At 34.1% G+C, this 72089-nt stretch overlaps 4 protein-coding genes across 5 annotated transcripts; 2 read left to right on the plus strand and 2 right to left on the minus strand.

Annotated features, from left to right (window-relative positions):
* Positions 1-5450: 5450 nt before the first annotated feature.
* On the minus strand, positions 5451-6452 carry LOC131937682 (uncharacterized). Its single transcript, XM_059295287.1, has 2 exons — positions 6129-6452; positions 5451-5657 (listed from the first exon to the last, which is right to left on the minus strand). Exons 1-2 carry the CDS (start codon positions 6450-6452, stop codon positions 5451-5453), a joined length of 531 nt encoding a protein of 176 aa, XP_059151270.1.
* Positions 6453-7949: 1497 nt separating this feature from the next.
* LOC131937683 (putative ankyrin repeat protein RF_0381) lies at positions 7950-9457 on the plus strand. Its single transcript, XM_059295288.1, has 2 exons — positions 7950-8004; positions 8625-9457. Exons 1-2 carry the CDS (start codon positions 7950-7952, stop codon positions 9455-9457), a joined length of 888 nt encoding a protein of 295 aa, XP_059151271.1.
* A 10925-nt stretch (positions 9458-20382) lies between these two features.
* LOC131937675 (zinc finger protein 883) lies at positions 20383-27422 on the minus strand. 2 transcript variants are annotated; one of them, XM_059295279.1, is made up of 2 exons: positions 27301-27422; positions 20383-23480 (listed from the first exon to the last, which is right to left on the minus strand). In XM_059295279.1, the coding sequence occupies exon 2, from the start codon at positions 23454-23456 to the stop codon at positions 21594-21596; it is 1863 nt and encodes a 620-aa protein (XP_059151262.1). In that variant the 5' UTR covers positions 23457-23480; positions 27301-27422; the 3' UTR covers positions 20383-21593. The 2 variants fall into 2 exon arrangements, with proteins under 2 accessions (XP_059151262.1, XP_059151263.1); XM_059295280.1 differs by lacking the exon at positions 27301-27422 and adding an exon at positions 23833-23868.
* Positions 27423-31831: 4409 nt separating this feature from the next.
* On the plus strand, positions 31832-44793 carry LOC131937674 (zinc finger protein 883-like). Its single transcript, XM_059295278.1, has 2 exons — positions 31832-31874; positions 40464-44793. The coding sequence occupies exon 2, from the start codon at positions 40488-40490 to the stop codon at positions 42429-42431; it is 1944 nt and encodes a 647-aa protein (XP_059151261.1). The 5' UTR covers positions 31832-31874; positions 40464-40487; the 3' UTR covers positions 42432-44793.
* Positions 44794-72089: the final 27296 nt, after the last annotated feature.

Raw genomic sequence — 72089 nt, forward strand, 5'->3', positions numbered from 1 at the left:
CCGCCCCCCCCCCCCCGAAGATTTCAAGTGCCCCCCCGGAGAAAAAAGTCTGGAAGAAACACTGCTGTCAATTTGGCTCCAGACAAAAGAACCACTGACACAATGGCGTAGCTACCGTAAAGCTAGCAAGACATAGGGGCCCAAGGCACATAGCGGCCCTTTTCCCTCATAAAAAATTTAAACTTTTACAATGGAATTTTAAATAATTTTAAAAAAGAAAAATGTTAAAAGTTCCAAAAATCCCACTCCCCCACCGTTTCGGCAGTGGGATTCAGTGTGTGTGTGTGTGTGTGTGTGTGTGTGGGTCGAACAGAGCCCAATCGTTATAATAACACTAAAGGCGATATCCCTTTGTCGTGCAAGACATTGAGAGAATCAGCCTATAAATAAACTTTTTAGCAGTAGTAGGCAAACATAATAATATAGTATAAATACAAAATCAGGACATATAAAATACAAAATGTTGCCTTCAGAATATTTATAAATTAAAAATATCCATCGCATGTAGAAGTTGATCTCTTCGTTTAACTACTCTGTAGCCTAACGCAGAGGCGTAGAAAAGGCGGGGCGGGGGGTGCGGACCGCAACGGGTGACACCATAAAAGTTATAGAATGAAATGCCATTTTTCCAGATGCGTTAGTTAAAGTTAAATAGTGTTCTAAGTACAAAATCGAAAATTATATCAGGAGGGGGGGGGGGGGGTGGTGACACCACGACGTAAAAGTCAACTATAAAGAAAAACAATGCTATAAAGAAAACAATGCTACATCCAACTGTATTATAAACAGACTGTAGATAAACATCGTTACTATTAAGTCTGCAGTGATCAAAGCTTAAACACGTACGTGTACCAGTATGTGGCATATATATAAATTTTAGGCCCATGTAGGCCGACACACACACACACACACACACACACACACACACACACACACACACACACACACACACATATATATATATATATATATATATATATATATATATATATATATATATAAATGCTTTGTTTCCTGGGAGGGGGTAACAATACGAATTGCCGCACCGGGTAACACCCGACCTAACGGCTGACGAAGGGGCCCACTGATATTTTGTATAGGGGCCCAAAAATCCTAGCTACGCCACTGCACTGACAATACCGTTTCTGTAGAGACTAAGTCTCCCGGCAAAGCGGTCTCATTGAATATGACACCTGCCAGTGGGACCCCTTCATCAATATTCTTTAGAGTTAGCTTATCCAACACTCTTATGTAATACAACGTATGCATTTCTTGTTCGGAAGGCCTTATTTTTATATTAGTTTATCTATTATAAAATATAGTGTGTTTTAATTTAAGGGTCATCTATCTATGACATCCATAATTGAGTCGGTTATAAGCTGTTCCAACTCAGTGTATGGGGAGAAGGGTCCACGCTGTATATTCCTAACTGCAGTATGCTTGTAGGTTATCAAAACAAAATGCTGTTATCGTGTAAACATCATGTATATCATACATTTACACTTCTGTGCTCGCTTTTAAGCAACATATCTTTTCTGTTGTAAATTAAACATTATCAAAACTTTAGAATTGGTGGAATTTTGCTGTTAAGGGCTCGATTTGTTTGTGAATTAATGTTGGTTCATGAAAAACAATTTCATTCGGGTATTTAAAAGAGGTTATAGTGGTATTGGAGGTAGGAAACAATGGTTACTTTTTATGCCAATAGTGGTCATGCCATTCATTGGTCTGGAGCCAATATTACGGGTGTCATTTTGTCAAAAGCCAATATGTCGGGAGCCCATTTGTCTTGAGCCCTTATGTCGGGAGCCAATATGTCGGGAGCCGCTTTGTCGGGAGCCAATATGTCCTGAGCCTATTTGTCAGGGGTTAATATGTCGGGATTCCATTTCTCGGGAGCCTAAATATCGGGAGCCCATTTGTCGGGAGCCTATATGTCGAAAGTCAATATGACGGGAGCCCATTTGACGGGAGCCAATAAGTCGGGGCCCTTTTGACGGGGCTATTTTGACTGGGTCGTTTAGTCGGAGGTCGATTTGACGGGGTCAAATTAACGGGGCCGTTTTGACGGGGCCGATTTTTCCCGGGCCGTTTTGACAGGGCACCAGTTTCAAATACATGTGATTTACGAGAAAGTTTAGTGGAAATCACACCAGCTTAATGTAAAAATATAACATTTTGTTTTTAAAATGCATACAAAACACTTTACTTAAAAGCTAAAAAAGCTATTATTTAATAATGCACTAGGAGGCCTTAAAGGATTTTCTATAAATATATAATAACAAATACATTATAAATAAAGAGAAAGAAAAATCGTGGTAACTATAATATCTATTACGCACATCAACTAATGTGAAGGAAGAGACCCACGCTTTTCTTTGTAGTTATTTCATTAATAATGTATTATTAAATATTTAAAGAAAAGCATTTACTTTCTCCGTTTTAGTGCATTCAGTATTTACAATACAACAGAGTGCATGACTAAAAACTAATGCGCAGCAATGAAGCTTATAACGCGCATATACTCGTGTGGAATCAACTGGATACGACAATATGCATCTAATTAAGTAAATTAGATGTTAAATTACATTGTCACTGGGTCTTGACACACGTGGCAAATTTGAAACGAAATGGTCATTTGAAATCGATAAAAATTTCACTCGGCAGTTGTGAACTATTACGACAAATAGGCCGATAGACGGGTGAAGCAAGTTTAATAAAGCTTGTAAAATGAAGAAACGCACGACAAATAAAGTTAGTTAAAAGCTTTTAAAATTAAATGAAATACCTTTTGGATAAAATTTCGATCTACCTCTGCTCGAACGGTGAGGGCTAAAAAGGTACCAAGAGTGAAATTCTCTTATTATGACCTATATATCGAAAAAAAAACATTTGTCGAACGACCCACCTCTTGATATTTTTTGAGGTCATAGATATACGCCTTTGGATGTCAAAAAAATCACGGCATATCTGGGAAAAATCTGTAAATCGTTCAAACGGACCAGTGTCAATTGCTTATATAATCTTTGTGATTTATGTGAAAAGCAGAGGATAATTTCAACAAAGATGTTAGAGAACTTATCCTTTTTACCTCGTATTCTACGTGGCACATGATTGGTAAACAATAACGCCAAGATAATGGGCCTCCCGTGTAATAAAGAATGGCTGAATTTAGCCTGACAACCCTAGCAAAAACTACATTTGTGAGTTAAGATAAATCTGTATGTGATTAACGCTTTATAAGCAGCTGGCATAACACAAACAGCAGATTTACATGCGCTAAAGTGGACAGACAATGTGGCAAAAAAGCGCCTCGCACATGCTTGTCGCTGAGCTAGGCGCTGATAAGTAAGCCAAGAAGTAAGCTATGCATATACATGCGGTGAGTTATTAAAAGTATTATATTTATTCTACATAACATGGCAGTTTTCAATTCTTTGATTCATAGTTTCAGTTTGTGTTTGCTATTGTTGTTGATGTTTTTTTGTGCTTTGCGGAACTTGTTTAAAATATTATTTAATTATTCTCCAAAAAAGCCCCACCATCCTTAAAATGGCCATAGGGGGAGCTTCCGCCCCCCACCCCCCTAGGAACGCTATTGCTAGAAACAGTGTTATCACATCGTCGATTAGACTAAAGTTTTGAAAATAAAATAAAAATAATACAGTATTTAAAGCGTTTTTAAAAAATGTACGCCCGATATATGAAAACTAACCCTGCTCCGCCACAGTGAATGATTTTAAATGTAGGCCTACCAACTATGGAACAGAAGAAAGTAAAACACAAAAAAACCAAACACAAAAGAAAACTAAAATACAAGCGCAAACGCACAAAAAAAAACGCAAATACAAATTCAAACACAACGCAAACATAAAGACAAAACAAAACAAAAACTCAAACACAAACACAAACACAAAATAAAACGCAAACGCAGTGACAGATGACCCAGTGTTTGAAATAATTTAACAAATAATTTATATTGATAAACAATCGCTGACTGTTTAATAAAGAAACAATTTGTTTATTTAAAGAAAATATTCTTTTTTTCTTACGTCTTTGTCAAAAAGCAAACATAAAATATCTAAAAAATATATAGAATATGTGCTTGGAGTTTAGATGACTGGGTTAAAATTCTGTACAGCGTATCGGAGTCCACCAAGCTCTATTGGTTACCTAACTTACGTTAGACAAATTAAAGATGGCTTAAAATAAAAAGGTTAAACAAGCGATAATCTATGCTTTGATCCATCGACCCACAGGTCATAACTTCTGCACTAACTATTCATATTTAAATACTTTATTTAAAAATTCTGGAGACATGTTTTTACTTAGCTTAATTCGGGTTCTTTAAGATTATCTAAACAAGAGGCATAGCGAAGGCGAAGCGGGGGATGTGGACCGCACTGGGTGAAACCATTTAGAGGGGTGACACAAAAGCAAAAAAAGCAAAATGTGCCGAAGAAAAATGCTTTTTTTGCCAGTTCCATTAAAATTAACGTTCAATAGTCTTTTAAGTACAAATCGAAAAATATTACAAGGGGATATACATACATATAAATATATATATATAACTTGTTTCTTTTGGGAGTGGGGTGACAACACGAAGTCCCGCACGGATGATACCCGACATAGCGACGCCTTTGATATAAACGCCTGTAAAGCATGTTAATAATGTCTTCATGTTCTAACGTCTGTAAACATAGATATCATAGAACATCAAATAAAAGCACCATTTAAAAATATGCTTGAGTATAGTGTGTATTATGTTATAAGTAAAATGCTGAATTCAAAGCATTACCTGTGCATAATTAATATTGCGATTGTAAATAAGTCTGAATGCCCGAAGAATAGTGTTTTTAAATCTGAAAATGGTATATAAAGGTTTTTCTTTATCATTTATCGAATGGTAAATACTTAAAAATACTTTAAAAACTAAATGTAGAATTTTCCTCCCTTATTTTTAGTGCTTTATTACACAACAGCGTTCATTTAAAACGTTTTTATTTAAATATGTTGGTTTTAAGCTTTTGTGCAATGTCTTTAAGAAATGTCTTTAGGAAATGGCAGTACGACAAATGATTCAATACAAGCCTAAGTAAATGGGTTCTATGTATTCTTAAAAATAGTTAAGCAATTTTTTTTACTCTATTATTCTGTTATTTTTTGGTGATTTAATGAATATTTTAAAGTAATTGTTAAGAATTTCGTTGCAACCATTTAGCCGACGTCCATCTTTGGCTAGAGGCACCAGTGTTGCACCCCCCCCCCCCTCCCTCCCACTTTTTAAGCTGTGAATAGTCTATTTTGAGTAAACCATATTACTCTATAAAATAATAACAAAAAAAAACAAATGAAAAACTTTACCTTGAAAATAAACATAAAAAAATAAAAATAAAACAGAACACAATTTTGAGGTATAAACGAAATTATTCAATCTTGAATTAAAAAATTCATAAGGAATTAGACAAATATTTAAGGAAAATCTTCCTACACGTGTCCCTGTATTTTTTACTCATCTTGTAATACACCAACGGGTTGACGGCTGAGTTGATGTTCTCAAGCAAGACAATAGCACAGTAGCAACAGACCGTGATGTCAAAGTACATTCCACGAACGCTCAACTTGCGAATAACAGCCACCACAGCAAGAAACACTGACTGCGGTATTTGAAAACATATAAATAGAACGGAAATCACCGTTAACATAGAGATAAGTTTTCTCTCCTTACGGTATCGTTTGCTGTTGGCGTCTGACTCCGCACCTGCTAGAGATTTTCTCCAAGTAGATGACGTCATAAGCGACGTCACTGTGAAAGATGTGCATACTATAATTATAGCAAATGTAAAATACGGAACCGCTAGATCCGTTATGAAATAAGTAATCGAAAGAATAGCATCTCGATTTTGACGAAAGATAATTCCCAGAAATGTTGTGTTTGTGTCCGGTGATTTAATCCACCCAATATCATTTACCAAGTAAATTGGCAGAATATTTAAAAACGTAACTAAATAAAATACAACCATGAAAGAGAAGCTTATCTTCCTTGTTATGAATGTTTTAATTTGTAAAGGCATCAGCACACACAAGCACCGCTCTAACGCGATGTAAGCAGTGATGAACCCACTTACGCGTATGAAGTAGTTGTGGGGGTAAGTAGAAAACATGACAGAAAAATCTACCGGGTTAAAGATCAGTTTAGAGTTCAAAGTCCAAGGGTTAAGCATGAGGCTACGGAGCTGTAATGTGAGGATAGCCCCTATGTCGCTCAGCGCTAAAGCCGTGAGGGAAATGTTGGTTGTCTCCCTGTAGCCCTGCTGGCTGAAGACGACGATGCTGATGATGTTGCCGGCTACACCAACGATGCTGAGGAGACTCTCTAACACGAGGCTGATGGCGAGGAAAATGTCCAGCACGTCCGGGTCGACAAGTCCAGACAAATTGTCTTGTAACATGTTGATTTTGTTATGATTAAAAACAATCTTTTAAAGGGAAAGAAAACTTAATTTGACCGATAAGTAACGCTCTCTAATTTATATTATTGTAATTGTATAGTTTTATGTTAGGTTAAGTAATTAAAAGTTTCGATAAATTACATTTGTAACGTTTGAACACTATTTGTTTTACTTTAAAAAAAAAAGGCAGTTCTTAACTCTTGTTAAATCTCAACAATGCATGTGTTTTCAAAACTTAATATTACATTGTAACCATACAATATTAGAACATGTTGTCAATTTACAGCCTGTGGTGTAGACATCTAGAAAAAAACCCACTGGTGTCAAACGTGAAAGTGATACTTGTTTATTGTAAACACTTAACTCTCTATTTTATTACTTTTTATTTTGAAAATTGTCCACGACTTTCAACGTTTCTAAACAGAATCGTATTATATAATATTTTGTCAGCGTAACAGATGACAACCATTTTAAGAAAGCCAGACTGAACATTACCACACAAAGACATTGTCGAAGCTGACAATAGCTATCTAAAACGGATCAATATAATGTGTGTAAGCTAGTGTTTATTAATGCGTATTAACCTATTTATTTTCAGGTGAGTATATTTTCTTCTACTATGAGGGATAACTATGTAACATAAGCTGGCTTCTGATATAATATCTTAAAAAAATCTAATAGGACAATTAAAGAGATTTTTCATGTAATGATAAATTACGTAGACCATCAGAAAATAAATGAAGCAATGTAACACAATTAATGTACAAAATTACAAGTTTCTTTTTTATTTTGCTTTTCAACTTCAATCATGAACAATAAGGAAAAAAAGTGAAAATTTAAAATGAGCCACGTTTACCTTTACACGTTTTTGTAAACCATTGTGTTGATTGAAGTTAAACAACATTAATACCTGAACTTTGATAATGCCACAGATCATGTAGTATTTCGTATGCGATACATTTCCAATCATGGATTCAACCTCTGAGTAGTACGCCGATAACGTCACATTTATCAGCTATAACCACTTTAAAATTGCGTTCACCGTGTATTTTTTACGCTTTTACCATATTTTATATTTTCAATATTCTAAGATAAGATAATTTAGCCTCGGAAGTATTCACACTTATGTGTCATTTTTATAAAAATCGACGTCGAAGAAAATAGTTTGTTGTGGGATGAACTTCGCTGAAATTGATGCTGTTCAATCAATACTGTTGGCAATTCAAACAACGATTCCATTTATGTGAGACTCATTCCTTATGAGTTATCTTTTCTATGTGACAAATGTTTTTGGATCAACCATTTTTTAAAAAACTTCACTTCTCATATCATGATAACATTAAAATGTATCATTCTCGAAAGGCTGTCTATGTGGGAGAAAAGAGTTTACTGTTTCTTTTATTTCAGCATATGAAGCGTTAATTTGGTCAGCACCTTATCCACCAGCCAATACCCTTTCTATAAAACGAGTCTGGTACTCATCGGAGCTAGTTTACCATGGGACGAGCTACGGTCTCGATCCAAGGATTCGAACCTGAGACTACAACAGCTTGTATTTATATATGTATATACTTTTTACATATTAATACTCGGCGTGGTCGAGTCGGTAAAGCTCATGGTTGCTAAACCAAAAAGTCTCGAGTTCGAACCATCGGATAGATAAGGCTCTTTAGCTTAGGACACCCACTCTTCTAGGAGAGACAACTCCAAAATCAAACAACTCCTGCCCTTTAGTTTGTTCTTGGTTTAACAAAGGCTATGGAAGCAAATCCAAACAGAAAAGTATGCTGAAATCGGAGTCAATGGCCTCAATGGCGCATAACCAGTTGACACGTATCCTTAATTGTGATGGAGGCGTGGTCGAGTCGGCAAAAACTCATGGCTGATAAATTCGAAAACGTCTCGAGTTCAAACCCTCTGGCAGGTAAGGCTCGATCCCTTCCACTACTAAAAATTAAGAACGAAGAAGAAGAAGAAGACTTGGGTAAAATTAATGCGCACAAATAAATTCATCGAAATTTAAATAGCGCATTAAAATTAGTATTTAATAAGACAATATATACACTACTTTCAAAACTTAAATTAATTGAACATGTCTGTTCTTATGCCAAATTGTTAGGTATGAAAAAAGAGATCTTATACTTATGTTGCTTTAAAACTGTTACAAAAAAGACACTGAGACAGATATTGAAGATAACTCAGATGACCTTCCCCCAGAAAAGAAAACGAAGAAATCGGATTTCCTCAACCAATTGCTGAACCAACGCAACGAACATGGCGAAACAGGCCTGCTTGTTGCTGTTGAATTTGGAAGAACAAATCATCTGAAAACTCTCATCCAAGCAGGCGCAGATGTTAATGTTAAAACCAACAACGAAGAAGCAGCTTTGATGATAGCCGTTAAAAAGTCGTTTAACATCATTGCTCAACTGTTAATCACTGTCAAAAGCGATATCAGTTTAAAGAACACAAAGGGAGAATCAGCAATACTCATTGCAGCTGAGATGGGAAACGTTGAAATTTTACGATGTCTGTTAGAAGCTGGGGCTGACATTAATGATAAGTCCAACACTGGTGATACCCCGCTTATTTTATCGAAAAATGAAGAAACAGCAGAATCTATCATTCAAAGTGGTGCCGAGTTAGCTCATGTTAATCATGACGGTGTCACAGCCCTGCACACAGCTACAAGAAACTCGAGGTTTAAACTGGTCAAGTATTTTGTTGAACTAGGTCTTGACGTCAACACAACTAACGGCGCTGGAGAAACGGCTCTAATCATTGCGGTTTTACTTTTTAAAACCATATCTGAGACATCATCATCTTATTTTTACAGTAGTACAATTGATAAAGATAAAAAAGCCCTGATACAGAAAATGATACATTTTCTCATAGACAGCAAGGCTGATGCTTCTGTACAAGACAGGACAGGAAAAACAGCTCTGATGTACGCACATGAAGCTGGCTGTAACGAAACGATAATAAACATGCTTGAAAGTAAATAGTCGTAAGGCTTACCTACATTATTATAAATTATCTTTTAATAAATGTATTTTTAATTATTTCAGAATGCAAATTGTTCAAATAATTTTTAAAAAAAATATAGGGAAGATAGATAATGTGTGATTGGATTAGTGGGCCTAGTGTATGTCGTTGGATTTGTCGTTGTAATTCACTTCAATGTAATGTAGATGGTGATGATCATGTGGTTGTTGGCGTCTATTATTGTCTCATATATGTTACATGTGTTGAGTGATTACAAAAATTACAAAACAGTACATGATCAGTTTTTGTCATTGTGATCTGAAACCGATTCTCTATTTTAAATGCAAATATGTAGAGATTTCATCATTGGGAAGTAGTGAATTTCTTGAATTTAGAATATTTAGGTGAATCATATTTCTCATCTCTCACTTATCTCATTACTTTCTTAATCAATGGCGTCTTTTTATTATTGTTAATTTATCGATATAGCGTTTTGAAATAAACCTGGCTTTTATTTCTCGTTTTTTTTTAAATACCATGATTTTAATTCAAACAAGTTCAGCTTTCAAAAGGGAACAACAAAATAAATACAACTTACAGTAGGATTTTGAAGTTTTCTATCGTCTTAAATTTTTAGAATTACATTCTTAACCACCAATGTGTGCGTTGTCTCATTCATTCATTCTTGTTATACATAGACACTACTGCTTTAAATTAGATTTTATTGCCAGCATGATTCCCGCACCAACCCCCCAACTCTCCAAACTCTAAAAAATGTAAGAACTAATGCCTTGCTTCTCTATTACACTTAATTTCAGATTACAAAATCTTTTCGATATTGCAAAAATTAACGTTATAAGTCATATAACTATTGCAATAAATCAGTAACAAGCATAACCCACAGATTATGCTTAAAGCCGTTGTCAAGTGTGGATATCAAACTCTTAGAACAGGTTTTACACAAGAATGATTTGCTGACCAAAATAGTTACTACAATGAACATTGGTTAGCAAGACACAGAATAGCAAAAACTTGTCTGCATGTTTCGTGTTTACTTTATACACATTCTTAGGGGTATCTTCAGGCATAACATACTCAGCATCACGTTAAAAATAATTAGCAGCTTTTACCTGCATCTTAAATTAATTGTCAATCGCTTTCGATGTTGCACTAGTATTTTTGTGTACATTTGGCATGGGTCTCAAGTCTATGCTGAGTGTCAACGTACCGTTTGTAAATAGAATGTACTGCTATATACACAGTCTTCAGTTTTCTAATGTGCATATATTGAACATATAACTTCTTTTAAAATATTTATATCAAATGTTAGTGCAGATGAGCGAGCAATGTTCAAATGAGTGCGTCAGTTGAAGTTTTCTTTCGCTAGAAACACAGTCTTACAGTAAAATATAATTACTTTGAATTTATTTGATTAGAACAAACACGTGATATGCGAGGTTGTGTTTTTGTCAGACATGTAATCCACGTTTGTATTTCCACATTATTATATTTTGGTAAGGTCAAAACGCATACACAGTTTTGTATTGTGCTTTAATCCTATGCCCCGCTCCCGTCATATCATATTTAAATATTTAAAATGAATTAGGTAAATGATCCTAATATGTGTTCAAAAATACGTTTAAGCAGTATAGTAATAGTAATTAAATAAAATCGGATTTTTGTTTTCTATTTCATTTACAATTTTTAAATGTATGATTATCAGACTTACCTGTTTACAAATAAGTAAGCTTAAAATACTGTAATATTTATTGTGTATACTTCCAAAACTTCAAATGATGACTAAACAAGTGGTTTTTTTCCGAATACAGTTTTTTTTAAAAATAACTCTATTGTGGTTTTAAACTTAATTTATTCGATAAAAGAGCATTATAGGAAAAAATGTGCCCAGTATAAAGCTTATTATTCAATGTACTGTTTTCGTCTACCAGGTTTTTATTTTAAGCTTTCCGACTGGCAACTTATGTCTTTAGCTTTTTTATTTCAATGCGATTTGACTTCAGAACGTTTGCAAAAAGCAAGCAAATTTTTCTCTTTTTTTCCTCAAATTCCTTCATTTTATTTTGTAAAATGGTGTGTCATTTTTAATCCTTAATGTAAATATGAGGTGTCATGTAAACTGTTCTCCTTATCAAAAGAAACTATTTTTCAACTCAGTTTTTGATTCATATTTAATCACCTTATCGATTTCTAGGGATTTTTTTTTACGTATGTCGCAAGTTTTCTATTTGAGGTGAATGCAGAGTGCGACAGTGTTTCCCCCAATCTCCCTCTGTGTATAAGGGGCAGATAATTTAGTTTAAAACGAATTTAAACTTAGAGGAGGTAACTAAAAGGAGGCTAAGGAGGCTGCTTTCATGGGGGAGAGGTGGAGGGGTAGGGGGGGGGGGGAAGAATGGTTTTAGTGTTTTAAAGCAAATATTCTCAATGGCAGCATTGGTACTGTCAAATTCACAAAGTAAGAATTACTGAAAAGTAGAAAATAAAACAACTAAATAGCGGCATATGATACGTCGCGAGTCGGCTCGTATTAAATAATCAATTAGTAATTTAACTATTAAGCATAATTTTAAATGTACAGTTGATATTTAATAGACTATTTAAATTAATTTATTTATTTTTTGAATAACGACCATATAGCATAACAACATAATTGTGCCCAACCATTACTTACATTTAACATAAGGCAATTATTTATTATTAAAATATAAATAACCAACTGTACATCAAGCCTCTAAGCTGAAAGTAACTACTAAAAATCTAGATTAGTGATGGAGCCTAACTATTTTAAAATGCCAACTGTCTAACTCTAAAGAAAATCTTTTTGTTAAAATGTCATTATTTGCGTTTCCTTGCCAGGCCTACAGAAATATTTCTTATTTAATTTGTTAGAAGAACCTTAGTTGTCATTAACATTTTCTATCATTACTAATATTACAAGATTTTTAATTACATTTTTAATTTAAAATAATTAAAGAGTATTAAATATTTATCTTTCAGCTCTAACTGATCAAATGGATACCTCTGATTAATTTAATAACTCTAGTGTTATAGAACACTAGAAAATGAGAGAGCAAGTAGGTCACTGTGACATCTGTTCAAGAACATTTTCATCTTTTGAAAGATTACAAAAACATTGGAACAAAAAGCACAAAGACGTGCAAGCTATAAGCTGTTGTTTTTTGTGATTTTATAGTTGCAGAGGAGCCGTTGTTTGCTAAACATAAAAAGGAATTTCATCCAAACGATGGCTTGTGAGTTTTGTGCATATACCACCAGGAAATTGAGTAAGCTGAAAAAACATCACACGAAAGTTCATGTGGCTTTGTATAAAGAAAACATTGCTACTGGTTTACAAAAGGACAACTTCAAAAATGAATCCGTGATATCTTCATGTAAATACCCAACAGATCACAGATGAACTTCTCCAAATTGTGGAAACGTTAATGTCCAATGCTCAATATTGAAGGAGAAAGAAAATTTATCATCAACTAATGAAATGACAGCTGAGCTTTACCACAATAAATTCAAAACATGTGACAAATCGCAGTTACATCAGGAAAATAAAACAATTGCACCTCAAAAGTTACACAATTTAACTGGGCAAAAATGTAAATGTGCTCTGGAGAATTGTAAAACTTGTGAACTATACAATAATGGTAAACAGAGAGGCAGCGTGTTTCCAGCTGAGATTTCTGTGTTACATTTGCCCAAAACGTTTTAAATCCTTATCTCATTTGGCTTCTCATAAAATTGTACACACTCGAATGCAATGTTACATATGTTGCCACTGTGATAAAAGTTTTAACATTGGAGAAGAATATGATCTACACTTAGCAACGCATTTTAGGTAAAATCCATTTAAATGTGAACTTTGTGAAAAATGCTATGCAGATAAACGATACCTAAAAGCTTAAATTAGATTGCATAATGGAGAATCAATTCACAAATGTGAGAAATATGCAATCACACGTCGCCTTATCTGTGTCGGCGAAAACAGCATCAAAAGATTCATCTAAACCTTCAATCAGTTGATGGTGTTGAAAATGTACAAACTTGTGATATTTGCCAAAAAAGTTTTGTTTCTATAGCTCACCTTTTGTTCCGTCAACTGACACACACACCTTTGCAGCTTTACATATTATTATGTAGTCATTGTGACAGAGGCTTTAACTTACCAGATGAATATGACCTGCACTTTGTAAAGAGACATTTCAGGTACAGACCTTTCAGATGTTTGTTGTGTGAGAAATCTTTTAGCACGAAAAAGTAAATTAAAAATTCACACAAGCATACACACCAGGGATTTACTGTATACGTGTTCAAATTGTGAATACACAACAAATGATAAAGGTTCTTCATTAAAACATAGGGGAGTTCGCATGAACAGTAAGCCTTTCGCATGCAATTCTTGTGACTATTCAGCTGCTTCTAGAGGTACTCTACAAAAACACTTGAGGACTCACTCTGGTGAGAAGCCATTTTGTTGCAACCTATGTGACAAACGATTCAGTCAACATGTAACTTTAATCTCACATAAACGTCATTTTCATCTAGTTTAATCATTCCACTGAAGACACACTACGCAAAGTGTTATGATGTGTAGTTAATCAAGGTATGTTGATGTTGGTGCGAAAGTTATAATGATGACATAATGAGGAAAGATAGTGACGTTTTGTGTAGAAACTGGTTTCTGTGTATTGTGTGTGTGAGTTAATCTTAGTCTTGGTGAAAGGGTGTATATGACCAGTGTGACTCAGTCTGTTGAGTGAATCGTGAGACGTCCATGTGGATGACGATTACAAGCAGAATGTGTATAATAAATATCAGAAGAAAAGCCTATTTTCATCATGTCAATAAATTGTCTCCTGTGTCGTCTAGATGTGTAGTGGTATAATAACTGCCTATGTTGTCTGATATTCTCACATGGTAATGAACCAATTAGTTCAACCCTCTCACAATCGAAAAATATATTATAAAACTGCTTTGACTAAAGAAATGTAAATTTATGCTGAATTTTTTTTTTATATTTACATTGTTAGTAAAACACTGGTTATTTTTATCCACCAATTCTGTTTATACCCAATCACGGTTAGATGTTGATGAGGGGGGGGGGGGGCGGAGGTGTTTAAGCTGCTCAAATTACAGCTATTTCCAACAGTGGGCTTGTGTTTCTTTCAATGTCATCGTGCCACACATTTTTTTTAACTTTCGAACGTTTTTTGTAAAAGCGTGTCATATATCAAGTAATGTATTTTGTAATATATATGAAAATCTGTGTTATCTTCTTAGTATTTGAAGCTTATCTGAAGTTTTGGTAACTGAGTTTTCTTAGATATTTTGTAATTTGATTTACATAAGCACCTTTGAAGTTAAAAATATTTCTGAAAATATTTAAATTAAACTATATAATAGTGTTAAAGAACTTTAAATGGCAACACTTTTATTTTTGTTATTAGTTGTAGCTTAATCTCTAGCAGTAACAGTTAAGCTGTTTAGACGATTATGTTCTTTTCTTTAACATATGATAAAGCTTTTCTATTTGTTATGATAAACATTGAAATTTATTTGACACATAACAAAAAATCTTGTTAATTAACAGTTCTTATGAAATAAGTGCAGTTATGTAACACCTCTTAGATCTCTGTTCAGGCTACATCATAGGATTAATTTAAACCCATAATAAGACAAATGGTGTTGAAAAATTACACACTTGATTCTTTATGTCGTCTTATCAACTTTATATGGAATGTTCAAACCAATACAGCATTTTGATAGTAGTGACAGTTTAATTTTGGATAATGACTGCTACATTTGCTTTTTTTTTTAAACTTTTAATATTATTTTAGTTATTTATTTAAGTTCATGTAAATTATCAAACTTTATTTAAACTACTACAAGTTCTATTAATTTTAAGAAGCATCAATATTTTGCATAAGTAAGGTCTTAATGTTTTGTACCGTGCTTTGTCCATCAGTACAGGTGATGTCACAATTAGCAGTTTTCACACTATCTTAACCGAATTCTGCTCTTTGTTTCTAAAAAGTTAATCATTACACAAACTCTTTTTAATTTTCTATTTTTAAAATGTACATTAATTTAGTTTTAAATTGTCAATTAAATAGTTAATTCTGTCTAATCTGAAATATCGGCGTAATTCTCTTTTTTAAATTTTTATTTAACTGTTGGATTCTTTAAAGTTGTTAATCTATATATAAAAAAAGCAATGTATGTGTGTGTGTGTGTGTGTGTGTCTGTCTGTCTTTTATGCATTACTACACCTCTCATCACATAGCCGTGCAACTTTAGGAAGTTGTTGTGAATATTCCTGGGGAGGTTTCTGCGTAAAAAACATTTCAAATTCGCAGGGGTGGCGCCCCGGCAGGGCGCAATTTATTTTTTCTCTATATACGGTATATAAAAATAAAAGTCGATTTTGGTTTCACACCATTCATCCGATCACCATCAAACTTTGGTGAGTTCATTAGAACACTCTCATGAAGGGTTCTGTAAAATATCATTTTTAATTTCGCAAGGGTGGCGCCACGGGAGGGTGCGATTTTTCTCGATATACGGTATATAAAAATAGTAAAAAGAGAATTACGGTGACACCGTTCACACGATCGCCATGAAACTTTGGGAAGATGTTGATAATATTTCTGGGGAGGTTTTTTGCGCTAAAAAAAAAATTTCAAATTCGCAGGGGTGGCGCCCCGGCAGGGCGCGATTTGTTTTCTCTCTATATATGGTATAAAAAATAAAAGTCGATTGCGGTCTCACAACGTTTATCCGATAGCCATCAAACTCCACGGACTTGATTAGAACACTCCAGGGAAGGGTTATGTAAAAAAAGTCATTTTTATTTTCGCAAGGGCGGCGCCACAGTAGGGTGCGATTTTCTTAATATACGGTATATAAAAAAAATGTCGATTGCGGTTTCACGGCGTTCACCCGATTGCCATCAAACTTTGGGGAGTTCATTAGAACACTCTGGGAAAGGGTTCTGTAAAAAATAAATCATATTTAATTTCGCAAGGGCGGCGCCACGGGAGGATGCGATTTTTCTCTATGTACGGCATATACAAATACAAGACGATTGCGGTTCGACGCAGTTTATCCGGGTGCCATAAAACTTTAGAGAGTTGATGAATACTTGCGATAAGGTTTCTGGGGTGGGAGAAGGATGGGGTGGGTGGGTGGTGGTGGTAGGTAGGATTTAATTTTGCATTGGAGGCCCCCTCGGCAGGATGCCATTTGACGCCCTGGTCTTTCCCGTGGTGCTATGGCAACTACGTTGAGTCTAAACAGCGTGATAGACAATGGTTAGGATGTGGCGTTACAAACGCTCACTAAATTGAATCAAGCGTGTCCGCCGGCGCCCTGGTGGGGTGCGATTTGGTTGCAAACAAAAATTTTGTCTTAACCCCCATCCCCCGAACGAAATTCAATTTATTTAGAAAATATATACTTTTAACAGTGTCCGCCGAATACCCCCCCCCCCCCCCGAAAAAAGTCTACCGCCCCCCCCCCCCTTCCAAAAATTTCAAGTGCAACCCCAGAGAAAAATGTCTGGAAGAAACACTGGTTTTAAGTACACTTATGTTATACAACTACACAAACAAGTAACATCCAGGATCCATTCAGCTACAGGCCAAAGGGTCGTCTATAAATGACGTCACACTCGTAAGGAGGAGGGTGGTCCGTAATTTTTGACGGAATGTGATGATGGGGAGGGGGGAATGTCAGATAGTGTGAAGTCACACTTTTGCATTATTAAAAAAGCAATGTTAGAAAACGAATTTTAGCCGATAATTTGCGTTTTAGAAAACATTTCTAAAGGAATTAATTAAAATCGCCTATGTTGACAAATTTCAGGCAAGATTTTGGAAAAAAAAACGATGTTTTAAAAAATAATGCATCTGCTAATTTGAGGCAGTGGCGTGCAGAGAGGGGGGGGGGCATCCAGCGGAGGTGGAATTTTTTTTTTTTTTTAATATTTTTTTAGTAATTTAAAAATTGTTGCGATATGTCGTGTCATGGTGTCATCGTAACTTTCCATATGTTTTGCGATCTCACTCAAAAAATCGTAACACTCAATCGTCTGTCACTCATTTTAACATTACACTGTCCGTATAGCAAAACTTATTTAGAAAAAGCGGGCGTCAGTGAAGGGTAGTCTTATGGTAGTCATTGATATTCCCTTAATAAATGTTTGTGATATTTATTTACTATAGTGTAGGGGCATCGTTTAGAGTACTTGTGACCAAGTTATTCCCATGCACTTTCGGGGCATCTTTAAAGTAATATTCGCGTATTCGTTATACTCATTTTCAAGGACATCCGTCGAGTAATTAAATCATATTTATTTTTATACACTGTAGGGGCATCTTTAAAGTAATTATTCGTATATTCAATATAATATATTTTATGAGCATTTAGTAATATGTCCACTTCACTTTATAATACATTTTAAAGGCATCCATATAGTAAGTATGCTCATCTTCAATTAATATATTGTAGGGGCATCTTGAAAGTAATTATGCTTATATTCATGTAATACACTCGAAAGGCATGAAACAGTAATTACACCAATCATCGTTGTTAACATTGGGGGCATCTCAAAAGCTTTTTTTATGTACTTCTTCATTATGATCCATTTAAAGGCATCCAAAGGTTAATTATGCCCATATTATTATTATAATTTTTTGGGGCATCTTTGGTATGGGCAGCCTTCAGTGGCATAACCAGGATTTTCGACCCCACTATGCAAAAATTAACAATGTTAATAATGTTAGTCGCCCGCCCTCCCCCACACTGAATGCCACTGCCTGTACACTAAGAAAGGACTGGGACCTTTTTGAAATTAAATTATTTCTACAGTAGAAAAAAAAGCCCCTATGCCTTGCTTACTCTAGGTTTACGGTAGCTACGCCACTGGCAGCCTTTAATATATATTTATTTTCATGCATTATATAAGCATCCTTAAGAATAAGAATGCCCATATTGTTTTTGATAGACTGTAGCGACAATGTCAAGAATACGAATCAACATATTGTTTTCGACACATTGTAATAATATCATTCAGAATAATTGCGCCCATATTGATTTTTACAAATAGGGGAAGCATGCTTTAAGTAGTGTTAAAGTATTTTAACTCTAAGTAGAGCTTTCTTTAAAGCAATTGGGGGCACATACAGAGCCAGTTTTATTTCAGTTAATAGTAGAGCTATCAATAGAGTTATTGAGCCCATTTTGATGTAATGAAATGTGGGGATTCGGTGTGGGTTTTTAGGCTATGGAAGCCGTTAGTGGATTATCCCCCACCTGAACTACACAGGCGTTACCTGGGTGTTAAATTTGGGAAGACACGTCCAAGTTGTAGGGAGGGTCTGACATAGCATAGTTGATTTTTAAACACAGTCCGATGTAGAAGTGTTTTTGTTTTAGGGCTGGCAGCTTAGCCAATCAAGGTACACTTCTGTTATATTTAAGGTTAAAAGATAGTTTGAGAGTATCTAGCATCACCCATCTCTTTAAAGAGTTGACGTTTTGACCAAGTGGTTTTGAGAAAAAAATCTCTAGTTTAATGCACACTCTCACCTGTATTAGTTACACTATAGGAATTCCTAAACAAGCCAAGAGAGAAACATCCCATAAATAAAGGCGTATCTGACGCCCTAATTGCAGACACCGACAACGTTTTTGTCACCGCGGTCTCGGGTGGTAATACAAAACCGGATGTGACTCTTTTGTAGTGCATCACAGCCCCCCCCCCCTCCCCACCAAGACACGTCCCGCAATTGTCTCCCCCTTTCCAATTTCCCCCCCCCCCCCTCCCCTCCCAAGTTCCAACCATTCATTCCATTTGGATTTAGCTGGCTGTAGTCAACGTTATCATCTTAATTAAGATAAGTTCACTTTTTTAAATAAATGCTTTTCTATGTATATTAACGTCCAACACAACTTATTTGTTTTTTTTTTTGTAACTAAGCTTTATATATATATATATATATATATATATATATATATATATATATATATATATATATATATAAGTATTTATGGGGGCATCTTCCGCTTGAGTTTGCGTCGGCATCTACATAGGTCTGCACGCCACTGATTTGAGGGTGGGGGGTGTAGGCTGAGGAGACGTCATTTTAGGGGGGGGGGGGCGGGTCTGGCTTTATGTGACGATGTGTGACGGAGTGGGAGGTAAAAATCGTCACAAAAATGAGTGACTTAATTTATGGATGACCACCACTTTCCAAACCATTAGAAATGCATATAAACAAATACATGTCAACTGCCTAAAAAGCATTATCTTTTCCATACTAATCAATCTAGGTTTGGAAGTTTTATTCTGATCACACAGTTTTAATAATAAAATTGAAAACAGGCTCAGAAATACTCAAACCAACTTTGTGACAATTTGTTCATAGGTTTCAAAAAGCCTTTGATTCTACCGGTCACACTATACTTCTAAAAATAATTATAATTCCATAAACATTTAGCTCCCTCAAACTCACTCTATAAGCATTTATAATAGTAATAATTTGGATTGTGCACTTTTTCTATAGAAATGCATGGCAAAACCATCATTTTTTTGAGAAAACTACTCTCAAATGCAGAATATCCTTAAGTCAATCATTTTATAAGTTTTATGTTACTTGTAATTGATAAAAAAAATAGTAAAACAAGTGTTGTTTAAAATGTAAAATGTTTCCTTTGTAACTTGAGTCCTAACAAGCAAATGTTGTCTGACACTGACCTTCGCCAACCTGGTATGTTCAGGCTTTGCAGCATCACAAGAGAGTAAAATTTTAATACACCCCAGCATTCAAAACACATTGGCCTTATTAGAATTTACATACAGAAAGTGTTGCTAGAAAAACAATAACAATAAAAATTGACTTATACTTTAGCCATTTTATTTCTCAAAATGTTAATGTTACAATTTCTAATGATTCACATTAGAATGTACATTAAAAGGTTTTTTTTAAAGTAAGGAATATAAAATTAAATAACAACTAGCCAAAAATTACATTATGTTGAAACTAAGAATAAGATACCAAAATGTAACAATTGCAGCTTTAGTTTTTCTATTCTTCAAATTTATAATTTGTATGCTGTTTTTGTAAAAAAAAATTATATGTTAATTTATGACATTGAAATGTATAGTTAATCATAAAATTCTATACCCTATATGAATATGTAAGGAAAATTATTTTATACTTTTTTCAATCACATAACATGCAGAGAGGAGTCTGAGATTTGGCATACTGTTTATATTGATAACATGTTACAAATACATTTAAATAATTAAAAAAAAAACATAATCTATAATACATATTTACAAATAACACAAAAAGAAGTAGGATACATAAAGAAAAAATTACACATGCTGCTGACATAATAGAATAAATTTCTTTTTACAGTATTTATAATAATTGTCAAGGTTTACTCTTTGACAAAAGAATCTTTTCATAATACAAATATAAAAATGTATTAACTATGACCCACAATTCGTTAACTACTAGTTAAAGTTATGTGCAGAGAACAAGTTATAAGAAATTTAATAATAATAATTTGCAGACAAGATTGCAAAATTGTTTTTCCGTATCAGTGAGGTGTAAAATGTCAAGCTTTGTAAAAATCTCGATTATTTTTTTTTGCACGATTACAAGACTTTCTCTATACTTTGTATATTCGAGAAAGTAAACAATGACATTAAATTGGTTTTAAGTCATGATGAATTTCTTTGGCAATATAAAGTAACTTTAAAAGAAAACATTTCCTTACCAACATCACATTCCTCTGTCTTACATATAGAATGAATTTTTTTAAAGTATTTAAATTAGATATTTGAGAAAATCTTTTGTGAAAAACATTATTTAGACTACAACTTCTAGAAAATCTTTAATGACAAATACCACATTCATGTAGCTTGTCTCCTGAATGAACTTTTTCATGTGCACTTAAATAAGAATGTTGAGAAAAAATTTTATGGCCAAAAAGTTTTTTTAAAAGTTTAGTTAAATAACTATTCTGAGTAATTCATATGAATTTTTTCACAAATCTACAAAATTATGTCTTAATTATGTCTTCCAAGCAAATCTTATAGGACAAACATCACATCCATCATGATTCATGTGGCCTTTCATGTGAATAAATCATTTTATGTGTTCTTAAATTAAAACTTTGAGAAAACCTTTTATGACAAACATCACATTCATGAGGCCTTTCTCCTGAATGAACCTTTTTATGTCTTCTTAAAACAGAACTTCGAGAAAACTTTTTATGACAAACATCACATTCATGTGGTTTATCTCCTGAATGAACTTTTTTATGCTCTCTTAAATGATAACTTTGAGAAAACCTTTTATGACAAACATCACATTCATATGGCTTATCTCCTGAATGAATCTTTTTATGTTTACTTAAAACAGAACTATATTGAAATCTTTTAAGACAAACATCACATTCATGTGGTTTATCTCCTGAATGAACTTTTTTATGTTCTCTTAAATGAGAACTTTGAGAAAACCTTTTATGACAAACATCACATTCATATGGCTTATCTCCTGAATGAATCTTTTTATGTTTACTTAAAACAGAACTATATTGAAATCTTTTAAGACAAACATCACATTCATGTAGTTTATCTCCTGAATGAACTTTTTTATGTTCTCTTAAATAACAACTTTGAGAAAACCTTTTATGACAAACATCACATTCATATGGCTTATCACCTGAATGAACTTTTTTATGTTGCAATAGACCATTTTTATCTGCAAAGATTTTATGACAAACATCACAATCATATGCCATTTCTCCTGAATGAATCTTTTTATGTTTACTTAAACAAGAACTATATTGATATCTTTTAAGACAAACATTACATTTATATGGCTTATCTCCTGAATGAACATTTTTGTGTTGTAATAGATTATTCTTTCCAACAAAGTTTTTATGACAAACATCACAAGATTCATGTGGCCTATTTCCTGAATGAACCTTTTTATGTGTTCTTAAATGAGAACTTCGAGAAAACTTTTTTTGACTAACATCACATTCATATGGTTTATCTCCTGAATGAAAATTTTTATGTTCTTTTAAATAAGAACTATATGGAAATCTTTTCAAACAAACATCACAATGATATGGGTTACCTACTAAATGAACTTTTTTATGTCGTAATAGCTCGTTCTTATCTGCAAAATTTTTATGACAAATGTCACAATCATATGGCTTATCTCCTGAATGAATATTTTTATGTTTACTTAAGTTAGAATTTTGAGAAAACCTTTTAAGACAAACCTCACACTCATATGGCTTATCTTCTGAATGAACATTTTTATGCATATTACTTTTAGAACTTTGAGAAAACTTTTGATGATAATAAACAATTGTATTTTCATTGCCCCTAGACAATTGTAGATTTTCTTCAAGTCCGTTTTCTTGTTTATTCTCAAAAAATAAAAATTCTGTTGTGAAATTTTGTTTTAAATTTTCAGTAGCTGATAATTCTGGTTTTAAATTTTCAGATGTTGAAAATTCTGCTAATAATTCTGTTGTGAAATCTTGTTTTAAATTTTCAGTAGCTGATAATTCTGGTTTTAAATTTTCAGATGTTGAAAATTCTGCTAATGCAGCAGGTTTCTTATTAATTTTTTCAATTGAAAATGTAATATCAGGTTTAACATCTTGAGAAGTTTTAAATGACATGTTAGGTTGTATATCCTGGAAATTAAAAAATGATAAATCTGGTTTTATGTCATTAGAAGAAGAAAATTCTGAATTAACATTAGGTTCAACATCTTGAGAAGTTTTAAATGTCATGTCAGGTTTTATATTCTGAAAATTAAAAAATGACAATAATTCTGTTTTGATGCCAGCAGAAGATGGTTTCAAATCTTCAGAAGATGAAAACTCTGTTAATTCATTTGACTTTATATCTACAGTAGATGAAACTGCAGCTAACACATCTGTTTCCACCTCCATGCTGGACAGCTTCTTAGATATGAACTGATGATTAAAAAAATTTAAATGTTAAACTGGTGATTAAATAGTCAAAACATTTTATTAATAACATGACACAATTTGTAACACATGCCAGACTTTTGTCAGTTTGATTCTAATGATTACTTAGTCAGATGTAATTTTAAAATAGACAACCAGTAATGTAAAGCCATCAGGACTGCAGATTAATATCTTAAGCTACCAGTTTCTTAAAATTATTTTAAAAACAGGAATACTAGGGTATTAATAATAACAAAAATCTAAACTTGATTTGCTTTTGTTAGTTTTTAAATGTAAGTAATGTGTGATTAATCTTATCCAAATATGTATTAAAAGTTTGAAAATTAATTTTAATTACAGTTCTAAACTGTCATAAACAGCTTAATAAACACTTGCTTTCTTCAGGTAGCTTGGCACTAAATTCCACTTAATGTTTTTTAGTTTTGTGACAATATTTGTATACAATAGGACTTGTAAGTTCTTGTTCTCTCCCACTTAAGTTCAAGTCCTGTTAGCCGGGGAGAGATAAAAAAAATTGGAACTAAGTCAATTGTTGTGAATGGGATTACTGTTGCTCTAATCAACTGGCTTAGCTTTTTTAAACTAAGGAAAGAACACAACACTAATGGTGTCATCTTCCAGTTTTAGATACAAAGAAATGAACTATTTCATTCAAATTTGATATAGCTCTAGATTCTATTAATTTACTTATCAAGACCTGCACTATGAATTGTATACTAATAGAGAGGTTGCACACACATGTTTACATCAGCCGCAATGTTGATGCCCTAGCCTAGCACTGGTCTTCTCTATGTATTTTATAGTTCTAGTCTTAAGTTTATTTTAAAAACCTGCAACCAGCAGAACAACAACAATATTTGAAGAAATTTATCCAGGAAACTTTTTTTTTGCTTTTTGTCTAGCTGATAGACAATATGAATATAGTAAATAACTGACCAAAATGTAAACATCTATTGGAATCTATCCAATCAAAAGTGAAAGCCACAACTCCAGAGAGTCAGACTCAAGAATACCCAAGATTCTAGAATTTAGATTTAGCTGTAAGCTAGATCATTTTAAATACACAAAAATGCACTTGACTTGATTTTAAAGATGGACTTGTGATTATTTATGAAGTCATAGCAAGACTAGGGCTAGTAGTTGTGGCCAAAGTAAGATCATTCTTTATTATTTCGATCTAGTAGTTAGTATATTTATTTCTTATATTATATTCTAGTGCCCACTACTACACTTGTAAGCTGTCACACTGTTAAAGTGTTAGATACTCAGTGGATAGATCAAATTGATTAACTCAAGTCACACTACATTAACTATGAAACACCATTTACTTGATGAACACTGTTTAAAATTTTAAAGCATAACTTAAGATCACACAATTGTTGTCTAAATTTACTGGAATCCTAGACTAATACTATAAAATAATGTTAGCACTTATATTTGCTACTCAAAATATTTAGACTACATACTACTATATTTAATAATGGGCCTAAATATGTTTTTTAAATTATTCATACCCACTTGACTTACAGCAGACATCAATAATTTTAATTGCTTGAATTATATTTATAATTATATTATAATTTTAGCCACAGCAGGTTAATAAGTAGGCCTACTTGATTTATTTTGTAGGTCTGGGTATTCACTGAAAGCATTATAAAAGCCTGTTAAACCATGGATTTTGAGTGACCAAGGTGGACTCGTTATTGCTACCTGCTACAATTGTATGGATGGATATGCACAACTTTTTCTAATGTAAAAGTAAAATTTAAAAAAAAAATTAATGAATTGATTTTGTTTTATATTTAAAAATTTACATTCTGAACCTTTAAAAAGTTGAATTGCAACAATAGAAGAAGCATATCTGAATGAACTAGAAAAAATAACACTTTGTGTAGGTCAGTGCATTTTTAAATTCAAAAAAATGTTCATGTTGACAGCTAATATCCAATGGGTATGTGTTGAGGGTCTGATTACTGCAGCATTGAATATTAGTATTACCTACACCAGAGGTTCCCAACCTTTTTCGAATGGCGACCCCTTTTCATAAAACGCAAGTGACCCGCGACCCCCATATAATTAACAAGTTGAAATTAGTGAAGAAAATAATAAGCACTAAATTAATATTTTCTAGTAGACTTTCATATGAATTATTCTTGATACTATTAACAACATTAACTAGCATTAACAATTAAATTTTGCAAATTTAAGAATTCATCTTGTTATTCATCGGCAATGCTGGTAACATCAAGGAAAGCAGAGAATGGATGACTATGCAGATTCTTCTTCTTTCAGCTCGGGGAAAATAACGCAGCAGTTCGTTGTCAGGAGATTCAAGATGCACAGAATCCTTTAAAATTTTTATCTATCACACCACACTGCAGAGTTTCTCAAACATGGCAGTATTTCAAATATTTATTTTTCCTCGCCAATTTTGCAGCTTTGATAAAAATGCCAAGAGATTATCATGAAAAGAGATAATATTTGTTCCTTTATCAGGTTAAGCTTATGTTGATGTTCGAATATATCTGCTAGGTATGATACTCTCTCCAACCACACCATGTCGTTAAAGTATATCAAATGGTCTTGTTTCCTTGCACTTCCAAGAACATCTTGATTTCATCTTTCAATTCAGAAACACGATTGACATTTCCTAATGACAGCCAGCGTACTGAAACATGACGCGCACCATCCGTACAAGCCCCACAGCCGTTTTCCCATTTTAATCCTCCAGTTTCAAAAAACTTATTTATTTTCTCCATATCTTCACAAAACATCAACTCTTATTTGCTAACATCTGAATGAATATATTTCACAAAGAAAAGCAACTGCGAACACGAACTCACATCTGTCGATTAGTCAAAATCAAACAATGGTGAAAGCTTGATTTCATTCTAAATTTGTCTTTTAACATAAGCCGCTGCATAGTATTGTTAGAGATATTTGTTGCATCTTTACTGCACTGGAATCCCCAAGAATTAATTTTACTATCTTCAGCATACATGGTTTGATGAGATTTTCTCCTTTTTATGAGGTTTTTTTCTTGGCAATTTCTAATACTACTTTATATGATGCTTGCAATAATGCTGTGTTTTCTTGGTGAAAACGTTCTATTCGATCAAGCCACTGACGTTTGCAACTAGCTTCATGCCGACGAAAGAACTACATATCTTTTTTGGTGTGTTCCGAATGACTCGTTTCAAATTGACGTTTGGAAGTTTTCATAGACTCCTGACTAAGAACAACTTTGCACAGTACAAATTGTTTATTCTCTATTCTATTCCATTTCCAGTGATGTTAGTAATGTCGAATTGCAAATATTTTTCTAAATATTTATGTTTTTTATTCATTGCTGGAGTTTAGTCTACCAGTTGGCGACCCCCCCCCCCCCCAGAAAGCTCTTTGCGACCCCCAGGTTGGGAACCCATGACCTACACCCATATCCAATGGGGTAGTCTTGATTGCCTGATTACAGCTGCAATTGATATTTGTTTAATCAAAAAGACTCTATGTATCATTGTATGAGATACAAATGTAAAAAAAAATATATTTTACTACTTGCACTTCTTTACTTATTAAAATCTAGAAGAAGCTAAAACTAATTTTTAAAAATATAGGCCAAGACTCTAGATCTAGGCTAAAGTAATCCTAGCTACTTTAAATTTAATTAATCTAGATCTAGATCTATGTCACCTCTGGCCTTCATGATTCTCCGTTTTATTTAACAAAAATAAAAACATGATATTATTTGATCAGATCTAGATTATACTATCGCAGTAAAACTAAAAAGAGATTCTAGAATCTAGACCTATAATTGGATCTAGACTAGATTAGATCTAGATCTAGATCTGTGTTGAGATCGGAGACCTAAGATTTTGGAAAAGCAAATGCTGAGACTGAGTGTAACGCAGTCTCGATACATGCCTTTCATCACTAGCAGAAATAAAGATAGGCTTTCGATGGCCAGAACAGTTAAAACTTTTATAGCCGTAAATAACGTTAAAGAAGCCAAAAAATAAAATTTAGTAGCAGTTCTATAATATCACTATCAAGTATCAGAGGTTGTAACATGAAATAAATATATCTAAATGGGAAAAATAAGAAGTGATTTTTCAATGTGGTAAATGGGATGACGCCGCTCCAGTCCCTAGGCCATCCTTACGAGTTTGTCAACTTTAATGTGTTCTGTGGTTAACAAAAAATAGCCTATAGGCCTACTGTTGGTAACAGTGTTTCTTCAAGAGTTTTTTTTTCCGAGGAAGGCACTTGAAATTTTTGGGGAGGGGAGTGCGGACACTGGTAAAAGTATATATTCTCCATATAAATTCTAACACGTGTGGAGGCCTGTATACGTTTTTTTTAGGGCGGGGCTTATTATCCAGTAGCTAATTCAATGTTTTTGTTAAAAATATAACGTATCTTCCAAAGATGCTAAATACAGTATGATGATGGACCTTGAACTTTTCATACTGAGCGTGAAATATTTTTAAACATTTTGCTATTAAAAACAAGAAAGTACTGAAAATAAGTAATAACATGCTTTATTAACAAGCTTTGATGCAAAAAAATGCACGAAAAGTAGAACATTGTTTTTTTTTAAGTATATAATAATACACTACTATGTAAATAATTATAAAGAAAAGCATGGCTATCTTCCTAATTATTAGTAAATGCATCCGATAGATAATAAAAAGACCCACGCTCTTCTACTTTTTCGTTGACTAAAGTAATAATGTATTAGATATGAACCTGCTAGTCTATGTTATAATTATATTTACCTTGCACTGGAGTTTATCATCTACCAGTTTACTGTATATGTGGCTGCTGTGTTGTTATATAGAATATTCTAGATACTGCTGACTTCCTATTAAATTGTCCATCCCGAACAGTGTTTCTTCCAGACTTTTTTTTTGGGGGGGGGGGGGGGGGCACTGTTAAAAGTATATATTTTCTATATAAAGTGTGTAAACAATACATCACAACATACCCTCAACTAATTTTAACATCACTCATAACATGACATGTACCACTACCTTCTCAACTTCATTGCCATCACGCATCCCATAGCAAATACCATCAACAAATACCACTCTACCCTTCACTATTCTTAGAGCGTCCACCCATTGACAATCCGTCATACTCTATAAAAAATGTGTTACATGAATTAAAAAATAATATCTGCAACAGTTCTATCTTTAGACAATTAAAAATGTCGGTTAAACAACGTTTATTTCCTGACAAAATAGTTACGAGCAATAATTTCCTAAACACATTTAATTGTTAAAGTACATCTTAACTATTCCACTAAAACTAAAGCTTCCTATCTCATTCGGGTCTATCAACAAACTCTCTTTGCGTCTTGTCAATTTGTCATTTTTTTTTAATTCACTGACTCATGACTCATATTAAAAAAAAACAATTAGAAATAAAACAAAATTACTCTAACTAAATAAGTATGTATTTTAAAGTTTATTAAAATATCTAATACACCAAAGCGACCAGCACCATTTACATCAACATATGTTATGTAATCGCATGGTCAGACTGTTCTAACTGAAATTAACATGATGTGGAAGTGTAAGTTCTGAAACCTATACAGCCGTCTTGGTTTTCTAGCTTCTTTTCATGTCGTTAGTAAGCATTGTAACCAGCAATGCAATAATACTAACAAAAGTTATTTCCCATGTATACATTCAAAGTGAAAAAGGTAAATAATCTACAGTGTTACTTATCAAATACATTTTAACATTAACGTAAAAGTGGTTTTAATAAAAAAAATGCTATTCTTGTTTAATATTTTTATTAAACTGAATTGTTAAGAACTGCATTCGTTTTGAAATTCGACTTTTCATGGTATTTACAATTATCATTCTTTACTTTATTAAAATAAAAGCTATAGGCATGTTAATATTTATTGTGTACAAATTCAAAAAAAACTAGTTTGAACAAAGTAGTGGAAACTACTTAAATGTATGGCATATTTATTTTGAAAATAACTTATAAGATATATGCATCTAGTTCAGGGGTCGGCAACCTTTTGAATCGGAAGAGCCAAAAGTTACATTTTCAAAATTTCCCTGGTTTTGTTAGAGCCACTAACATTTTTTTATTTCAAATATTTTATTTTTGTATTAAGATTATTAGTATTTGTTCAAGGAGCTGGAGAGCCGCATCTTGATATCAAAAGAGCCGCATGCGGCTCGCGAGCCGCAGGTTGCCGACCCCTGATCTAGTTTATTTGCTTCTTCTGTAGTGACAATGTTAGTTTCCTGTAAAAGTAAGATGTCAATATTATCGACAGTCTCAAGCCGAACATCACTCGATCATCCCTCAAGTAAATTAACATTAGAACAGTCTTCTGTTTCCCAGGTTTTTAAAAGTGCACAACCTGAATGGAAGAAAGAGATACACACATCACCTCCCACCCCCCTCCCACACACACACACTTCCCCCCACTCAACCGGATTTTGCGGATATTTCAAGGTAGTGTGCCCTCATCGTCAAGGGTCAATTTTATGTCATGGAAAGTTTTGGAATGATAGATCAGCATGTGTATTACAGAGACATTTCTCCCACGGTCGTTTCTATTTCTGTCCATGGGTGGCTAACAATGTGAACTTTTGACTCATCAGCTAAGGACGGAGCACAGTAAACTAAGCAGTCAAGAGAAACCTAGTTTGCACACCTTATTTTAGTCTAGTTCTTATGCCGACTTTTTCGAATATCGTTAGAAGGGGAATGTTATTTTATGTAGAATTCATCTACCTATCTGCCAGTAATCATTAATTTGAAGTGAGTGACGTTGTTTATTTAGTGATTAGTTACTATTGTTGAGCCGAGTACTGGACGATAGGGTACAAGTTTACCCTGGAAGCAGGGCCGGCGCTACCTATAAGATGAACTAGTCAGTCGCCTAGGGCGCTGGCCGTAGGGGAGCGCCAAAAAGGGTTGGAAAAACAAATATAAAGTTTAAGGGGGGGGGGGGGGGTTGCAAATCGAAAGTTTGAGGGGAGGGGTGAAAACCAAATGTTTGAGGGGGGGGGGGGGGTGCAAATCAAAAGTATAAGTGGGGGGGGGGGGTGCAAATCGAACGTTAGTCCGCAGGGCGCTTTTAATAAGTTTTGCCTATGGCGCTAAATAACCTTGCGCCGGCACTGGGTGGAAGTCTGTGAGAACCAAAGGACATAATCGACGGGTACACGGTAATCCGACCGATATCAAAGCTAGTTAATCTGAGGTGGGTGCAGTGGCGTAACGAGGTCGGATCTCACCCGGTAGCGACCCTTTCGGCCGGGGACTTGCAACCCCCCACCCCCCTCAACAAACTTTCGATTTGCATCCCCCCCCACACACACACACTCAAACTTTGGATTTGTGCCTATTAAAAGACTAGTTAACACTCGAATTAATCACCTAATTAAGTGGAATTATCATTTTTCACTATATATTTTGTTTTTTTTTTTTGCCTTGGTGTCACCCCCCCCCCTTAAATGGTGTCACCCGGTGCGATCCGCACCCACCCCCCCCCTCGCTACGCCTCTGGGTGGGTGTGTTGAGGCCTGCCTGGCTAATGGCAGTCACCCTAAGTCAATGTTATTCCAATACTTTCACTTTTTATTAAAAAAAAAAAGTCGTTTGTATCATATATATCATTTTAACATTTCTAACTGTATTACGGTTTTACAAGTTTTGATATAAAAATAATAGTGCTTATGATAATCTCGGTATAAGTCGTCTTAAGTGGATATTTTTATTTAAATTATGCTTTCATTATATTGCTAATTTCTGATATTAACAATTGTTAATTCGTGTTGTGAACAGTTTTTCGTTAAAAGTGTCGTTGATTTTGTTACGCCCTGTGAAATTCTTTTTCATTATGTGTGTGTAGAGAAATACATATTCAAGTAACATATTGATTTCCTAGGTATTAAAATAATGAAAACGAATTCATTATAATTATAATGATATTGAATAAAAGTGTGCGGAGAGCTGTACTAACGTGTCATATTTACAAGCTCCTATTTAACGTGATTTCTCTGTCTTTCTACCGTGCTTCTGTCTGTGATCCATCATCGAACCAACCTGGCAAGCCACTGTTCCACTACTTCAAACTGACCAATATCTAGGCTGGTGGGTCGCTTCATAAAATATAGTAAATGTATTTAATACATCAGGTATAGGCTTTGCCGTAGTTGAGTTGAAGATTTTGTTGTTTACAGATGAGTTGCCTAATTACATGACCTCGCAGATAATTCTTTTGCCGAGATAGTTATTTGATTTGTAGGCGAGGCTGTTGCAGTTGTATAGAGGTCTGGCATCCTACTTTAGGTAGATCTAGATCTAGATTCTAGTTCTAGAATTGCCGTTGCTGAGTGTGAAAAGGTTTGGGCCATTTGTTTATTCAACTTTTTTATTCGTAACATTACTCCTCACCGGCTCTTGTCTTAGAGGGAATGGTGAAAGAGGGAGCAACCCCTCTGCTGACGTTGATAATAATAGTTTTTTTTCTCCATAGGCCTACATAAGTAATAGCTTTGAATATTGGTATTTTGTTCAACTTCATGACATAGCCATTTTAAAAATAATCTGTAAAGGTACGAATATTATATTTATTTAGATAAACTAATTTACTAGCTAAAGGCTAATATGATACAAATGTGTTTCATAACTTCGTAAAGATAAAAGTTTTATACTTAAAGGAATTAAATATTAACCTTTCTAAAGTTTTTAATTTTGAATCTATAATTAGGCCTAAATGATTATTATTTATTCCATTACATGTCAAACTGTACTAAAAATTAATTTTAATCAAATAAATGTAGGCCTATTATTTTATTTCAAATTTCTCAAACGTTATTTGTAATCCATATGTATGAAGCATTTTTTTTAAAATTAGGCCTATTTACCTTATTTGTTTCAAATGATTGAAAAGGGAAGTAACTGTCAAATGTAAAATGGAATAAAATTGATAATTGCTTTGTAACAACTTTTTAAAACAAGTTAATTAAAAAAGTCTAGTGACATTTGTGCGCAATTTCCTTATGTTATCTAAAAATAGCTCTGACGTATAATGTTGGGGTGCGTTCAAGCTAGAAGAACAATCGGTTTGTAGGTGTTTATGTAATTTTAAAATTTGTGACCGAACGAGAGAATATTTTTGAAAACTTTCTTCGGCAATATTGTTCTAAATTATGACAGGAATCGATTGGTACATGTTTCAAGTCGCTAAGTGGTCTGGTTGCCGAGATATGGGCCAAAAACTGCTTTTTTTCGAGATTTTTTGGCTTTTCTGGGAAATCCATGAAAGAAACCCGGAATTTTTATGGCCTATGTTCATCCTCGTAACTTGCTTAACATAATTGCTTTTGGAACTAGTCATCGATATTGCTTCGTTGAGGAGGAGATACGACTTAAAGCTGCGGACACACATTCATCCATCCATCCATCCATCCATCCAGAAATGACGGGTTAATAAACGCAATTCTCAAGAATGGAAATTGCGCTAAAAATCCTATAGGGCGGTATATGTGTAAATAGATACACGTTCAAACTATGTTGATTTTAAGTTGAACAGTCAGTATATGCGATGTCTATTTGATGCTTTTGTAATGGCGCTAGTTATTATTGCGTATATGTATGTATATATTCATACTGTAGCACAGTTTGACCATCCACTTGACCAGACTCTAAGTATAAAACTACCTATACCATTTGATTCATAATGTTTTAGTGCTGGTTAATAACTAAGAAATACATAGGCCTACATATTGCCTTATGGTATTTGTTTTGTGATAATGTATGTGATTTAGTGAGTATGAATCGGCCAGAGCTAATTGACCTAGTATATAATAACTGGAAGTTTGTTAATAGACATGAATAAGATAAGAATCTTTAGTTTTAGTTCAATGATTTAGATCTGTAGTTGTTAACAGGGACTCCATCGAACCCCAGATGTTTGTAGAATCTGGCTCTTGGCGTTTGACAAGGGCACACCGCCGACTAAAATAATCCACAATGGTGTTGTCGGTGTGTAAGATATATCTAAGGTTTCGGCCCATGCGCGTATGGAATTGGTTCAGTTCGGTACATCCAAAAAGTTCAATTAACCACATGCTTGGTTGTACGATTACCATAAATGGTGTGAATTGAATTACTGCATGAAATAGGGTTTATTTAAAAGAAAAAAATGTTGAAATGCCGTCATCTTCATATTCGGCGCTATAAGTGTAGGAACAGTTTGAACAATCGGATTGTGTGTTGGATGTAGTATTTATGTTAATTGATATGTCGGATATTTATATGTTTATGCTGTATTTAGGTTGGATGATACACTTGACATGACTAGAAGTATGACGAGATAAAGTGTATATATAAATATATATATATATATATATATATATATATATATATATATATATATATATATATATATATATATATATATATATATATATATATATATATATATATACATGATATTACTGATTCTTGGTTGCCTGAGAATATTGAAGACAGACTGTTGTTATGATGGTATTTATAAGGGTAAAATTGGTAGTGCTAGTGTTCTGATGTGATAGTGACACTATTCAATAGGGACTGTTGGCATACCCCTGATCGGTTCCATGACAAATGATCTCAGGACAAATGATCTCAGACAAAATATCTCAGACAAAATATCTCACGGACAAATGATCTCAGGACAAATGATCTCAGGACAAATGATCTCAAGGACAAAAGATACCAGGACAAATGATATCACGGACAAATGATCTAGATCTAGATCTAATTAATTAATGGTCGCAAATTCGCTACAAGCCAAATACATTAAATTATTACATTTGACTTCATTATTTATATTTATATTAATATATGTTTTTATTTTTTATTTTTAGATCTACTTATTTAAATCTACTATTATATTTATTCTTGTTTCCTTTTGTCGATTAAACTTAAAAAATTAAAACATTAATTTACTACAATCGACTTTCAATTTATTTATATTTCAATGGTCAAATAAACCATGGTTTACCGTAACTCTAGTTACCGAAACTCAACAAACATCCCGATAGTTTCCGACGCTAAGCTAAGGTTTTACCCCTTACACAATAAAAGAGTAATAAATAAGTAATAAATAAATAAGGGTTTTAAATTCCTTATAAAAAATTTGTTTATATTTCTTCAAACAGTGTAATATAATCCTAAGCTAGTTTTTATGTCAAATAAAACTTTAATACATATTTAAAAATTTTTTATGAGATATGTTTTAAAGAAATCGTTTAAGTCTCTTAATTTTAGTCTCTTAATCAGCGAGTGCTTTTAATATGGTATAGTTCCCGATGAAGAAATGAAATATTTAATTTAAATCTATAGATCTATTCATAAAAACCTAATAAAAATAAATCACTATAAAAACAAGAAGAATACCGTGGAATAGCCGAGTTTTTAACGGAATCATTTAAGTCACTTAATCAGTGTGTGCCTATGTTATGTTAAATGTGTCGGATTTTTAGCTAATTAGTTTTTTCTTTGCTTTGTCAATAATATCGTTCAGCGTGTAATTATGCACATTGCGTTTTGACAAATAACTATTTTATAAATTATTTTTCTTAAACAAGTTCAACAATTTAAAATATATAGGCCTATAATTCACGTGAAACAGGTACCGATGGCTAGTACATAATAATAAAGTGCCTTATTAATATCATCAGTTCAGTGGCGTAGCGAGGTCGGGTGTCACTCGGTGCGGCACCTAATGGTGTCTTCTTCCCCCCCCCCCCTCCGTCACCACCACGGTGATTGCTTTAAACTGTGCTCAGATAACTAACATTTTTATCTATATTCAGTTATAAATACAGCTGGGTGTAGCATGTAGGTAAAATCGTCAAAAATAAAACGTGAAGTCATTTATGGATGACCCCTTACAGAGTTTCTTCCAGGCATCTCTTCGAGGGGGGGGGGGGGGGCGAATTCCCCCCGAAAATTTTTTACCGCCCCCCCCCCCTGAACGAGATGAACTTTATATAATTTATATAGAAAATATATACTTTTAACAGTGTCCCCCCCCCCCGAAGAAAGTTTACCGCTCCCTGAAAATTTCAAGTGCCCCCCCCCCCCCCGGAGAAAAAAGTCTGGAAGAAACACTGACCCCTTATTTTATAGTAACCAGTTGTGGTGCAATAATTTTTTTTCTTGATACAAAAAATTACATATTATAATTGTGAAATTGTTTGAGGAAATAAAAACAAAATTAAATCTTTAATCAATTTTTGACATTTTAAAACTCAAAAAAGGATTTCTCTCGCCAGCGCGGACAATATTAAAATTTCAGTAGATCTAGAGATCTAGTCTACTTCCGTTTCACCACCACGGGCTAGACCCGTAATAGAAAGTCTAAATATTTTAAATAAGGTAGGCACTTTACTCTTTACGTCCACTATTACTATTAGTATTAGATCTAGATCTAGAGTCAAGATGGTATTTTTTTAATTTGATATAGGCTAATAAATGTAAATATATGCAACTAGCTGCGCATGATTAAAAAGTAGGCCTAGAAATCTAGATCTAGATGAGAAAACCAAGTCCAAGTGACTACGCTGATCGCCTAGAGTAATTTACCATGCCATTTAGATAGTCTAGTACTTAACTAGATCTACTAGATCTAGATCCAAATGGTAATCTATCGTTTTGGGTACGTAAAATCACCCGCGACTAGTAATGTGAAAAACAGTGACTCCTTTAAAATGCCTTAAATTAATAAATTTTAATAATTCCTTCAAATCAAATGTTTTTAAAAAATACAAAAATGTTCCCTTGTCCCATTTATTTTATGTAGACCTACCTGTTTTTAAACAATTGAATTTAAACTTTTCAGTAATAAATGAAGACTAGCAATGTTTCCAACAGATGCAACCATGCTCATTTACTATGGCAGCCATCTTGTTTATTTTTTTTTTATAGTTTAGTAAACTTATAGCGCAAGATTCAGGGGAAGCCACTATACCTTACAGATGGCCGCTTTTTATATAGCAAATCCTGCTCGCAAACACTGCTGTCTAAAGATAATTTCTTGCCTATATTGATATAATCAAATATATTGAGCCATTGATTTAGATTTATTATTCATTTAGACCCTATCTATAATATTCATTTATAGGGGGACTAATAATTTATTATAAATAAATTCGGATCCAGTAGGCCCCTAGGTAAGCAGTGTAGTGCTCTACCGCTAAGGCATGCTGAACCACATTCCTTGTGTTTAAAGTTTAAATTATGTACCAATTGTACTTCTTAAGTACCGCAAACCTCAGATAACAACATATGTGCATCTTGTGTTTGAAACTTGAAAGTCTACTTTATTTTATACCAACACACCATAATTAAATTAGGCTTAACAAAGTAACAGTTAATTATATAATGGTTTTATTTGTTAGATAATAAATAAATCTAGTCCCCTACAATGCCCTACATGAATACATTTATTTTGTCTACTAGCTTGCAATTTATAATATATAGGCCTACGCCCTAGGCCAACTTCTATTAGCTAAATGAAGGTATCTTCTCTTATCTAGGCTATATTAATATAATACTACAAAGAAGTTTTAACCCAGCATTCTGTAACCATACTAGATCTATTATACAATGTCTATTCATTGATTATTTTAATGTAACCTTTCATTTAAAATGCGCTATTATTATCCTAATAAATAATACTAAAGTAAATACTAACTAATAGGGCCTAAGTATTAAAGTATATAACTATATAGGCCTGTCTAGTTAAAAAAAAACCCATTTGTTAATTTTTTTGCCTGTTAAATTATTATTTACAATAACAGTAATAGTTCAATCAAACACTAACTAAATATTATTTCATACATTGAAAGTTGTATTATGTAGAATTCTAGTAGTTAGGCTAATACTAATACTTATAGTAGACCTACTTGTATTGTGTAACGATCCACTGAAACATATCAACTTATACTTTCAAAGAATTTTTTAACTGAATGCTCTAGCAAATTTAAAGCAGCACTTTGGCAATAAATATGTTTGACTTTTATCATTAGGTAAGACCGCATAATATGTACAAGAATATACATATAATTTTTTTTCATTTATATGATTATTATATGTCAGGTGCCTTTTTGTTTGCTGTAGCTTGTTGATTATACTACACTAACGTTGGGTACCCGTTTCACTAGAATTATAGGCCTATATATTTTTACTGTTATACTTATTTAGAAAAAATAATTTATAAAATATTTCTTGGTTAAAAACATTATGTACATTCCTACTTGTTGAACAATATTAGTGACAGAGCAAAGAAATAGCTAAAAAATCCAACACATTTAAAATAACATAGGCTACCAGTACTTATAAGTAAAATTAAAACCAAATTATACACATTATTAGTCAACAAAAAACCATATTAAATGCACACGCTGATACCGAGACTGAAATGATTCTGTTAAAAACTCGGCTGTTCAACTGTCATTATGGTGGGTACCTAACTCACATTAGGGAGAGTAAAGGCGGCTGGACATAGTGCTTACCACACTTTCTCTTCTATGCCGAGGACACAGAAACAAGTGAACTCTACTTCACTTGCCCCATAGACCGTCAGGTTTGAAAGGGAAACTTTACTTTTATGTTGTTTTTTAAACATGGTTCCATTAACATTAGGCTCGAGTCTAGCAGATAGACAGACATACTCTGACATAGATTAATTAAATTTAAAGTATCTAGACCTACTTTAGCCTAGAGTCTTGGCATATTTTTAAAAAAAATTAGTTTTAGCTTCTTCTAGATTTTAATACATAAAGAAGTGCAAGTAGATTTTTTAGATTTGTATCTCATACATAGTCTTCCTGATTGAACAAATATCAAGTGCAGCTGTAATCAGGCAATCAAGACTACCCCAATGGATATGGGTGTAGGTAATACAAATATTCATTGCTGCAGTAATCAGACCCTCAACACATACCCATTGGATATTAGCTGTCAACATGAACATTTTTTTGAATTTAAAAATGCACTGACCTACACAAAGTGTTATTTTTTTTAGTTCATTCAGATATGCTTCTTCTATTGTTGCAATTCAACTTTTTAAAGGTTCAGTTTGTAAATTTTTAAATATAAAACAAATAAAATCAATTCATTAATTCTTTTTTTTTTTAATTTTACTTTTACATTAGAAAAAGTTGTGCATATCCATCCATACAATTGTAGCAGGTGGCAATAATGAGTCCACCTTGGTCACTCAAAATCCATGGTACAACAGGCTTTTATAATGCTTTCAGTGAATACCCAGACCTGCAAAATAAATCAAGTAGGCGTACTAATTAACCTGCTGTGGCTAAAATTATAATATAATTATAAATATAATTCAACCAATTAAAATTATTGATGTCTGCTGTAAGTCAAGTGGGTATGAATAATTTAAAAACATATTTAGGCCCATTATTAAATATAGTAGTATGTAGTCTAAATATTTTGAGTAGCAAATATAAGTGCTAACATTATTTTATAGTATTAGTCTAGGATTCCAGTAAATTTAGAGGACAATTGTGTGATCTTAAGTTATGCTTTAAAATTTTAAACAGTGTTCATCAAGTAAATGGTGTTTCATAGTTAATGTAGTGTGACTTGAGTTAATCATCTTGATCTATCCACTGATTATCTAACACTTTAACAGTGTGACAGCTTACAAGTGTAGTAGTGGGCACTAGAATATAATATAAGAAATTTAATATGCTAACTAACTAAATATTACTGGATCTAAAAAATAAAGAATGATCTTACTTTGGCCACAACTACTAGCCCTAGTCTTGCTATGACTTCATAAATAATCACAAGTCCATCTGTAAAATCAAGTTAAGTGCATTTTTGTGTATTTAAAATGATCTAGCTTACAGCTAAATCTAAATTCTAGAATCTTGGGTATTCTTGAGTCTGACTCTCTGGAGTTGTGGCTTTCACTTTTGATTGGATAGATTCCGATAGATGTTTACATTTTGTTCAGTTATTTATTATATTCATATTGTCTATCAGCTGGACAAAAAGCAAAAAAAAAGTTTCCTGAATAATTTAAATTTCTTTAAATATTGTTGTTGTTCTGCTGGTTGCAGGTTTTTTAAATAAACTTAAGACTAGCACTATGAAATACATAGAGAAGACCAGTGCTAGGCTAGGGCATCATCATGGCTGCTGATGTAAACACGTGTGTGCAACCTCTCTATTAGTATACAATTCATAGTGCAGGTCTTGATAAGTAAATTAATAGAATCTAGATCTATATCAAATTTGAATGAAATAGTTCATTTCTTTGTATTCTAAAACTGGAAGATGACACCATTAGTGTTGTGTTCTTTCCTTAGTTTAAAAAAGCTAAGCCAGTTGATTAGAGCAGCAGTAATCCCATTCACAACAATTGACTTAGTTCCAATTTTTTTTATCTCTTCCCGGCTAACAGGACTTGAACTTAAGTGGGAGAGAACAAGAACTTACAAGTCCTATTATATACAAATATTGTCACAAAACTAAAAAACATTAAGTGGAATTTAGTGCCAAGCTACCTGAAGAAAGCAAGTGTTTATTAAGCTGTTTATGACAGTTTAGAACTGAAATTAAAATTAATTTTCAAACTTTTAATACATATTTGGATAAGATTAATCACACATTACTTACATTTAAAAACTAACAAAAGCAAATCAAGTTTAGATTTTTGTTATTATTAATATCCTAGTATTCCTATTTTTAAAAATAATTTTAAGAAACTGGTAGCTTAAGATATTAATCTGCAGTCCTGATGGCTTTGCATTACTGGTTGTCTATTTTAAAATTACATCTGCCTAAGTAATCATTAGAATCAGACTGACAAAAGTCTGGCATGTGTTACAAATTGTGTCATGTTATTAATAAAATGTTGTTTTGGCTATTTAATCACCAGTTTAACATTTACATTTTTTTAATCATCAGTTCATATCTAAGAAGCTGTCCAGCATGGAGGTGGAAACAGATGTGTTAGCTGCAGTTTCATCTACTCTAGATATACAGTCAAATGAATTAACAGAGTTTTCATCTTCTGAAGATTTGAAACCATCTTCTGCTGGCATCAAAACAGAATTATTGTCATTTCTTAATTTTCAGAATATAAAACCGGACATGACATTTAAAACTTCTCAAGATGTTGAACCTAATGTTAATTCAGAATTTTCTTCTTCTAATGACATAAAACCAGATTTACCATTTTTTAATTTCCAGGATATACAACCTAACATGTCATTTAAAACTTCTCAAGATGTTAAACCTGATATTACATTTTCAATTGAAAAAATTAATAAGAAACCTGCTGCATTAGCAGAATTTTTAACATCTGAAAATTTAAAACCAGAATTATCAGCTACTGAAAATTTAAAACAAGATTTCACAACAGAATTATTAGCAGAATTTTCAACATCTGAAAATTTAAAACCAGAATTATCAGCTACTGAAAATTTAAAACAAGATTTCACAACAGAATTATTAGCAGATTTTTCAACATCTGAAAATTTAAAACCAGAATTATCAGCTACTGAAAATTTAAAACAAGATTTCACAACAGAATGTTTATTTTTTGAGAATAAACAAGAAAACGGACTTGAAGAAAATCTACAATTGTCTAGAGACAATGAAAATAAGATTGTTTATTATCATCAAAAGTTTTCTCAAAGTTCTAAAAGTAATATGCATAAAAATGTTCATTCAGAAGATAAGCCATATGAGTGTGAGGTTTGTCTTAAAAGGTTTTCTCAAAGTTCTAACTTAAGTAAACATAAAAAGATTCATTTAGGGGATAAGCCATATGATTGTGACGTTTGTCATAAAAACTTTGCAGATAAGAATGAGCTATTACGACATAAAAAAGTTCATTCAGGAGATAAATCACATGAATGTGATGTTTGTCATAAAAAGTTTTCTCGAAGTTTTAATTTAAGAACACATAAAAAGATTCATTCAGGTGATAAACCACATGAATGTGATGTTTGTCATAAAAGGTTTTCTCAAAGTTCTCATTTAAGAGAACATAAAAAAGTTCATTCAGGAGATAAGCCACATGAATGTGATGTTTGTCATAAAAAGTTTTCTCAAAGTGCTCATTTAAGAGAACATAAAAAAGTTCATTCAGGAGATAAGCCATTTGAATGTGATGTTTGTCATAAAAGGTTTTCTAAAAGTTCTCATTTAAGAGAACATAAAATTGTTCATTCTGGAGATAAGCCATATGAATGTGATGTTTGTCATAAAAAGTTTTCTCGAAGTTCTGTTTTAAGAACACATAAAAAGATTCATTCAGGAGTAAGGGCACATGAATGTGATGTTTGTCATAAAAAGTTTTCTCGAAGTTTTAATTTAAGAACACATAAAAAGATTCATTCAGGAGTAAGGGCACATGAATGTGATGTTTGTCATAAAAACTTTGTGCAAAAGAATCATCTATTACGACATGAAAACGTTCATTCAGGAGATCAACCACATAAATGTGATTTTTGCCATAAAAGGTTTTCTCAAAGTTCTAATTTTAGAGAACATAAAAAAGTTTGTTCTGGAGATAAGCCATTTGAATGTGATGTTTGTCATAAAAGGTTTTCTCAAAATTTTAGCTTAAGTGAACATAAAAAGATTCATTCAGGAGATAAGCCATATGAATGTGATGTTTGTCATAAAAGGTTTTCTCAAAGTTCTCATTTAAGAGAACATAAAAAAGTTCATTCAGGAGATAAGCCATATGAATGTGATGTTTGTCATAAAAGGTTTTCTCAAAGTTCTCATTTAAGAGAACATAAAAAAGTTCATTCAGGAGATAAGCCATATGAATGTGATGTTTGTCATAAAAAGTTTTCTCGAAGTTCTGTTTTAAGAAGACATAAAAAGATTCATTCAGATGAAAGGCCACATGAATCATGATGGATGTGATGTTTGTCCTATAAGGTTTGCTTGGAAGTGTGATTGATTAAGACATAATTTTGTAGATTTGAGAAAAAAATTCATATAAATTACTCAGAATAGTTATTTAGCTAAACATAAACTTTTTTTCCCATAAAATTTTTTCGCAACATTCTTATTTAAGTGCACATGAAAAAGTTCATTCAGGAGACAAGCTACATGAATGTGGTATTTGTCATTAAAGATTTTCTAGAAGTCGTAGTCTAAATGATGTTTTTCACAAAAGATTTTCTCAAATATCTAATTTAAATACTCTAAAAAAATTCATTCTATATGTAAGACAGAGGAATGGGATGTTGGTAAGGAAATGTTTTCTATTAAAGTTACTTTATATTGCCAAAGAAATTCATCAGGACTTAAAACCAATTTAATGTCATTTTTTTACTTTCTCGTATATATGAAATATAAAGTCTTGTAATCGTGCAAAAAAAAAATCCAGATTTTTACAAATCTCAACATTTTACACCTCACTGATACGGAAAAACATAATTTTGCAATCTTGTCTGTGTGTTTGTGTGTAACCACTATAACTTGAGTACCGTTACAGCTAGGTTAATGATATTTTAAATATAAGTATTTAATCAAAAACGTAGATCGATATCAACTTTTAAGCCATTTCCGATAACCGGAAGTGGTACTTATTCTATTTTGAATTTTTCAAAAGCCTATAACTTGAGTACTATTTCAGATAGATAAATGAAGTTTCACATGTAAGTAAAAGATCTATATCTCTACTTTCAGTCAAATTTTGAGAAATTTCTGTTTACCGGAAGTACTAAAAAACGCATGTAAATTATACAGTACTAATAATATTGTGCACTATTATAAACATCTTCATTCGGCGTTTGCTTGGTGCGCAATTCTTTTTCCTATGAGATTTTATTCTATTTTTAAAAGTTTAAGTATTTAAAATGGATTAAATAAACTTTCTCGAATATTCTAATATAAAACTACGAGGGATGGCAACTCAGGACATAGACAATTGGCCTATTTGTAATCCATTTTTAATTACTTAAACTTTTTATAATAGAATAGAATCTCGTAAAAACAAAGAATTGCACACCAAGTGAATGCCTAATAAAATTTGCATAATAGTGCGGGATATTATTAGTACTTTATAAATTTATATACCTTTTTTGAGAAATTGGAAATAGCGTAAATTAGTACTTCTGGTCAACGGAAATAACTCAAAATTTGAATTAGATCTTTTACATACATGTGAAATTTCATTTATCTATCTGAAATAGTACTCAAGTTATAGGCTTTTGAAAAGTTCAAAGTAGAAAAAGTACCACTTCCGTTTATCGTAAATCACTCAAAAGTTGATCAGGATCTTCGATTTTTATAAAATACGTATATATGAAATTTCATAAACCTAGCTGTAACGGTACTCAAGTTATCGTGTTTACACACAGACATACGGACAAGATTGCAAAACTATGTTTTTCCGTATCAGTGAGGTGTAAAACGTCGAGATTTTTACAATCTCGATTTTTTTTTGCACGATTACAAGACTTTCTCTATACTTCGTATATACGAGAAAGTAAAATCATAACTATATCCCGTGTTCCCATCCCCTGTTGTTTTATATAAGAATATTCGAGAAAGTTAGGGGAGATCACTCCCGGTTTATTAGCATAAACAATCAATATCTATAGCAAATTATTATTATTAAATTTCTTATAATTTTTTCTTTGCACATAACTTTAACTAGTGGTTAACCAATTGTGGGTCATAGTTAATACATTTTTATATTTGTATTATGAAAAGATTCTTTTGTCAAAAAGTATACCTCGACAATTATTATACATTCTGTAAAAAAGAAATTTATTCTATTATGTCAGCTGCATGTGTACATTTTTTTTCTCTATGTATCCTACTTCTTTTTGTGTTATTGGTAAATATGTATAATAGATGAAGGTTTTTTTTTTATTATTATTTAAATGTATTTGTAACATGTTCTCAGTATAAACGTTATGCCAAATCTCAGACTCCTCTCTGCATGCTATGTGATTGAAAAGAGCATAAAATAATTTTCTTCACATATTCATATAGGCTATAGAATTTTAAGATTAACCATACATTTCAATGTCATAAATTAACATTTTTTTTTTTACAAAAACAGAATACAAATTATAAATTTGAAGAAAAGAAAGACTAAAGCTGCAATTGTTACATTTTGGTATCTTAGTTTCATCATAATGTAATTTTTGGCTAGTTTTTATTTAATTTTATATTCCTTACTATAAAAAAAACAAACCGTGTAATGTACATTCTAATGTGAATCATTAGAAATTGTAACATGAAAATTTTGAGAAATAAAATGGCTAAAGTATAAGTCAATTTTTATTGTTATTGTTTTTCTGGCAACACTTTCTGTATGTAAATTCCAATAAGGCCAATGTGTTTTGAATACACTGGTATGTTTTACTCTCTTGTGATGTTACAAAGTCTGAACATACCAGGTAGGTGAAGGTCAGTGTCAGACAACATTAATAATAATAATATTATAATAATAATATTATGTTGAAGTAGTAAGAAAAATAAAGCCGCTATTGAATTAGAAAGTAATGAGGTGTGTGAGTGATGAGAGCTATGATAAACTTCGTCTTCTTCTTCTTCGTTCTTAATGTGGGTGTTGGAAGAGATTTCCTCCTACACAATTAAGTATATGTGTCAACTGGTTATGCACTATTGAAGCCATTGACTCTGATTTCAGACTGCTTTTGTTTTGTATTTACTTCCATAGGTTTTGTCCAACCAAGAACAAACTACAAGGAAGAAGTTGTTTGATTTTGGAGTTAAAATGATAAAATAAATAAAAAGTAAAACTTGATGAAACGCTAGTTTCCTGAGTTGAAATAATGTGGCTATGCAACGCCATATACCATGAGAAATTAAATTTAAAAAATAACAGACTATATTCAGTAGACATACTTTGTTGACAATTGTATCATCAACTCATCACTTGTTTTATCAAAAGAAGGGGGCTGCGAATTGTCAAACATGTGTCTAATGTAATAATCCACATCTTAACAGTTTAACGTTACAATTGAATATATACAGATATATATATTTATTTATACATATATATGTAAATGCAATTGGTACTATTATTAATTATCCCCCAACACACAATTTCTCCTATTAAAAAAAGCGTCGATTGTTAAATATTTTTCTTAAACTACATATAATTCAAGTGGAAAAAAAGTAAATTAGACATTGTGTCACACCACCCTGGTCAATGATTTACTTGTATTGAAAATATTCCACTAAACTTTTCTTCCTCTGTAAATTATTCAGTTGGATGTATCATTGTTGTCTATATAGTTAGCAAGTTTGCAATAGTTTCACCACCCCCATCCCTCCCTTTACGAGATCGTCAATTTTTTAACTTTAATTAATCAATCACTGAGCTGGGGAAAAGCACATTTCTGCCTTGCGACGCATTTGACTTGCACCATCACACTATTCTCCAATATGAATGCATTTACGCAATTATTGTTACTTGTAACTGTTATTTCCCATTTTTATTATTTAAACATATCAAGGGAGCTAATACATCCATTTGGTTTCGAAATATAATTAAACATTATATTAACAGTAATTGAAAAATAATATGCAAAATGTTGTTCATTTTTTATTTAAAATGTTTCTGCAAGACGGAATAAGTTATGATTTATAATTTCTTGCAAATTTTACTTATTAGTCTTCCCTTTTTACAAATCGTAAAGCTTTAAATAAGATAACTTTTACTTTATATAGTTTAGAAAACTTTTAATCTGTAAAATTATCCAATTATTGTAGCGTTGTTCAGCCGATCATACACTATTCTCAACGACACTGTCGTTGAGTGGCTTATCAACAGTGTCGGTATATAATAACGCTAGAGATTTTTTCTCATTTGATTATGTCGTTGAGACTCTAATCTATATATATTATAAAAGGCCATGTGCGCTCTTCTCTCTCTCTCTCTCTTTCTCTGTCCGCAAAAAATTATCGCCGGACATCACGTCAGAATCGGCAGCGGTATATGGAGAACTTTTTACGGACTTTTGTTGAAAATAATATGTTAGATGTTTTAAATGTATAACCACAATTTTACTTAAAGAAGAAAAATAAAAATTAAAGGCGTATTCGAATGTAGAGAAACAGTATTATTTATGCAACCGGAAAAGCATTAATATATGTGAAAAAGAACGCATAAAACTGTGACGTCACTATTGCTTATACATTAACTAATGACGTCATCTGCCGTGTTAAGAATGAAAAGAAATGAACTATTTCATTCAAATTTGATTTAGATCTACGTACACTATGAAATGTATACAATACAATTTTTCCGGCCTAAACTCATAAAATTTATTTTATGTATTTGGATTCTAGATCTAGAGATTCTAGATCTAGACTAAATCTAAATCTACGCAATAACTAGATCTAGACGTAGACGCTAAGATCTAGATTTAGACTCTAACTTCTCTAAAATCAATTCCAAAAATAAATTTCTATATTAGGACTAAACTATTTCAAGACTTATTTATTTTATACAAAATCTTTGTTTGGAACTGGCTAATTTGGGATAAAAAATTAATTTGAAAGAATAGGCATATTCGCGTAAGTTAAGATTTTAAAATACGTGTTTCATTCTCCGTATTTTATAAGGTGCCTAAATAGCGGAGATGTTAGTGTACATTAAACCACGCAGGTGGTGCGGGTTCGAGACACAGCAAGTCAACTTGGTTAATGTATTCTTTTTTATTATGCTCGGGCTAAACTTAAAAAAAAAAATTCTTTTAGGAATCTAGATCTAGATCTAGATTGTCGGGTGTCCGATAGGGCACTTCCCGGCGCCGCAGGCGCTTCAAATTTGGCATGATCTTGCCTTGGTGCGACAGAACACGGGGGCCGGTTGGCCGAAAAGTCTACGATGTGGGGGTCAAAACTGACCTCGACTGACCGGTACCTTATATGAGCTATAAATCGAAAAAAAATGTCCACGGAGGAACCTCTTCATAACTCTTGAGGTCGTAGACCGACCTTCGGGCGAATTAATTAAGCATTCAAATTCTCAATGTTTTCGAAAGCCTAAGCGAAGCTGGGCAGCATGCCTAGTCTATATATATAAAGCAAAGTGGTCAAGTGCCCGATAGGGCACTTCCCGGCGCCGCAGGCGCGTCAAATTTGGCACGATGGTGCCTTGGGTCGATAGAACACGAGGGCCGGTGACGGTTGGCCGAAAAGTTTACGGAGAGGGGGTCAAAACTGACCTCGACTGACCGGCGCCTTATATGGGCTATATTACGAAAAAAAAAATCCTCCGACGAACCCCCTTGAAATTTTGTGAGGTGGTAGGAGAACGACTAGGGGTGTCACAAAAAACTCGGCATATCTCGGAAAAATCGGGAAGTGGGTCAAAACTGACCAGTCGTATTTCCCTATATAATCTTTGTATTTTATGGGAAAAACAGAGGGTCATTTCAAAACGGATTTTATGGCATTTACCCTCTTTACATCTGGCTAATTTTCGGCATGTTTATAGGTAAATGGCGTGGCCGTACGGCTGACCTGTCAGTTTCACTCAAAGCCCTCGACGAACGCTAAAACGTGACCGCGAGTGAAATTCTCTTTATATGAGCTATATTACGAAAAAAAATTTCCTCCGACGACCCCCCTTGAAATTTTGTGAGGTGGTAGGAGAACGCCTAGGAGTGTCAAAAAAAACTCGGCATATCTCGGAAAAATCGGGAAGTGGGTCAAAACTGACCAGTCGTATTTCCCTATATAATCTTTGTATTTTATGGGGAAAACAGAGGGTCATTTCAAAACGGATTTTAGGGCACTTACCTTATTTACATCTGGCTAAGTTTTGGCATGCTTATAGGTAAATGGCTTGGCCGTAGGGCAGACATGTCGGTTTGAATAAAAGCCCTCGACGAGGGCTAAAAGGTGACCGCGAGTGAAATTCTCTTTATATGAGCTCTATTACGAAAAAAAATTTCCTCAGACGACCCCCCTTGAAATTTTGTGAGGTGGTAGGAGAACGCCTAGGGGTGTCACAAAAAACTCGGCATATCTCGGAAAAATCGGGAAGTGGGTCAAAACTGACCAGTCGTATTTCCCTATATAATCTTTGTATTTTATGGGAAAAACAGAGGGTCATTTCAAAACGAATTTTAGGGCACTTACCCTCTTTACATCTCGCTAATTTTCGGCATGTTTATAGGTAAATGGCTTGGCCGTACGGCTGACCTGTCAGTTTCACTCAAAGCCCTCGACGAGGGCTAAAACGTGACCGCGAGTGAAATTCTCTTTATATGAGCTCTATTACGAAAAAAATTTTTCGACGACGACCCCCCTTGAAATTTTGTGAAGTGGTAGGAGAATGCCTTGGGGTGTCACAAAAAACTCGGCATATCTGGGAAAACTTCGTAAAGGGGTCAAAACTGACCAGTTGTATTTCCCTATATAATCTTTGTATTTTATGGGGAAAACAGAGGGTCATTTCAAAACGGATTTTAGGGCACTTACCTTCTTTACATCTGGCTAAGTTTTGGCATGCTTATAGGTAAATGGCTTGGCCGTAGGGCAGACATGTCGGTTTCACTCATAGCCCTCGACGAGGGCTAAAAAGTGACCGCGAGTGAAATTCTCTTTATATGAGCTATATTACGAAAAAAAATTTCCTCCGACGACCCCCCTTGATATTTTGTGAGGTGGTAGGAGAACGCCTGGGGGTGTCAAAAAAAACTCGGCATATCTGGGAAAACTTCGTAAAGGGGTCAAAACTGACCAGTTGTATTTCCCTATATAATCTTTGTATTTTATGGGAAAAACAGAGGGTCATTTCAACGCAGACTTTATGGTACTTAAACTCAGTATATCTGGCTAATTTTTTGCATACACTTAGGTCAATGGCTTGACCTTTAGGGAAAACTGTCGGTTTCACTCAAAGCCCTCGACGAGGGCTAAAAAGTGACCGCGAGTGAAATTCTATTTATATGAGCTCTATTACGAAAAAAAATTTCCTCCGACGACCCCTCTTGATATTTTGTGAGGTGGTAGGAGAACACCTTGGGGTGTCACAAAAAACTCGGCATATCTGTGAAAACTTCGTAAAGGGGTCAAAACTGACCAGTCGTATTTCCCTATATAATCTTTGTATTTTATGGGAAAAACAGTGTAATTTCAACACAATTTTTACGTTACTTATCCTCTGTTCATCATGCTAATGTTTTGCATACACTTCTATAGATGACTAGGCCGTATGGAAAAACTGTTGGTCAGACTCAAAGCCCTCGACCAGTGCTAAAAGATGACCGCGAGTGAATTTCTCCGTATATGAGATATATATAAATAATTTGACGATCGATCCCGTTAATATTATTTGAGGTCGTAGACCGACCCTGGAGGGAAATAAAAAAAACTTTATTCCCGTCGGAAAAAGCTATTGTAGTCCTTAAATATGTTTATATATCGTATTTTCTTATATAAGCATAGTAACTGTTTGTTTAAAAAAAAAGTAAACACAGAGATACGTCACTCGGTTAATTTCCAAGGGAGGTAACCTTTTTAAATAATTATTTTTCAAATAATTGTATAATATTTTAAACATAAACAGAAAACGACAAAGTATAGCATTTGTTTTAGAAAAAAATAAGTTATTAATTAAGCTACGTATCATAATTAAATAAAAAATTAATTTTAAAAGTCAATGTAATATAAATTATGAGATATACTGTTCATGGAACCTCTGTAGTTCTATTTCCATCTTAGTTATAAATTGCGTACTTTCGAACACTTTCTCTGTAAGCTGATGTTAAAGAGCATAGACCTACAACATCTTCTCTAAAATTAGCATTACTGTTTACATTTAAGCACTCCACGCCTCATCCATCACCTAATAATTACTATTTAAATTATCAAATGTTTTTGAAAACCTAAGCGAAGCTAGGCAGTATGCCTAGTTATAGTTATAAACTGTAAAAACTAGCTAACGGAATAAAACCATTTCGATTAATTAATCGCTTAAAATAGTTAATATAAGAAAAATTAAACAACCATTCATTTTACAGAGCTAATAATAATTAATATTATAAAAAATGTATCTTCTGTCTTTAAAATTGAAAATTAAATTATTTTTAGCAATATAAATTAATACAGTGGATTGCTGAATTTAATTGTGATCATAGTTATGATTAATTTTAGAGAGTATATGATTAATTTATACACAATTAGAATTACAGAATATTGATTATTCGGTATAGAAAACATTAGGGTAGAGATTACTAAATGATATAATATAGGATTATGTAATATAGAATATATTAGTATATTATTATAGAATCTAGGCTATACATCAAGTAATACATGATATGATTGCAAAATAGAAAAAATACATAATATAAAGGCCCATTTTGTAATTGAATTTAAGACTCATTTCGTTTACAATATGTTATTACAAATATAAAATTGCAGAATACGTAATAGCTATTTTTATCGAATCTATACATAGAATGTGCTATATAATCTTAAGAACATGATTATGTAGTGGCGTAGGTACAAGGTGTGCCAAGGGGCTATACCCCCCCGATATATATATATATATATATATATATATATATATATATATATATATATATATATATATATATATATATATATATATATATACATATTTACTGTACTCAAGTAGTACCCCTAACCAGAGGCGTCACAAGGTAGGGGGCGGGGCTGAGGACTGCGCAAGGTGGCAAAATTTCGGGGGTGACACCATGGCGAAAAATAGCAAAATATATAGAAGAAGTATGCATTTTGCCAGTTCAATACATGACTAATGAGAGATAACGGTACTAATAACTGACTGCAGATAACAAAATATAAAATTAACTGTGCACGTTTAAAAACTATCACCCGGGGGGGGGGGGGGGGTGAGGGGAGATGACACAAACTGCAAAATGTACAGGTGAATACATGCTTGTTGAATTTTTCGATAACAGATTTGCTAAGCGACGACCGGAGAGAGGCTGATACCAAAATCTAATAATTTACGATGAAAACGACGCTTTTTTCACATGAAATAATAGGTGGATTATGTGCAAAATTTGACGCCTTTGGGGAAAATGGGAAGTCACCATATATATATATATATATATATATATATATATATATATATATATATATATATATATATATATATATATATATATATATATATATAAATATATATATTCATATATATATATATATGCATATGTAGAATTATGTATGTTTCTCTCTATGTATATATATAATGAAGTTTTGCTTGTTTGTTTATGGGTTTGTTTATGTCCTAAATGCAGCACTACACCTTTCATCCTATGGCCATGCAACTTAAGTTAAGAATACCACTGGATATATTTCACAAGCACGGTGCCCCAGCAGGGCATGAATCGATTCTTCCCTATATAGGGTATATATTCGAAAAAAGTAGATTGCTGTTTAATCCCGTTCATCCGCTCGCCATAAAACTTCAGGGGAGGTTACAGTAAGAAATTCTTTTTTTTTTAAATTTTAACAGGGCGGCGCTCCTGGAGGGTGCAATTTTTCTCTACACAGTTTGTAAAAAACAAAACGGATGCTGTTTGACATCGTTCATGTGAGTGCCGTTAAACTTTCGAGAGTTAATGAAAACACTCACGAGAAAGTTTCTGCGAAAACAAAAATTAAAATTTATTATGGGCGTTTCCCTGGAGGGTGCGATTTTTGTTAATAAACGTCTTGGTGCCCGAAAATCCAGGGCGGCGATATTAAAACTTGAGCCTTCTGCATGGGGGCTAAGGTAAAAATTCAACAACAGGCGCACCCGCGGCGCCCCGTGCTACCATGTGAACACTATGACGCCTACGTTCGGTTTTTTTTTTTAAATTTATACACTAAAGACACGATGGGCAACAATAATTGTTGACTATATGGAATCAGGCGCGTCTGCCGGCGCACCGGCAGGATGCGATTTGGCGCCCTGGGATATCCTAAGGTTGTGTTAAAGAGCACTCTACAATATTGACTCTGTGGCACACGACATTCGATGACAATTCGTTTGACCCGGTGCGCCCTGGCTTCGGGAGGAACACTATGAGTTTTAAAAGAGCGCCCTACAGTAGGGAAACTTGGGTCTACTGCAGGGGTCTCCAAACTACGGCCCGCGGGCCTGATGCGGCCCGCGAAGTCCTCTCATCCGGCCCGCGGAGATTTTTTGTCCACGGAAAAACCGATAGTTGGTGATGGCGGAGGAACTCTGCCCAGAAAAATCAAAGACACTTCTGGAAGAAACTGGCCCTCGAACTGAAATTTGATAGTTAATGCGGCCCTCGGACTGAAAAGTTTGGAGACCCCTGGTCTAGACGTTGTCCCACGGCGTCCACTGTAACTTTACTGTGTTTATCATGCGACGTGTGAGGACTGTTGCAGATTTACAATGTTGCTATAGCTGTCATTAATAGGGTTGATGTAAAGTTTAGACTATCATTTGGTAGGGGTGAAACTTGAGAAACGGTAATCGATAACGAAATGGGTAAGACAAAATAAAATATATTAAGTAATTAGTGTCATCCAGTGTTTACTGACTATCTGCCACAGTCATTATGGTTTATTTTATTGATTGTTTTTTTTTAACTAATCAAAATTTGAATTTTTAAGTAGTCGTAGTTAAAATTGAAGTTACATTTGTAGTTAAATTTTTAAACATTTGTAGTTAAAAAAACTGATACATTTACTAAAGTAAAATAAAACAGGTTGTTGGGGGAAAATGAATACAGTTTAAAGTAGGAGGAATAGAAATTTAGGACAGCAGATCCTGTCTTTTGTGATTAGACCACTGCTTACGCTTTGTTAAAGAAACCTTTTAAATGCTATTTAAATGCAGTGTCGTCTACAGTGTAATTTGAAAACAAACACGTGTGTTATTTAATTGGTTAATGAGTTAAACAATTAAATATACCCCAATAGGAATGTGATGGACATTCAGTGTAAAATTAGAAGATATAGACTTTATAGACGATCTGACTATCACATACCCATTAACACATTCAGGAAAAGACACGTCATTTAAAAACATTATTAGTCAAGTAGAACTGAGGGTCACCATGAAAAAAAAACATATATCATCTACTGTCAGAACATATACCAACATTCCATGTAAACAAAAAGCATTATTGGGGGAAACACGCACAAAATATACAACATCCTAATCAAACAACAAGCGACACCCTTATACACGAGAATTAGTTCGGCCAGGGAACACAATATACTAGACATTAAAGATACATTTAGAAACATCCATAATAAACGCATTACACCAAAAGAAAGGGAAGTAGCATACAGACTGATTTTTAATACAGAGCAGATTGTTAAGTTGAAAGTTACTACAGTCGAACAGATAGGTAGTAGTTTGCTAGTGTTGTAGCCACATGTTGATTTTAAAAAGTAGTGTTTTAAAACAGTAGATAAAAGTTAATCTAAGGTACATACATCTATATATGTTTAGTTTATAAAAAAAAATTAAAAAATACAAAAGTTTGATTAATCGTTATTGTGACGAGCGTTAGTTGTTATTTACATTAAACCAAAGAAATATCATGGCTATTAAGCGAAGGATGCACGATCCTCTTACAAGTATCCAACATAATGGACAATACAGTTAACATACCATGTTTCACAACACCAACATCACAATTAACGTAGAAAACACAAATATAAACAATGTCACCGTTTTATTAAGTGACCGTTGACGTTAAGTAACATATTAACCTAACTCTGCTTCTTCTACCCAATGTATCGCTAAGTGTTACAAAAAATGTTACTTTAGCCGCCGTTAGACTTGACTATGTACTGTTTGCTTCTTGTGTTTTATCTGTCAGTATAAAGAAATCTTCGAGATAGAAAATAATGTGCAGTTACCAAAGCTCTTGTGCACTATTTATTTGTTTGTTTAGTCGTGAAAACTGAAAAGATGTCTACATCGCTAGTAGAGCACGGGTAATATTAATTGATCATAACTTGCGCTAGTCTAACGTATATGTTTAATTAGATAGTGGTTTTAAATTTAAAGACGAAAGTAATTGCAATTATAAATTATAAATAATGTAAATATATACATTTAATAACTCGAACCCGAACACGATCGTGAACGTAAACATAAACATGGACGTAAACGTAAACGTAAACGTGATACTCAGCTGTCAATACCCCACCAGAGTTTCTTCCAGGCATCTCTTCTGGTTCGCCCCCCCCCCCCCCCGAAAAATGTTTACCGCCCCCCCCACCCCCCCCGAACGAAATGAAATTTATAGAATTTATATAGAAAATATATACTTTTAACAGTGTCCGCCCCCCCCCCCCCCCCCCGAAGAAAGTTTACCGCCCCCCCCCCCCCGAAAATTTCAAGTGCCCCCCCCCCCCCGGAGAAAAAAAGTCTGGAAGAAACACTGTACCCCACCACCCCCACCACCCGCCAGATAAAATGTCATCGTGTATGTTTTATTAAACCAAGACGAAAGTTACAGGTAAGTAGCTGAACCAAAGCCCCATCCATGAATTATAAGAAATAAAACATTATTCTGACCAACTTCACTGTTTGATTTAAAATTTGAGAGAGCACGTGAGTATTTTAACATCGAAAAAAAATTGCACACTAGTTTTTAGTATCGGGTTTCACTAAATTCTGCGAAAGTACATGCCAACAATAAACACACACACAACTCTTACAAACGAGAAGTCCATGGTACGAATAGGTCGAAAATATAATTATATAATTATGGTTATACGCACATATTATACGGATTTATTTGGACTTTGCTTAATGGTGTATATATTCGGTGCTTTAAGTAATTTCGGAAACTATAAACCCTTTTAAAAAGGTAAAACATATGTTGTTTCTATCTGAAAATGTGAATAAAAAAGACTTTGTATTAGTAACTAAACACGCTACTCTCCATGCAAGGTAAAAAGTACTAAGAAGGAGAACCCATCTTTACTTGACTCTACGCACGTGAACAATAAACTACATTTGTTGATACACGACACTCTATCATAAGCAATGAATAAATGCATTTCGGCAAAAATCACATAGAGAAGAACATCCGCTTTTCTGCTAATACAAAGCAGGTTTTAGTTTGTTTAAGTAATACGCTTCCTTACAATATTTTCTTGTTGGTAAATTTTTTAAGTATGACCTAGATCTACATTTTATCCAAAGGTGGGGGCTAGAGGAGATGCAATATATTTTTTGTTTTTGTGGTGAGACTATTACACAAAATATTTTGTTAGAAAAATTATAACGACTATAATTAGGTTATAGTTAGGTTGGTGTAGTAATTAGCTTATATGACGGCGATTATTTAGTGGTAAATGGTGTTTTTGGCGGTGTTAGAGAATGTTAAACTGATGGTAAAGGGTAGCACGTACATAAGATGGTAATTGTAATGGGGTGTTGAAATAATCCTTGTCTGTGGAATTTGGAAATAATGGTGGTAGGCAACTGTTGTGATGACGTTTAACACCTGCACTATTTTTTTATGTGGGAACACAATAGCCATTAGCGAATCCTTTAAGAATTTGCAAAGAAGGCACACCACACACAAAGAGAGAGAAATAGGATATAGACTTATATACAATACAACGCCCATTTCAACATACACTCAAGCGAACACTAACATAAACATCACCTGCCAGATGTACAAACAAAGCATACAAGAAACAGAAAAACACAATTTCATAGAATGTAAAACAATACAAGAAGCAAAACACACTTTATGAACTATACTCAAGACACAACTAACAGATGCAATCAACAAATCAATCACCCTCAGCAACGTAATCAAGTAAAAAAAATAGAAAGATGGACGAAGACGTTTTGACTGCGACACTGACATTAGTTAATATTCTGCTCTTTAGTGTATTGAGTCGTCTTATTGTTATTTTCTTTAGAACACACAGTGTACCCGTAGTTCTCATAGGTGTGAGAGGATAAAAACACCATATATTTAAGTTCGTCATCTACTGTTTGTGTTGGTCTTAGCATTATTTCCCTTTAATTTATTAAGGTATAGAGATATGAGCGATGGCTCTCCTTAATTTAATTTAGAGAAGTAAATACTTTCGAATTTAAAATTTGAACTTATGGTAAAATCGTAATAATTTTATATGTTATATTACGATAATATGTTCTGTCTGAGTAATACATATGTAAATAACATATCTGGATGATTTTTTAATCATTCTTACATTTAACTCTTTTTGTGCAATTTTTGTGTTTAATTCCCCTGGTTTTACATAGTTATTATTATGGTAGATAACTAGTGCAGGTTAATATTAGCCAATCTTACAATATAGGCTATATTTAAAGGAAATATTTCTAAAAATATTACATTCATATCAATACGTAATTACTTATACTCATGTATTTTTTAATAGTGTTCATTTCTACGCACATACCTAGGATTGGAAACGTCACCGTATTTTTTTTTAGTTTTTCAAAAAATGCGAATCCCGGATGATGCAATAAAATTATAATTTTTTTTAATTTTTCGAAAAATGCGAATCAGTGAAGATGCAATGAAAAAACCATCAGTGCCAACTTGTTTGCTTGTGTAACAAAACATTGACTTGAATGACGAATGTCTAAGCTGATTTAGCCACGCCCACAAATTTTTACAAGGCCATATCTTAGCTCCTAATTAAGCTAGAGACACAACATTGGTATCAATGTGTAGGGAAAAAAAATCCTGTTTTTTTAAAAGTATAATTTTATTTGAAATTAGTGGAGTTTTAAATTTACGAGCAACAGCCTAATTTAATTTGGTCACATATCATTTGTTTAAATTCAGCAGTAGCGTAGCGAGAGGGGGGGGGGGGGGCGGGGGGGGGGGGGGGGACATATGGTTGAAGGGGATGGAAATCGAAATTTTGAGGGGGGGGGTGCAAATCGAAAGTTTGAGGGGAAATGGAAAAGTTTGTTCCCGGGCGCCGGGAAGGGTCGCTACGCCTCTGAAATTCAGTTGCCCGTGAGATAAATTATAATTAAAATGAAAAAAAAAAGTTTGTGTATGTCAAGGGCCGGTAACCTTTTGAGACGAAAGAGCCAAAAGTTACAATTTACAAAATTTCCCATTTTTTAACGAGCCATTATCATTATTTTTTTCAATATTCTGATATTTAATTAGAATTAAGTAAATACATTTAATTGTTTATTTGAAATAAATACCGTTAAATATGAACTAATATTGATTCACAGAAAAACATGTTTCGCACACAAAAAGTGTATTAGCTAGCTATGCTATGATAAAGTTAGTTATCAAATAATAAAAAGATTAACAATCCCAATCCACTTTAGAAGCCAACAATTGTTTTTTTTTCCTTTCTTAACTGGCACCACTGGCTCAGGAGGTTTCTCCCATAGCCAAGCAGCCATCAACTAACTGGCTTAGATATAGGTTTGATGACGATATCGGTCGCTTCTGTCCTTCGGTTCTCACAGTGCTTATCTTCCACCCTACTCGTTCCCCACAGTCCAGTACCTGGCTCCACCTTAGGATACTAATAACCATAAAACTACGTTAGAGGGATGCATTCTGAATAAAATAACATTCCCCATTTAACGATATTCAAAAAAGTCGGCACTTCAGCAGCGGCAAGCATGAAATAGTCGACACGGGTCTAGCTAAAGTACGGATGTGGCGTTGGTGCCAAAGCGGCTGTCAGCTGTCCATTTACTTTCTACCTCACCTATTCTCACTGTTCTCTGATGAGTTTTTTAATCCTATATAAAGTTGTTTTTTTACAGTATAATATTTTTATGAGTTTTGAAAATGAAATAATACAATTATTAATCAGTGTGCATGAAACTCGAGAGCCACACCTTGACATCAAAAGCGCCGCATGCGGCTCGCGAGTCGCAGGTTACTGACCCCTGCTTCATACCAAACTTCGTCTTAATTTGGCCTGTTCACGAGAGTTGCTTTTTGTTATTTATTAATGCATAGTGTGTTAAAATGAAATACAAATAATTTCGTGTGTTAGTGCGTACGATCGCAACAGCATTGATTAAATGAAAAAAATCTCGACTGATCGAATTACGAATCTAATATAGGTATTGCTTGCATAATTAAATTAAATAAGATGTACATTAAAAATAAACATATTTCTAAAAAAGATTGACATAAACCGTAAAGGCTTTTTTTTTTGTAAATAAATGCTAATACAAACTATTTTCATCCAACGTTTGTGTAATTGTTTTAAAGTTAAATCCCCTAGTGAGAATAGCTAGAAGTTGTATACCTTGTTTATTATAGTTTTATGAAATGGGAAGTAACCAGATCATTTAAATTTTAATCGAAGCAAAAAAAAAGTGTCAACAGAACTAATTCAACATTCAACACAGTAATGTATGCAAACATTAAGCAATGAGTTGGCACCACGAGTTCCACAGACAATGTCTTAGCAAATATGGTCCTTAGATTGAACATTAACAGGGGCCAGGGATTCTACTTGTATCAATGAACACTGCTGTCAGCTGTAATGTTTTAATACAATTCTGACGCTGTCTCGGTGTTTATCATCATTTTTATGTGGTCAAAATCAGCAAGTTTTAGGTAGATTTGTGTCACCGCCAGGGCTAAAACTTTTTTTAAAATTTAGGTTACCTAAATCAGCTGTAACTGTGTTTTCTACTAATATTGACTCATTTTATTAAAAGTATACAGTATACACTCATTACTGATCAATAAGTTCATATTTTTAGTTAGATGAAATGAAGAACTTGTATCTTTGCAAATCTTTTTTTCAGTCTTCACAGCCACAACAAACACAGTAAAAAAAGCGAAAAATATGTATAGACATACAGACGCAAAAACGGCACGAATTAATAAACAAGCATGTTCACATTTTGATGAAGTGAAGCTTAAATATTCTCGTTTATGCTTAAAGAAATGCTTGTGAAAGAAAGTACCTGTCAAAAAGAAATTGTATTGTTGTAACAGGTTAAAAACCACTTATTGTTTAGTAGTGACATGAAGAAGGGTAATTGTGATTGTAACATACTAGTGATGGGGGGAGGATGGCAATGCAGTAGATGTTAATGTGATGGTACTAGTGATGGGGGAGCGTATGACAGTGTAGTTGATACTAAAGTAACGGTACTAGTGATGGTGGAGCGGATGACATTGTAGTAGATACTACTGTGATGGTGAAAGTAGTGTGTTGAGTTCCGTTAAAGTTGGTGGTGATGTTGTCGTGGTGAAACTTGTGCTATTTTTTATTCCTATTTTAAGTGCTTTTATTTCCGTTAAAGTTAATGGAGATGTTGTCATGGTGAAACTTGTTCTATTTTCTATTCCTATTTTAAGTACTTTTATTTCACCCGCTCTGTAATTGTCTCCCTTATGAAATTCAGCAATTTAAAAGGGATTCTCCAACATCTGGTAGACGACAATAAGTGTCTGATACCGTAGACCGTAACATCGATTGCTGCTGTTTTCACGGATAAAAATCACATAATGTTTCGCAAATATTCGGTGGTAGTGGTGGTTAGGAAAATATGGTTTTGTGGTGTCAATGGTGCGGGTCGTTGTTGTAGTAACAGTAATGGTCAGGGGTTGTATGTATGTTGGTAGTGATGATGGGGTGTTGTATTGGTCTTAGTCGGTGGACTATGGTGGTGATGGTGGTGAGCACATGTTGTTACGGTGTTAACCCATATTATCCCAAGGTCTCAAATTTTTATAATTGTTTGATATGGTTTAGCTTTTGGGCACTGAATGAAGGAATGACTACGGATTTTTTTTTTTTAAAATCAATACTTTTTTAAATATCGATTTTTTAAAAAAACGTCCCATAAATGGGACGCTAGCAACGAACGGCCCCATGTACATTTATTGAAAAATAAAATCATTTATCACGAAATATGGCTAATCAAGCGAAAATTAAGCTGAATACTGATTTTGTATTGTTAGACCAATGATTACATTGTTTAGCAAATCTAAAAATATTGATAGTGATCAATTGGGTTAGCCATACCATGGTCTAAAATGCAGAAATTTTGTTCAAAAGTCTAGTTTTCTTTCAATTTAGCATCCGTCAAAGTGAAAAACACTTGGAAATAAGTAAAGCTGTGACTAATACATCTAATTATACACACATGATCACAAATATTGTTATTATTCACCGAAACTGTAATATAATTAAATATAAATAATTGATTTTTTGGGGGGCGTACTTTAAATTTTCAGGGGTGGGGACTTAAATTTCAGGGGAAGGGTGGACATTGGTAAAAGTATGTTTTGTATATAAATTCCATTTTGTTCTGGGGGCAGAGCCCCCCCCCCTCCTCCGAAATGATTGTGGCAACTATGCTCTAGCGAGTCATACCGCACATAAAGAAATATAGCCGCAGCTACCGAATGACTTGTTTAGTCTAGGGTTTGTCTCGTTGGACAAGAGGTCCCTTAATAATTAGTGTTGTGCGTTATTAATGTTAGGTTATTATTATTGACTGACTGCCGAAATTTGGCTCAGTAAAAGGTTTAAAATTATGATTGAGTAATTAACTCAGTTTCACAATCCTTTAAATTTTATTAATACATTAATTATTGGCATAGTAATAACGATACAATTTAAAGTAGCCTGGAAGGGGCGACTGGTCTTCAGGGCGGCGTGGTCACACTTCCTCACACACAGACCTCTGTACTAAGTTTTAGCCCCAAGCTGGCCGGCTGTAAAATACATGTGACAACTTCCTAACATCTTCCAAAGAAGCCACACAATCCTCTACACACGTTGCCAAACGTACGTTTAATTTCTCCGTAGAGAACAAGTGCCGTAGCACCAAAATAATTATAATGTAATAATGGCTAGTGCCTAAGCACCAAAATAAACGTGTACCTCCGAAGAGGGGAGAAGGTAGAGTGACCGGACTGTAGCGTCCCTACCATACAGGTCACATGACTTAGGCTCCGCCCTCGTGACCGCAGTCTGAGGTCGAGGCCCGGTCAGCCTTACGATACCGCTGGACTCAGGTCCAGGTGTGTACCGTTACCTGTGGGGTAGCAAGAAGGGGGGAGAGGTGGAGACACCATGATAGATATTTTTAATCTATCATAACAATGATGTCTGAAAGAAACTCTGCCCTCAGTGAAGTTGCAAAAGATGATTCGGTCCAGTCCCAGTTGTCATCCAGCCATCTTCTCTTTTGTTACCCTTGCTATCCCCCCCCCCCCCTCACAGGCGTACATTAGGACATCAGACATCTTATTTCTAGGGCACGGATCCGTCTCTGGGGGCTTGTACTGAGTGTTCATGGCTCTCATCCATGTATGCACCTCACTATCCGAACAGCTCCCAATCTAACAATAGGAATCTCCTTAAAAAGTTAACACAGTAAAACTGGTATCGGGAACCTTTGGAAGGGAATATTATTGGGGCATGACAACTGTACACAGCTAATTCACATTTCTGCTATATGTAGCTTAAGCTCTCTTATATGAAGAGAGTTAACCAACCCCCCATGACTAAATAATTTCACCTAAATCGTGGCCATTGTTATTATTCTGGTTCGTTATAATTTTAATATAACGCGCTAGTAAATTTACAGCAATACTAAATTAGTTTGTATTCAATGGTATTAAATACTTTAGTAAGTGTAATTCTGAAAACTTAAAAATAAAATGTAAGTTTTTCAATATTTGAATTTTTTTAATACATTAACATATAAGAAAATATAGCTCAAGGTCATAATTAAATATATATATATATATATATATATATATAAATACTACTTAACGCCATAAAGTCAACAGTTAACAAAGTCAATAATTGTTTCACCATAAATAACCATTTAACATAAACATTTGCATCTGTGTTTCTCGCTAGTGTTCAATAAATGTGACGTTTGTGTAACAATCTACATGGGGCCATTCGTTGCTAGCGTCCCACTTATGGGACACTTGTTGTACACTTCATATAACGAAGTAGTAAAAAAAAATTGGTATTCTTAAAGTTTTATCAGATAGAAATATGGTACTGCTACAAGTTTCAAATGTATTTTGCACTTAAAATGTTAATATTTTAGAAGATATGCATTTTCCTGTGCGCATGTTTTCTTTTTTCCGCCATTTTGACAAGTCCTGCAAATCCGGCACTATAACATTTTTCTAAATTATTTTATTTCACAAAACACACACAAATTCAATAGTATAGCCATTTTCAAATACAATGAAATATAATTTGTGTTTTAATTAATTTTTAATAAACTTTAGCAATTTTTTTTTTTACAAGCGTCCCATAAGTGGGACGCTAGCAGAATATGGGTTAATAAACAAACACGTTCACATTATTAGTTTGATTAAATGAAACCTGAATATTATCTTTTTGCATAAAGAAATGCTTGTGGAAGAAAGTAGGCTATACGTCAGTTATAAATTACATTAATATTATCAATCTTAGTCCTCATTAGCCGAAGACGCTCAACAATCTTATAAAAAAAGAACTTATAACTGTGCCAAATGCATGTAAATTAAAGTTAAACAGTATTTTTACTTTTGGACTTAATTCTCCTTACATACAACACGTGTGTCTTGACCTTATTATTATAAATAATAATATAATAAATGTTATAAAATGCACCAACGTCTTTTTTTAATGTGTGTCTTACGTTTTAGGATAAATTACTTTAAACTATTTTAAATAAAACTGATTTTGCTTTTAAATACTGAAATACATGGCTACATAAAATAACATACAACCTTATTAAAGAACATTACAGCTGTAAATGTTTGATCATATTGCTTATTATTGCAATAATGACAGTGTGTTGTGATGGTCATATATTGTTGACTGAGATTTTAATGTTCGTGGCGGGTACATGTTATAACAATATTAACCCTGGGGCTGTAAGTATAATGTGGGCAGCTAGGATGTAAATAAAGCATGGAGCTGTAAGTATAATGTTGGCAGCTAGGATGTAAATAAAGCATGGAGGTGAAGTATAATGTTGGCAGCTAGGATGTAAATAAAGCATGGGGCTGTAAGTATAATGTTGGCAGCTAGGATGTAAATAAAGCATGGGGCTGTAAGTATAATGTTGGCAGCTAGGATGTAAATAAAGCATGGGACTGTAAGTATAATGTTGGCAGCTAGGATGTAAATAAAGCATGGGACTGTAAGTATAATGTTGGCAGCTAGGATGTAAATAAAGCATGGGGCTGTAAGTACTACACGTCACAACCTGTTCACGTGACTTTAAGCACGTGACGTGTGACTAAATCAGAGATAGGTTGTACTTGTGGTATTGCTACTTTTATAGCAGCTAGGTCATACTTGTGGTATGGCTACCTTTATAGCAGCTAGGTTATACTTGTGGTATGGCTACCTTTATAGCAACTAGGTTATACTTCTGGTATGGCTACCTTTATAGCAGCTAGGTTATACTTGTGGTATGGCTACCTCTAATTCAGCTTGGCTATATTTATGGTATGGTTCTATTAGAGCTAGGTTGTAGTTATGGTGTGGCTACCTTAATTAAATTTATGCTGTGGTTATTGTGTGAACTATGATGGAAAACTTCACTTACATATTTATTATACGCATTTGTATAATCCTTACAAAATTAAGTATTATTACGGTTTAATATATGTTTATTACTTTTGTGTTCAGTTCATATATGGGTCATGTATCTGTATGTCTTAAAGTATATACCTAAAATTACCTATAATATACATATAACATACCTATACTATACATATAGTTAACCTATAATATACCTATATTATACGTATAACAACTATAAAACATCTCTAACATACTTATTTCTAAAAAAAACGATACCTATACCTACATATGATATTATCATAATATACCATTACTACACGTATACTCTGTGCCACTATGACGTCAGTCAGGTGGTATAAATTGCCAATCACGCCTCGCCATCACTCGACCATTAAATGTCCCGGGTCATTTAGTGCGTGCCAGTTTGTCCGGCAATGATTCTCTCCCTGGCCACATCAAACATCAGACGGTGTTCAGGAAAATTGAATCCTGGGATTGAGGTATTGGCACTGAGGATGATATTAAGTCGACATGATGGTAACATACGGTGGCATTTAGTTCATAAAGGGTATAGATGGTAGATGGTAGCAGACGGTTTGTGAAGGGTAAAAATGGTCTATTTTAGCATTTAGTTCATAAAGGGTAAATATGGTAGATGGTAGCATACGGTTTGTGAAGGGTAAAGATGGTAGATGGTAGCATACGGTTCTTGAAGGGTAGCCTATAGATGGTGGATGGTATCATTTGATATATAAGGGTTAACATGGTAGATTCTTTCATCCAGTACACGAAGTTCCAAGATGGTATGATTGTGATGTTACTATACAGTACATGAGGGTCGATGGTTGAAGATCGGATGATACCACACAGTGCATGAAGGCCGATAACTGGTACACTGGATGGTACCATCTGATACATGACGGCCGATAGCTGGTACACTGGATGGTACCATCTGATACATAAAGGCTGATAGATGGTTGAGGAGATGGTACCATACATAATGTGAAGGCCGATAGTTAGTAGATGGGACGATAATACAGAGGACAAGTAGGCCGATAGTTGGTAGATGGTATGGTACCAACGGTACGAAAAGCCTTTTTGTAGCACCTGAAGGACGATAGCTGGTAGATGGGATGATATCACAGAGAACATGAGGACCGATATTTGGCAGATGGTTCAATATCATACGGTTCAATAGGCGCATGGTGGTACGTGAAGGCCGATAGCTGGTAGATGGTATGCTACCTATGGTGCTAAGAGCCGTCTAATGGTACATGAGGGTTGATGGCTGGTTAATGGGATGGTACCACAAGGTACATAGAAGCCAATAGCTGGTAGATGGGATGGTATCATACGGTACAAAAAGGTCGCCTGATGTTCTATGAAAGCCGATGGCTGACTTTGATGAATACTCTAGCCTGCAATATCAAGCTTGAGAAAGCTTTCTCTCTTAATTTAATTAAACTTTAGCTTGAGAGGACCCAGACATTTGCTATCTCTCCACTTTTTAAAGAAATTTGTTACACACATTTTATTCTTTTTCTAACACACGTTTGATGCTGTCTGGAAATTTAATTTTAAGCGTAGGCCTACTTTTTTTTTAACTTAGCCCAATCTTGATAAATTTGGAATAGACTCCTAGATTATTTATTAGTCCAGTAATGCTTCACTTCTTCACATTAAAGACTCAATATGAGTTGGTGGATTTCAACTCCAGGTCGTAAAGTGTGTAGGTGGAGAGGAGTTTACTATACGTGTATTTCATAAAGCTGTTTAATTAAACAAAATATCTTGCATGTGTGTTACACCGAACAACTCACACAAATTTGCACACACACACATCAAAATGTATATACATATATTATATATATATATATATATATATATATATATATATATATATATATATATATATATATATATATATATATATATACATATATATATACATATATATATACATATATATATATATATACATATATATATATATATATATATATATATATATATATATATATGTATATATATATATGTATATCTATAATAATAGTTTCGCTGTCTGTCTATCTGACAAGAACGCTCTGTCTGACAAGAACGCTCTGTCTGACAAGAACGCTCTAGAGAAAACACAAGCAATTTAAAAACATGCACAGTAATTCGAAAAACGAAATATGACGTCGACACATTTAGCGTAGAGTAGAACATAATCTCAAACCAGAGAGTGCACACAGTAATATGACGTCATTGATTATGGCGTAAACATTGAAAAAAAGGAAATGTTGTCTAATCTAAATGGTTTGCGTGAAGAGTTTCTTGCATACAATTCTTCGGGTAGGGGCGAAGCCCCACCCCCCGCGTAAGAACGTCTGAGCCCCCCCCCTCCCCAACTCAAAAGAAATTTCCTCATCGATACTCTATAATAAAATTACAGCCTAATTAATGTGTCTAATCTAAAAAGTGGTTTTCTTGCAATGGGAAGGTAGACATGTTTTTTTTTGGGGGGGTTGGGGGGGGGGGGTGGAGGGGTGGGGGGAGGTGGTGTGTAGGGGTGGGGAGGGGGTGGGGGGGTGGTGTGTGGGGGGGTGGGTTGGTTTCAGTGTTTCTTTCAGACCTTTTCCTCCTCGGAGAGGGGTGGGGGTACTTGAAATTTTCGGGGGCGGGGGTAGAATTTTCTGGGAGGGGGCGGACACTGGAAAAAGTATATAATTATATTTCGTTGAATGGGACGGTAGACATGTTTTTTTTGGGGGGGGGAGGTGGAGGGGGGGTGCAGGGGTGGGGGGTGGGGGGGTGGGGGGTGGGGGGCGGTGTGTGGAGGGGGTGGTGTGTGTGGGGGGGTGTGTGTGGGGGGGTGGGGGTGGTGGGGGGGGGGTGGGGGTGGTGTGTGTGGGGGGGGGTGTTGGTTTTAGTTTAGAGAAAAGAGACAGCACTATCAGCCTAGCGCCCGTTGTACCCTTCCTCAACGGGCCATTTTTCTCGTATATATATGTATATATATATATATATGTATATATATATATATATACATATATATATATATACATATATACATATATATATATATATATATATATATATATATATATATATATATATATACATATATATATATATATATATATATATATATATATATATATATATATATATATATATATATATGCACTCATGTATATAAAACTACTGTGATAATTTTAAATATAGAATTTCCAAATATGTATCTAATATTTTAAGTATGTTATCATCCCAATTCAAATATAGAGTTATTGTTTTCTGCGAATCGTCCACTTGACGTAAGGATATAAGGATGTAAGGATGTAAGGATGTGAGGATATAATTTGTGATTGGCTGTCCACAGTCTCTGCCTACCGACCAGAGAGGTCAAGGACAAACATAAATTAGGAAGCTCCTGCTTATAAAACTAATTACAATCACGTGCAAAATAAGGCTGTTTACAATCAGTGTTTCATCGAGACATTTTTCTCTGGGGGGTGGGGGTGGGGGGTGGCATTTTAAAACCTCGGGAGGGGGGTGCGGACTAAAAGTTTCGGAGTGGGGCGGACACTAGTATTAGTAAATATTTTCTTTATAAATTCTATTTTGTTCAAGGGGAAGCCCCCCCCCCCCCGAAGAGATGCCTGGCAGACACTCTGTTTAAAACCTGCTAGTATAGAGTCTAGTATAGACATAATTTCTATGCGGTTAGTGTTAGGGTTACCTGTGTAAGCAGTTACTGATCAAGTGGGCTTATCTCTCTTATAGGCGACATTAGGATTAGGATTAGCTCTCTGAAGAGTTACAGGTTAGTCTTCCTTCCCCCTTCGAGACCTCAGTTAAGGTTGGGATTATCTACCTGAAGTGTTACAGGATAGTGGCCCCATCTCTTACACCGAGACAGCTAATAAAGCGGTACCAGAAATATTCAGCGTGTCTCCCCCTTGCTAAACTCAGGCTGGGAGAGATTGATCGGCGTTCTGTTGACTAGTTTTAAATAGATGGCGGTGTACGGAAGGGACCTTTAGTGTGTGTGTGTGTGTGGGTGTGTGGGGGTGTGGGGGTGTGTGCGAGTGTGCGAGTGTGTGTGTGGGGGTGTGTGAGTGTGTGGGTGAGTGGGTGTGTGATTGTGTGTGTGTGTGTGTGTGTGTGTGTGTGAGTGTGTGAGTGTGTGAGTGTTTGAGTGTGTTAGTGTGCGAATATCTGAGTGTCTGAATGTTTGTGCTCGAGTATGTTGGTGGATGTGTGAATGTGTGAGTGTGTGAGTGTGTGGTGTTGGTGGATGTGTGAGTTTGTGGGTGTGTGAGTGTGTGGTGTTGGTGGATGAGTGGGGTGGGGATGGTGAGGTGACAGAGACTGAGAGGAGACGGTATACTCTTCTAGCCCTCTCGAGTAAAGACACTGAAAATTTCAATAATGTGATTAAGTTTCAGTGGGGGTTTTTTTAAGCGAAGACTATAAATAGCGACGAGACGAGCATAGAAAAAAAATCAATTAAAAACACGGAAGAGATTAAAAGTTCACAAAACAAATAATTGCAAACATTACATGTCTTCATCTAAATAAATAACTAAATTCTAAAATCTCATATTCGGTAAAACTATTTTATAAATAAAACGGCTTTTAATTTTTTTTTCTTAAAAAATATATTTATTTTTTAAGGATTTTCCTTGATCTTTTATGTGAAATTTTCACATTTCCAGCATTCACATTTCTTTTAGAACACAAAATATATACTGAATATGTATACTGCAGTATTGTTTGTTTAAAAGCCGACATAATTAAATAGCCGACACAGTTAAAAAGCCGACACAGTTAAAAAGCCGTCACAGATAAAAAGCCGACACATTTAAAAGCCGACAAACTAAAAAAGCCGTCCCCTTAAAACCACACAAACCCCTGAGCTGTTGAAAACAAACCTGTACTCTCTAGAACTCTCTAGAACCTACGGCCCCAGTAGTCACGCAACTTGTGAATTTCTAAGCGAAAACAAAGTGTTTTGATTTAACCGGTCTAAATCCCACGACTGGTCAAAACCAGTAGAAAAATACAGTTCGAGGTCAGTCAAGATGGCGGCCGGAAGTGAAGCTGATTGAAAGTGATGAGGCCATAAATAGCCATCTATATGTTAATGCACGCCATTATGGAGGGGAGGTAATTCTGCCATTTATATCATATCTTGAGATAATATGTCGGGGACAATAAGAACATTTGCATTTATATCATCGCAATGTCATCTACGTGAAATACGAATCGTTATTCAAATTATATTTTTAACATTTTTTTACTAATATAATACATGAAAAAGTGTAATCACATATTACAAATGAAACGAGATTAAAGGTAATTGTAAGCATGTATTCTCTATATGGTGATGTCTACACATTGTATTACTGTTGGATATCAGTACTTACAACTACTCTCCGGTCCTAATAAAACAACACTAACATATTGGTGTATTAAACTATACGTGTAAGTAATATAAAACAGTGCATTACATTTTAAAAATTCAAGTTAAAAATACGAGCTGTAGAATTTGAACGTTGGTTAATTTTAATTGTGTTAAAAAATGTAGCAATTAACAAAAAAATTAATGTGTTGTGTAAAAATCGGCGAAGAAAATAAAACAGTTAACCCTTTATGTTCCGCGACAGTTAAGTTTTACGACGTGGCATTTACTGCCCAACAACATTGTTATGACATGACCGTTACAATATTTTTGTCCAGCGCGAACGTCCTAGACATGACGACATAATGTTTATGTCTTTTGTCGTTTATTTAATTGTAGGGGCATAAAAAGCCAGGTACTGGTTTTAATTATTACAAAATAAAAATTAGGCTAATTACATTTTTTTAAATGAGCGGTCGTTCAGTAAAGTTTATGTGTAGGACGATGAAACTTGCTTAGGTTTTCTCTGCAGGTTAGGTTAGGGTTAAGATCACGGTAACAGACTGTTAAGATTATATTTTTTAACTAGGATAAAACATTGTTTACAATTCGAAACAAATATTCTACTTTCGAAATGTTTTTCTTCAGATTGTAAACAGAAATAATAGGTGTAATTATTCTGTCTGGAGAGTTTTTAGCTCTTTCAGTAATTATAAATGTTGTAGAAGATACCATGAAAAAAAAGTGAAGCTAATTAGTCTCGACGTCAGTTATGTTCATCATGTGATGGACACCATTTTATTGCAGACATTCCTAGGGTGTATTGACACTTTTACACTACATAATTAACTTCTCCCCCACAATTTACCACATCTCCCCACACAAGTTGCCACATCTCCCCCACACAATTTACCACATCTTCCCCTCACAATTTACCACATATTCCCCACACACTTTACCACATCTCCCCACACACTTTGCCACATCTCCCCACACACTTTGCCACATCTCCCCACACACTTTACCATATCTCCCCCACAATTTACCACATCTTCCCCTCACAAGTTACCACATCTTCCCCACACAAGTTACCACATCTCCCCCACAATTTACCACATCTTCCCCTCACAAGTTACCACATCTCCCCCACACAATTTACCACATCTTCCCCTCACAAGTTACCACATCTCCCCACACAAGTTGCCACATCTCCCCCACACAATTTACCACATCTTCTCCTCACAATTTACCACATCTTCCCCTCACAATTTACCACATCTCCCCACACAAGTTGCCACATCTCCCCCACACAATTTACCACATCTTCCCCTCACAATTTACCACATCTTCCCCTCACAATTTACCACATCTTCCCCTCACAATTTACCACATCTCCCCACACAAGTTGCCACATCTCCCCCACACAATTTACCACATCTTCCCCTCACAATTTACCACATCTCCCCACACAATTTACCACATCTCCCCCACACAATTTACCACATCTCCCCACACAAGTTGCCACATCTCCCCCACACAATTTACCACATCTTCCCCTCACAATTTACCACATCTCCCCACACACTTTACCACATCTCCCCACACACTTTGCCACATCTCCCCACGCACTTTGCCACATCTTCCCCTCACAGTTTACCACCTTTCGCCCTCACACGTTACGACATCTCCCACACACACGTTACCATATCTACCCCACACAAGTTACCAAATTTCCCCTACACAATTTACCACATCTCGCCCACACAAAGAACAGCTCTCTCAAAGACAGTTAGTTATGACACTTTATCGCATAAGACATGTCGTTTCCCCCGCACAAAATAACTCCCAACGGCAATTTATGAGATTTGTTTATCAAACAAACAGCGACATATTCCTCATACAATGTATCACCACTACCCAACACAATCGATGTACCACACACAGTAAATATTTCTCCACTTAACACCTCACATCACTCAAAATCTTTGTGAATCTGTGGTTTAAAGTGTGTTACTTTAATAATAAAGTGATGTAAGGTAACTAAAGCTTTGTAAAACAAATTCTTAAACGCAGATATACCAGTAGTACCAGAACTGCATCACTTGTCTACAGTAACTTTTTAGAGAACCAAAAGTATAGGTTGAATCTACCCCCGCTAATACATATAACATGTACGCCCATTCTTTTCTAACTTTGTCACATCGCTTTAAGTTGTGCCTCGTCCAATCAAGCCCTCCCAGCTGCGCCGATGCTCCTCTCCCATTGGTCAGTCTCCACTGTTTACATCCCCATCAATCTGTTCACGTGCTCCAAAAGTTCAACAGGAAATGACATCACGTACCTTCCTTCTCTAACGAGCCCTTTGTTGTAGTGCGTACTTTAAAAGACATGCCTATTTTTAGAAACGTCACCAACTAAAAATATCTTTTCCGAATCTTTGCTTGTCCTTTCGTATTATGTCTTTTGTCTCTTTAACCACAAAAATGAGCGTCACATTAATATATTATATTATATATATATATATATATATATATATATATATATATATATATATATATATATATATATATATATATATACATATATATATATTTTTTTTTTTTCTCGATAAACCATACACATCTTGAATTCTTTTTGTTATGAAAACTGCACATCTT

Source organism: Physella acuta, unplaced genomic scaffold (assembly GCF_028476545.2).
Source record: "Physella acuta isolate Inbredline_101_S28 unplaced genomic scaffold, ASM2847654v3 ptg000218l, whole genome shotgun sequence".
Lineage (NCBI taxonomy): Eukaryota > Metazoa > Mollusca > Gastropoda > Physidae > Physella > Physella acuta.

What these genes read in the sequence shown, in the direction of transcription:
- LOC131937682 (XM_059295287.1), bottom strand. Translation starts at nt 6,452, where the DNA reads ATGTTACAAGACAATTTGTCTGGACTTGTCGACCCGGACGTGCTGGAC. An exon ending in CCCACAACTACTTCATACGC is followed by an intron (nt 5,658 to 6,128) that starts GTAAGTGGGTTC and finishes CAAATACCGCAG; the next exon opens with TCAGTGTTTCTTGCTGTGGT.
- LOC131937683 (XM_059295288.1), top strand. Translation starts at nt 7,950, where the DNA reads ATGGGACGAGCTACGGTCTCGATCCAAGGATTCGAACCTGAGACTACA. An exon ending in ACCTGAGACTACAACAGCTT is followed by an intron (nt 8,005 to 8,624) that starts GTATTTATATAT and finishes GTTACAAAAAAG; the next exon opens with ACACTGAGACAGATATTGAA.
- LOC131937675 (XM_059295279.1), bottom strand. Translation starts at nt 23,456, where the DNA reads ATGGAGGTGGAAACAGATGTGTTAGCTGCAGTTTCATCTACTGTAGAT.
- LOC131937674 (XM_059295278.1), top strand. Translation starts at nt 40,488, where the DNA reads ATGGAGGTGGAAACAGATGTGTTAGCTGCAGTTTCATCTACTCTAGAT.